The following is a 72,089-nucleotide window of genomic DNA, read 5'->3' as shown; positions in this document are numbered from 1 at the left end:
ATTCAACACATGAATCCTCAAATGAGCTAGAGTGAGAATCATATGCCTCATGTTCTGTTGATGCATTATTGCTATCACTTACCACTCCCTGATCATCTGAATATGACATCTCTAGAGTGATGGTTCCCTTTTCCTAGGTCTCTTCATATTTATTTTCAAGCTCAACCCAGATCTCCTATGCACTACAACATGTCATAATCTCATGAAGAATATCAGTATCTAAAGCACAATACAATAAATCCATGGCATATGAATTTGCATGCATTAAATTAATGTTATTTTCTACAGGCACACAAATTCCCTTATCAATCACCTGCCAAGCCCTCCAATTCATAGATTTTACAAATATGCTCATTCTAATTTTTCAGTGGGTATAGTTTACACCACAAAACAATGGAGGACTGAAAGGTGACTGTCCCTCACCGAATAGGGATACACCAATGTGAGCCATCTTGATCTTTTAGCAAAAATGTTTAAGTCAATGCTACGAGGCTCTGATACCAATTGATAGGAATGGTGTATTCCCAAGAGGGGGGTGAATTGGGTGTTTAAAAATTTCTCCCCTGGGTTTAACTAGTTTAGCAACAATATATTCACAACCTAGGGTCAGTCTACCCAAATGCACCAATAAGTATAATATGTGGAATTTAAATCATGCACATCATTCACACAATAACGTACATGTGTGGTAAATATAAAGTGCGAAAATATAAATAGACACACGATATGTTATCGGGGTTTGGCCAACTGTGCCTACGTCCCCGCCTCTAGCTTCCAAGCCTGAGGATTCCACTAATGGCTCACTTAATGGGTGAAGCGGTACCGGTTACAACCAACTCAATTAGCACAAGGCTGACCTCAACCTTTACAACCAGGTCAATTAGCGGGGTTGACCTCAACTTACACCTTACCAGGATGGTACACCTAACTTTCCTAACTGGGTCTAAGCCAATCTCGAACTATTTCGAAGGGCTAATTTCCCTTTTTAGGCTCATTCCTAGAAATATAACAGTATTTTTCTCAATCAAGTTGGTACAGTAATTGCGCTTTCATATAAAGCAGATATGAACCAATACGCGCAAGTAATTATCAATCCACACCAAACATGCAAGAACTATAAGTTCAGTGATGTATATATGCAATCTACACTCAATATAATGACTTTATCTAATCGAGCACAAGAATGTTCAAGCAAGCTAATCTTTGAAAGCAAAGTATATGAAATCTCAATATAAGCTTAGTGTTTCAAAGATGCTAGCAATATTATTCAAACGAATTCAAAAATATTTTCTCAAATTGTATCAAGAACAAGAGTAGTTTGAAAACAAGCTATGAAAAATATTTTGCACACAAAAATATTTACTTAAGGAATCTTGCAATGACAATGCAAAAATCCTCAAGCTAAGGAGTTTTCCCAGCACAAGATTTATCAAGTTAAATCCGTGTGAAAATCTTTGCTTAACTCTCAATATGAAAATCAAATATCGACAAATGTAATGAGAGTTATAGCTTTGTAGGATCACTCAATATGTACTCACTTAGAAAGATTTTGCAAGGAAATGATAAAAGAGTGAGTATGTGAGATGTGTATAAAGAAAGGGCACTCAAAAATTCAGAGAGAATTTTCTTAATCCAACTCCCTATTCATGCTTTTATTTTAGCAAATGATCTCATATATATAGACATAGGAAAAATTATGACTATTAGGGACATGAAGGGTATTATTAGGATTGTTTTAAAACATTTAAGAATAATTAACCCTGTTTGAAAAAGTTAACCACGGTTAAAAATCATGTCCAACCCGAGAGCACCGGTTGACCGAGACAAGTTCATTTGACCGAAGTTCTTGAGGTTCGGTCGACCAGGACTAAAATGAACTGCTCCTTCAGTCGATCGGACTTGTAAGTCCGAAGGCGATTTTCCTATCCTGCGAGGTTTGGTCGACCGAGAAGGTTTTGAACTAACTCGGTCGTCAACTAGACCGTTGAGTTCCCACACCTGCGAACTCGGTCAACTAGAGCGTTGTAAGGCAATTTGGGCTTGGTCGACTACATGGTCAAAATGTTGACTCCTGGGGAGTTCGGTCGACCGAGGTCAAATGAACTATAAAAGTTTGGTCGACCGAGCTATGGTCAACTTGTTGACCCAGCACCGGTTCGGTCGACCGGGGGCATTTTGTACTATGGAGTACGATCAACTGAACATGCATATATTGTACATTTCGATCCTATTTGATCATGCAAACACTCTATTCTTAGCCATACATATATGAGTGTCCTAGGGTCATTTTTAGGTATTTTTCATTTTGAGGACACCAAAAAATCCGGTTTTGGTCGACCAAGGGTGTTCCCTAAGGTCTTTCTATGGTCATTTTGATTTTCAAGAGATGTGTACGGACCTAGAGTCATTCTATGGTCTTTGAGCTTTGTAGTTCCTACATGCATGAAATACATTAAATATTACAGACCCTTCCTACTTAAATATTACAGACCCAAATGAATAGTAACGAATTACAACATAAATGATCTTCAGGGTCTTCATTTTCCTCCAGGTCTCTGAGTGCCATCATATGATACCGCTAAGATAAACAATAAACCTGCACATCAACTCAAAAGATATTAAATACCTGAGTATTTTTCATAATCAAAATAGTGTATGACCCATATGGTCAATAGCAGACTAAATCCAGAATTTTCATTTTAGTTTTCAAAAATCCTTTTTGCTCTCTTGCATTGATTTCTTACAAAACATTTTTGGGGTTTTAAATAAGGACTCTAAGTCCATAAATTTCCCCTAGAAGAGCTTTCAACATATTTCACAAGTTATTTAAATACGAAGTACTTACATAAAGAGTTCTTAAGACTTTTGACATTCTAAGCCCTTAAGTCTTCATGGTTGTCTTTCTTTAGTTCCATCTTGTCTTCAAGCTTCAACATACTTTAAGCTTTTGATAAATCCTTTTTAACATCCATGCTCTCATGATCTTCAAGCTTTATTAAATCATCTTTGAATCCATGCCTTGACTCTTTAAGTTTCATTTGATTATTTTCTTTGGAATATAAGCTTGCATTGATCTTTGTGAGCACTTGCACATCATTACTTAACCGAATATGTTAAGTTCCTCATATTTGTTATCATCAAAACAAGATTTTAAACCTTGTAAGGCCAACATAACTTCTTCTTCACTCATTTCATCATTTTGATTAATTGAATTTGCTATTGACTGAAACTTTTTTTTTCCCAGATCCTCATAATGCATTGCAAAAAATTAAGAAATAGGGTTAAATATTTTCATTTTATATTTATATTGAACATGATGAGTCAAATGACCATATTATTTATATTAAAATTTAATTGACCAAGTCAAAAAGGTGAGGTCTCAAAAGCCCTTTGCCCTTTTTAAAATCATAGGGATGCACCCACACCAAAATAGACTAAAACATGAAAATTGAACAAACAAGGGGGGACAGGTGATAGTTCTTCATGTCTTAGCAAGTTTGAAACTTGAATTTGAGTCAACCAGGAAATTTTAGTTTGATAAATATGATTTCAAAGCCTAACTAGAGGATTGCAAGGTCTGCACCTGATGAGAAATCATTTATTATTTCGTTTACTTGATATTATTATTTAAGATTAATTTTGACCTGTGTTGGACTTGTTTCATAGTTTTCAGGTGAAACCCAATGAAATGAGTTGCTTTCAAAAATTAAGTTTGGAAAAAAAAAATAGTGTGTTTCTTGCACTTCTCTCAAGAGGGTAGCCAATCCTTTCTTCTCCCTTCCTTTTGCCTACTAGCAGCTTCCACTAAAATGTCCCCACATGGGGTCTTGTTGCAGCCACATTGCACGCATGGGAATCCATGCATCTTCAATTCCCCCCTCTCCACTTAAATATTAAACTTTAATATCAATTTGAATGTCAGAACTCCCAAAAACTTAAACCCTAACACTTTAAAAAAAATTAAATGGAAAAATTAGACATGATTATCTTAATTAGGACATGCCAACTTTGACATACTAAAAATTTGTAGTAATAAAATAATGCATAGATGAGAAACTGCAATGCTGGAAAAATGAGATTGCAGTTGTGCGATGATCTACATTGTTCTGGAAAGCCCTTTCTATCCCTCTCATTCATCACCCAACTCCTTACATTTTTAAAATTTCTTATATCAACTCCATGTTGTAACCATTTTTACTCATAGTAAAAAAATAAAAAAACAAAAAATTACATATATATATATATATATATAAATTTTTTTAAAAAAAGTATTTTTCATTATAATAACTGATCTTTTGCTACTTTACTTCAGAAATTTTGTCCCAATATTTAATTTGGCTCACTTGCCTTTAATTACACACCGATCACCCAGGAGTGAATTGAAAAATTATCCATCACTGAAGTCCACCAATTTCTGCAGAGATAAGAGATTTGAATCCTCTCGCTACTACGCAGGATATTAATTTCCATAAATGTAAAATGTGGCCACATGGGGGCTGCAAGCTTCATACACAATTGATAGATGTTGATGAACATGGAAAGCAAAAGGCAGATCTAGAGAAGAAGAAGAAGAATACTTACAAATTCGAAATTTGAAATAGATGAACTCACGAAGGCTTAAAGACGAGTTTGCGAGGAGCTCCTTCTGGTTCGAAATGTCCACGACGAACTCATGAAACTCCTAACAAACTCGCGAAGGGCTCCTGCTGCTTCATAGTGTGGAAGACCAACTCACGAAGCTCCTACTGGTTTGAAGCGTTGATGACGAACTCACAAAGGCCAGAAGAAGGCCAGAGGGCTTTGGACGGTCGAAGAAGAAGGCCATAACTAAAGGGTCTCTCACTCTCTCCTCTTGTGTTGGCTCTCTGAATAGAGACGCTCGTCACGCTCAAATGAAGAATCAAATAGGGCAGTAGGCAGCTAGGGCTCGAATTGAATAGGGCATTAGGTGATTAGGGATTTAGGGTTAGCCTGGGAGTGGGAGGGGTTGAGTGGGGCGTGAGGGCCGCGTGGGCACTTGGACGGTGGGCTCACTAGGCTGGCTGGGTTTGGCTGTAGCCTGTTGGGCTTTCGTGGGTTAATAATGTAAGCGGGTTGGTGGATATCCGCCGGATAAACCTGATCCGACCCGCTAAGGGGGCGGATATGAAAATGAAAAACCATATTTGATTCGTTTAGAAAATAGGTAATTATAAGTCGGTTAAAATGGGTCAGATGCAGTTCAGATTAATGAATTTTTATCCTTTTTTCTAGGTCTAGTCAACCGTCTCAGGGCGATTTTGACCCCCTTCGTGGGCTGGTCAACCAAAGATAAGCTTCAGTTGACCGTGGGTAAAATGAATTACAAATTTGGTCGGCCAAACAGTAGAGGGTCAGACACGTTTCAGTTCGGTCGACTTAGGAAGATACATTCCTTTTAGAACGGTCGATCGCGCGAAAGTTAAAATGTTGACTTCCTACTGGTTCGGTCGATCGTGCAATTTATACTTCCATAGATTCGGTTGATCGTGGCTAAGTATTTTTAGCCAACAAAGGTTCAGTCGACCAAACTGAGTATAACTAGGTGGGTTCGATCAACCGGGGGCCTTTCAAAGATTATTTTAGGTCCTGATTTTTGTTAGAATTCACCCCTATTATTGATGGTATAACTTTTAAGATATAGGAGATTTTCCATGAAGTGTTTGGGGACCTAAAGTCAATCTATGGTTATTGAACTTATTAAACCTATCGTGCATTAATTATTACAGACCACATTACAGACCCAAATGAATTAAACAACGAAAACAGAAGAAAATATTTGGTCTTTATTTCCTTTACTTTTCCAAATGCCACTATATGATGTGAGCATTGAGTTCTTTATGGCCTTGTCTAAATCTTTGCCATTTCGTGCTAAGAATGGTCCTACACACAAACTCAGGGCACAGGTAAAATACAAAGATATTTTGTCATTATCAAAACATGATATGACCTATAAGGTCAACAAAAATCAATTTGGTCTCCTGCTTATAAGCCATTACATATTTGAGTACTTAGTCTCCTATTTAGGATTTGGTTTTTTCTTGAAAGTCTTTTTTATCATTTTTTTAAATTTTAATCGGATTTTTAATTTAAAAAATGAAAAGAATAAGGAAAAATGTTGTTAAAATCAAGAAAAATATTTGAGTTATTTTGGCTCAAAATGTAAAAAAAATGAAAAGTAAAAATTGCCAAAAAAAATGAGGAAAAATCTTTAAAAATCTCAGAAAATTTTAGAAAATTTTCAGAAAAATTCTACAAAAATTTTAAAAATTTTGGGGATGTTTTTAAAGATTATTTTATTTAGAGTTTGGTGATTTTGCTTGTTTTTTTGTGTGCATGCCCCTGTGATTTAAACAAGAGTAATGAGGTATTTTAAATCTCACCTTCATTAGCTCTGAGTGGAGTTTACTTAACAAGATCCTCTCATTTGGAGGTCTTATTAGACATTCCTAAATCGCACTAAGATTTTTAATCTCTTTTTAATTTTATTTATTTATTTATTTATTTAGCTATTTATTTTAAAAGGAGTTAATTAAAAATTATTAAATTTGATTTTGGGACAATTCATAATTAATTAAATACCATTCGTTGAACGGGTGTATAGGGGGTGCTGATACTTTTCCCTCGTATAAAAAAACTCCCAATCCCGATTCTAGTAAAAGCAAATCGAGACTACTGGCTCCTTGGCCTAGGTTTAGTCTAGTGACTAATCAAATGAGTAGTAATAAGGTGTTCTCATCGCACTTAGGTAAATAATAGGTTAGTGGCAACTCCATCAAATTTTCAAATGATTATTACCTCACCATCCTAGGACCCTTCTTCAGGATGTTACGATAATATACATGATAAAAATTTGTTCAAAAATATTTTAGCATTATATTATCTCTAATTATGTAAGTGTGTGAAAGTATGTTGTGTGAAAATGATATGCAATTGACTCATAATACGATACCATAATTTCCTTAATGTGCAAAAAGACAAAAATGCCCTTATTCTAAGTAGGCATTATTTGAATTGTTCGATTGGAGAGACAGAGAGGAGCAACATTAACCAAATAATCATAATAGAAATGGTCTATTAATGTAGGAATAACCTTATAAAAATAGGCCGTTCAACCTAAACAAACACCACCTTAATCTATTTTTTCTTTCAAACCATTTTCTCTCTTGACTGAGTTGTATTGCAACCTCATCATTATTGCTCCTTATGAACTACTCGAATTGTAGATTCTTCCTCCACCATTGTTTCCTTAATTTTGTAACACTTACTTCTTTTTCAATTATTTTTTTAAAAAATTGTTTGGTTTATATTTTATAATTTTGGGTAAAAATTTTCAACTTTATGTATGTAGACACCTCAATTTTTACCAAACCTTCTTGAAAAGACCTGGTGTAATAAAGCTGATTTTAAATCAAATTAAAGTCCCGATTGTTTTCGAGCTTTAAGCCCTTTTTTCAAAACTTAAAGGTCTTTTACATCTTTTCTACTATAATTTTAAAGAGGACTTTTCATGAACCTTGTTAATTAATCTTCGTAGTCAGGAACCCCACTATTTTGAAAAGTGATAAGTACTCTAAGTCGAACCCTGGTGTCATAAGAAATTTTCGTTCTCTCAAATTCGTCTAGAGTCCTTTTAATTTAAACCTGGAGTTTAAATTTCAAATTTGTTGAGGGTCAAACTTTAAATGCTCAATTTGTGAAATTGACTCTTCCCGACCTTTTTAGTTAATCAGGTGGGTCATTTGAAATAGATGAGTACTTGTGCCATTTTGTCAATGCCAACCAGAAGAATGGCGTGCATCTACTTGATGTGGCTCCGTTCTGTGGCAATGCCTGTTTACAATCACTCCTTTGCTAAGGTTAGAGCCCGCCTTCTCCAAACAATATACCCTCTTTTGGTCAACGATCCAACAACCTGGAATTGTCCAAAATCTACAAGAGAAATAACAAGAAGCTGGTGTACAAGAGATGCTCACACAAAGAGCAGGTTAGTACAAATTGAAACTATGTACTTCAAAAGATAAATATCAAGAAAGAAATACACTTTTGAAGCTTAACAAGGATTTCACCAAATTCCTTTTCTCCAGATGAGAAATCAGTAATCTAACTTCAAGAATTGATAAGCTAGAATCTTAGAATCACAGCACTTTCAGTTTGCAAGATATGATCAAGATGAGGCTTTGAGAGCAAGAGAGCTTATGATAGATTTTCAATGCTTGGTGTATTTTTATTTACAAAAACCATGTATTTATAGGCTTTCAAATAAGTTTCCTTGTTGCAAAAGTTTCCTTAGAGAGTTTCCCAAGTTGTTAGAAAATTTGCAGCTCAAAACAGCTATCATTTAAAATATTAGATTTTAAAAAAACTTACCCATTGAACAGTGTTCAGATGATTGAAGAGTTGAGTTCAGTCATCTGAAATTCCTGAAACCCTTTAAAAAATGAATTGGATACAGGGTCAGATGACTGAAGAGTGGGTTCAGACATCTGAAGTGTCGAGTTCAGACGTCTGAACAGCTACTGTCTGTTTCAGTTTTGTCCCAGAAAATCTTCAAACGTTTGAGCTTATTCTTCAGGCGTCTAAAGTAATTCTTCAGACATATGAACAATGAGTTCAGTCATCTAAACAGACAAAATGTTATTTTAAAAATATTTTCCATTAAAAATGATTTGCACTTTTATTTTGATTTTTACAAAACTTGTTTCAATAATCCTAAATAGGTCTTTAGGTCCTTAAAATCTCTTGGAAAAGCTTCAAAACATATTTCAAAGGATATTTAGCTTTGAAATACTTACAATATGTTTCCTAAGACTTTATATGCCATGCTTGAGATCATTCTCATTCTTTTTTTTTTTTATAGTTCTTTTGATATTAGCATAAGCTAGCTTTATCTGCAAATGCCTTAGTTTCTCTTTGGATCATTTGTTAGTTTATCTTCCTTGATGACCCACACTTGATCCATACTTGATCTTCACTTGATCCATACTTGATCTTAACTTGATCCATACTTAATCTTCACTTGATCCATACTTGATCCATATTTCCTGAAACACAAAAACTCAACCTTTCCAAGTTAAATTGTCCTTTGTTTGTTACACAAAAACTGATTGAAAGACCTTGTTAGCCCAACAATCCTCATGCATTTCACGCATCCTCATGCATTTCATGCATTTAAGGAAAGGCATCCGCATTATACATGGTGGCGTACAAACATATCATGTAACAGGCATCATGTATATATAACAACATGCCCTTGCATTCAATTTTGTAACATGCATACATATAGCCACAAAAGCATTTCATTCATATTTATTTGGTGGAGTAGGCTTTCAAATGATTTTTTTTTTTGTGTCCCTGGCTGAACCATCCTTGTCTCGACAATGCTTGAAACTGGGACCACCGACCCCGGACACAGGTCAACATTCTTTAAGACTAAGGCAACTAAACCCCCAGGAACCAATTGAGGCATTAAAGTTTGAGTCTCAAATCGGGAAACTTAAAATAGCTAAGGGATCTCAGGATTTAGCTCCTGATTGATTATCCCCAGTGAAGTAACTCTAAGCCCTACGCTTGAGAACATTTTCCAAGGGATCTCAGGTTTTGATCCAGATTCATCCCCAGCAAGACAGCTGTGTTTCAAACCTAAGAAGACATTTTCCAAAAATAAAAACCTAAGGGTAGTCTACGCCTAAATGATCATCTATCACTCATGGCATGACCCAAGTTACCTCCCCTGAGACGCGGAAATCCAGACTGAATATTCCAAGGCCCGTTACCCTCCTGAGGTGTGGAAACTCGGATTAAATATTTTGAGGCCCGTTACCCTCTTGTGATGCGCGGAAATCCAGATTGAGTATTCCGAGGCCCGTTACCCTCTTGTGATGCGTGAAAACCCGGATTGAATATTCTGAGGCCCGTTACCCTCTTGTGATGCGCGAAAACCCAGATTGAATATTCCAAGGCTCATCACCATCTTGTGATGCACCAGCCTGGGTTGAATTTTCCAAGGCACGTCATCCTCCCCTGAGGTGCGTAAATTCGAAATGAATGTTCTAAGGCCCGTTACCCTTTTTGTGATGTACAAGCCCTAACTGAATATCACAAGGCACATCATCCCAAAAAAAAAAATGCCTTGATGATCAATTCATCTTGGCTTAGTAAAAGTTGGCGTCTTCTATCTTTATAGCCATGTTACCTTAAAATAATAGAGGAGAAATCTCCACTGCTATTCTTAAGTAATAGTGTCTATAAAGAGGGGCAATTGTAGACACCTCAATTTTTAACAAGCCTTCTTGAAAAGACCTGGTGTAATAAAGATGATTTTAAGTCAAATAAAAGTCACGATTGTTTTCAAACTTTAAGCCCTTTTTCAAAACTTAAAGGTATTTTACATCTTTTCTACTATAATTTTAAAGAGGACTTTTCATGAACCTTTTTAATTAATCTTCGTAGCTAGGAACCCCACGATTTTGAAAAGTGATAAGTACTCTAAGTCGAACCCTGGTGTCACAAGAAATTTTCGTTCTCTCAAATTCATCTAGAGTCCTTTTAATTTAAACCTGGAGTTTTAATTTCAAATTTTTTGAAGGTCAAACTTTAAATGCTCAATTTGTGAAATTGACTCTTCCCGACCTTTTTAGTTAATCAAGTGGGTCATATGATGTTAAAATCGGAGATTTGTTTTAAGATCATGCTTTAATAACCAAGGTCTTTTAAAAGACCAAGGTCTTTTAAAAGTCCAATGATCAACAATATCAGGTCCAAATTAAGATTTGTATATGAAATTATGAACTGGGATGGGCAGGTGCCCTCGTTGAAGTACATACACAGGTAAACAATAAACAAAGGAAAGTATATAGGAAAAATAAGTTGTACACACTGTTGTTGCAAGAAATAAATCTGGGCTACATACATCGGCATACAGGGAATAAAGAAAAAATAAAAATAAAAATAATATAAAAATACAGGAAACTCAAGAACAAAAAAGCAAAAGCTCACCATTCCCATGCTACCATCTGGCCACTCCAATTACCTGCACATGAAAAGGGGAATAAAAGTTGGTTAGAAGACCATAAGGAAATTTTAAAATAAAAATAATAATTGAGATACCTGGCCCTCCAGTCTGAGACCACCACCTGCAAGCCCCTAAGAAAGCTCGCTAGTCCCAACTCACCACCTGAATTACCCACCTGCGCAGAGAGGAAAGAATGAAGGTGGTTAGTCACAGAAAAGGAAAATGCAAAAATCAAAATGCAGGCAGCAGATGACATACCCTCCATTCCGCACCTGCTGGCTGGAATCATCCAAAAAGCCTGCCATTCCCGTGTTGCCACCTGGATCACCCTACCAAACCTGCACACAGAGAAGCAGAGTAAAATGAAATTGGCAAAAGAAAATCACAAAAGATAAATAAACCAAGGATGCCCTTCCCTCTGTCCCGGTGCTGCCATCTAGAAACCTCCCAAAAGCCCTCCATTCCTCATCTGCCACATGGACCCTCAGGATTACTGGAGCACAGGAGAGGGAGAGTTGGTTAGCCTAGAATCAGGAAATCAAATCAGTCACTCGTGCGGGGAAAAGTATTCCCTGACAAAGTTAGTGGTGAGGAAATGAAATTGGCGCCAAATGCACCCTTGGACTCCCTATAAAAAGGGAACCTTGTCACTATAGCAAGGGAGGGGCCGAAGAGCGTAAAAGCACTTTGCGAAAATTAGAATAGGGGGAGGGGAGAAACCCTGCTGAGTTTGAGAGAGTGAAAAATTCACAAGAGAGGGGAGGTTCTTCTAGTTTGAAAGAAAAAGCGAGTATAGAGATACTCTGCAGAAATTACACAAGAGAGAGCATAGAGTTAGGGAGAATCAAAGAGAAAAATTTTGTACTACTCAGTACAGAAAATAGAGAGAAGATCTGCAGTATTCAGTGCTGAGGAGCAGGAAATCAGACACTCAGAGCCTCGCTAATAGAACATTCAAATTAACCACTTAGAAAGAGAAGAAGAAGACAGAAGGAGTAAAGGGTTTCAGGTACCCCCTTCCTGGAGTTCAGGTTCTGATATGAACCTGAACTTAGGCTTTTTAAAGCTCAAATACGAATCCAGATCCGAAATCAAAGCCTCCATATCCAGATTACCAAGTCTCGACTCGTATGGCCCATACCCAAGCCCCCCTCACAAACCCAAGAGCCTGTGGCTTGCATATTTAACCCGAGCCCACTTTTAGAATCTTGGCCCGAATCCATAGCTAAAGCCCCTTCAAAATTCAATCTACCCCAACCCACTTTCAAAACAACCCCCAAGCCCATTTAGCCAGATCAAATATCCCGGCCCGTTTTCAAAATAACCCCCAGGCCCATTTAGCCAAATAAAACACCTCGACCCGTTTTTTAAAAAAAATAACCCTCAGGCCCATAAAAATTTCCTAACCTATTCAGACTAAGCCTTGACTCAAGCCCAAGTCTCAGAGCCCACATGTCTTAGACACGTACCAACCCACTTACCCGATTTTGTCCGAGTCAACACACGCGTTCTGTAACGACTTGCTAGATTAACTAGGGTTTATATATACTGACATTCTACATGCTCTGATAACATACTGGGGGTAAACCCAATCATCATCCTAAGTAGCGAGAAGAAGAAATCACATAGACATAACCATATGTAAATATATATATATACAATACCAATACTGGAGTACTAACATGTTTCCCCAAAATATACATATATATATCAGTTTCCCAAAATACCCTCGGCTATACTGGGATATACAAAAATCCTCCACAAACATACTCATTATTTACTGACAGACCATTACTGTGGCCCCTCTATCTGCGAGCCTGGTCTGCTCGCCTACCTAGATTACCTGAAAAATGATTCAACATTGGGATGAGCCAACGCTCAGTAAGATGAAATATGCTATTACTAGTGTGTGGCAAATGAGCTACAATATTATGAAAATATGTTTTCATATAATCATGTATAACTGAATATGTAAATACAGTACAAGTGATAAAATTCACCACCCCTTTTCATGTTGCTTAACACAACAGTATCATAGGTTACTATTCAAAATACTTCTAGCGTACATAAGTATGTTCCCTGTTTCTATAAATCCGTATATACGTATTAGTAACTGAAAACTTTCCCTGTGGATAACTGTGTGTCATGATTTAACTCCTCATGACAGGGTTGTGTGGCCTGTAGGCGGGATCTACACTGGCTGGCCGACTAGGGTAAATCACTATACTCCAACGGTCTGATCTACCCACCTCAACCCATATCTGATGGGGAGTCTGTCCACGTCAAGGGCCTAGGTGATCGACCTACTACCACGTATTATCTAAATAGGTGATTGCACTCATAACATAACATAATATCTATAGCAACGGTATCGTGCTCTGTAACTACATAGTCCAACAGGGTCTGATACTATATAATATATTTCTATATACAACTATCTGATTTACCATGATTCTGAAATGACCGTAATTACCATGATACTGAATGTAAAGACCCGAAAATTTAAAAGGATTAAAATAATTTAAAATATATATATATATATAAAATAACAGATAAATAAATAAAAGGAATGACGTGGGAAAAAGAAAAAAAAATTAAATAAAAAAAATAAAAATTTAAAGAAATTAAATTAAATTAAGATAAATTAAATAATTAAATAACTGGTTGTTAAATTAAATATTATTGCATTGGATTTATAAAAAAAAAAAAGATATATATATATAAATTAAAGTAATATATAATATGTATATATATGATAAGTATAAGTAAAGTTATATATATATATAGATAAAGTAAACAGAAAGAAAAGATAAGAAGAAAGAAGAAGGAAGAAGAAGAAGAAAGAAGAACTTACACGCTTCCCCCTCCCCCTCTGCAAATCTTCAGCGAGCCGTAGCCACCTCCGTCTGCGTCTCTCTCCTTCTCTCAATTTTTCGGTGAGTTTGCGACGGATCGAGAAATGGAAGGTGCCGTTGGAATCTTGGTTCTGCTGCCGACATTTCTACTGGAGCAGATTTTTCATGGAAACGGCCTACGTACTGCTCCTGGGGAAAGGAAATTTTTCCCCATTTTCTCAATTTCGCCGTTAATATGTGGTTAAATCGACAAACGGACACCACCACGGGGTCCTAGTCGTCGTTATCGTCATTTTGACGTAAGTAATTTTCCAATTGGAGTTTTCTAGGTCCTACTCCAAAGCGAGAGTGGGATTTGAGAATTTGCCTAAATTTAAGGAGATAATTATTTATTGGGTATTTAAAGGCCTAGCAAGTATTAAATTAATATTTTATTTAGGAATAATTTATTGGAACTAGGAATTTAATTTTAGGGTCCGGGTGAGCGCCGCAGGTATTTTTCGGAGTCCCTGTTGGCGTAGTTCAAGAAATCAGGTAAGGGGAAAAATATATATTAAATCAGAATTTTTATAAATTTAATGGAAAAATAGATTGTGTTATATGTACGTGTATATGTTTCGGTATGGGTAAAATGCCAACCATTTAAATTATATTTCTTTCGAGTTTAGGGTTGTTTATTAGATATGTATATGCGAAAATGAACTGATGAAAGTGGGAAATATTTTCAAGATAATTAAGTAAGAAATGAAAGGTATTTTCAGCATATAAACATTAAATGTTGGTTGGTTTATTTTATAGGCATTGTATGAATTTTATTGTTAAATTGTGTGGCATGAGTAAAATAGAATTTTGTGTGGAATTATGATATATAAATATATAGGAGATGCAAGATATACAGAAAATGAAATGAGCATGAAAATGATATATGAAATTGCTGCATGTGAGTGTTAATGCAATTATGGAACCAATCACGGCTAAAAAGATGTCGACCATGGCTGAAAGGATGCCGAAGCTAACAAACCACGGCTGAAAAGATGCTGACCACAGCTAAAAGGATGTCGAAGCTAACCAATCACGGCTAAAAAGATGCCGACCACGGCTGAAAGGATGCCGAAGCTAACCACTCACGGTTGAAAAGATGCCGACCACGGCTGAAAGGATGCCGAAGCTAACCAATCACGGCTGGAAAAATGCCGAGTATTTATGAATTAATATAAAAATGAGTATGAAATGAAAAGGGAAATGAATGGAATAGAAATGAAATGTGAAATGTGAACAATGTAAAATGGGAAAGAGTCACTTAAAGTGAAATGCAATGCAATGTTAAGCCATGAATATGAACATATGTGTATGCTTAAATAATGATAGAAAAGAATGATGTATTATGATATTAGAAGTATCTATGTACGTAGAACATGTTATGATTGGGCGAGGCGTACCTTTCGCCTGAGGGCTTGCTGAGTAAGGCGAGTGCACTAGTAGCTATATATATGGCAGTAGCCGCATAACGTACTAGGGCAGAGGGAACCTACTTGTATGGGCGGGTAGATTTTCCTATCCTTAGGGCCTTTGTCGGTAAACTTTTATATGAACTGTGTGAGTACGAGATCAATTTAACACTTGAGGGCTTACTGAGTAAGGTGAGTGCCTTGGTATGCTTAAATTATGACCTTTGGGTTGCCTAAGTATCAGAGCAGAGGGGTGCTATTTGTATGGGCGGGTAATCACCCTTATCCTTAGGTAATCTCGTGGTTTAAATATTTGCATGTGTTTCATTAGGATCAGGAAATGATTTCGGAAATTATGTTAAGGATTTTCAAATGTTAAATATTATGTTATATATAAACTCATGTTGGTCACACACTACTTTAATATATGGTTTCTTCCCTTACTGAGATGTGTCTCACCCGAATATAAATTTATCTTTTTTTTTTTCAAGATTTCATCGAGATCGAGCTTAGAGAGCTCGAGGTTCTATAACATTATTGGGAAATAGTAAAAGAAAATGCTATATTTTTATTTCAATTATGGGATGCAAATATATATGTTTTACGTCCTTATATTTTAAGTTTGTGGAGAAAAGAAAGTTGTGAACATACTGAAATGTTTTGGAGATATATGTAATTATGGAAATGCAGGTGTTAGATGATTTATTATAGATTATAGTTAGAATTAGTAAACTCTAGTATTATGTTATATGGAGGTTATGATCATGTTTTTTCGCTGCGTATGTTTTGGAATATGATTTATGAGGATGTGATCAGGTATAACGCACCGGACCCGGGTTTAAGGGTTCGGGGCGTTTCACTGAATAAACTGTAACTGTAATCCATATGTCATAGTACTGAGAATTGTATATTCATAACATTGAGAACTACATAATCATAATACTAAAATTTGTATAATCATGGTACTGAGATTCGTATAATCATGGTACTATAATTCGTATAATCATAGTACTGAAATTCATAAAATCATGATACTGAAATTTGTAAAACATATATCCGTACTATATTCATATTCTCAAGCCACACCATACTTTAATACATAATATTCATAATTTAATAAACTGTATAATATTTTAAAATTACCTAGCATAGCATATTTCTCTTACCTGTTTACTGAAAAGTCCCTATGGTACACTAGCCTAACACCCGCAGGGCCTCCTACATAAAACCCTAAAAATGACATTTTTCAAAACAAAATATCAGTATTTCTTCGCCTACAACATTTACTATAACTGTCAGAAGGCCAAAAATGGACTAAAAGGCCTTACCCTGAATTTGGGATGAAATCCAACTTCGTTTCACCAACGATCCGCTCTGACAGACTTGCAGAGAACTCTGCCAGGAGCGTCGTGGTGGCTTCGGATCATCAATCTGGCGACTTGCGGGGCTGAAATCGAAAAGAGAAGGGAGAGAGACCGTAGGAGAGAGAGAGAGAGAGAGAGAGGCGCTGAAATGTGATAAAAATCTGATTTTTCACTACTTATAGGGCCAAATTCGTCGACGAGACACGTCACCTCGACGATGAGTCCTTCAGTAAATTCGTCGAAGAACCTTACCCTTCGTCAATGAAATTCAAGGTAGCCCAAAATCCCTGCTCGGTATTTTCTCATCGACAAAACGGGACCTCGTCGACGAGATCTTGGACACATTCGTCGACGAACCCTGGAAATTCTTGAAATTGTTATTACCTCTAAAATACAATGTCGTCAACGAAGTCTACTGCCTCCTTCTGTTCCTGTTTCCATTTTCCTCCCTCTTTATTATTTAAATACTATTATTCTTTGGATCACTACACGTTCACTAAGTTGACTCGCACGAGTCAACCCTAGTGTCACTTACTGTGTTAGAAATGAGTCAACTCGTTTCTATCCCTGACCTCCAGCATCCCTCCCCACCCTAACCAAACCCTAACACTATTCACACACTCCAGGATACAAAACCCGTCTTCAACCCCGAACCTAAACTCTTAACCCTTGACTTGAAAATTGAGATCCTGGTCTAAGCCTTCCATAAACCCCAAGCCAGAACCATCACTATTAGAACTTATCAACACTTAGATCATGACATTCAAAACACATTAAACATCAAAACAGCAAAATAAAATAGGGGAAAAGAGAAGGAAAGTTATCTTTTTCGTGGGGTTGGCCTTCGGAGTTTGAATGAGCTCTCCCTTGAGAGTCTGCCTCCATCATTCACACCCGAACGCTTCTCAGGAGGCTCGTTGTTCGCCCTCGGCATCTCCGAAGAACTTCAAGGTCATTCACACGTAATCGCGAAGGCTTGGGGAGGATTTTGTTGAAAGCTAGGGCTTCGGGGGGGTGCCTTTTCATCTAACAGAAAGCATTTGAGGGCGAACAAAAGGGTATGTGAAATTTAGATCGCGGTGAGGTGAGTTAGGGAGGCTACTTCAGGGCATCAGGGAAGTGAATGGGAGGAAGGAAGAATGATATCTACGGTTAGGTTTTCCAATGGAACAGAAAGAAGAAGAAAGAGAAGAGCAGAGAGCATTTGAAAATAGACGGAAAAATGAAAAACACAAAAATTAGAGTTTAAGTATCTGAGGCTTCCAAGTCATAGGATCTTACCATGTGGCACGTTCACGCCCGTCCGATCACATAAGTCACGTGTCAAACCTGGAGCCAAGCGATTCACGTTTCTCATGTACGCCTCAAATTGAGCCATGTCTTCAATTTGTGCGCACGTAAGCAGTCACCCTTTGATCGAGATGTCCTACAATGGTTGCGATTCACCCGCGTCAGTAGCATTGACACACTCGACCATCACCGTCCGATCTTTGTCACATATCAATGGCCCATATCGTTCGTGTCAGAAGCATTAAGTGTTGTCAATTCCTCCCAACCACACACGCTTGTCTCCTTCACCCGCTATGCAACACGTGGCCGCTGTGCTCCCCTCTACCATCAATGCCAGGGGGCGCATTGTCTCCCAACCGTTCGATCACTGGGGCATCAAACGGTTCTGATTTGGCCGCGTCAGAAACATCAATCCCTCCTACTTCTCCACATGACGCGTGGCATTGGCCAGTAATGCCTAGTGGTCTCTCCCCCTTAACCGTTCGATCCACACTCCAAAGGACGGATAGGATCATGGCCCGCCAAAGATCCACTGCGACACCTTTCCGAATCTCGACATGTGGCACCTTCGGTCACATCCCCAATCAATGTCGCGAATCCCCCCAGTTCAAGCCGTTGGATCTTCTCTCCCATCAACAGTTGATATCCATCGTGTCAAAAGCTTCATAAATACCTGCACGCCTCCTGCACGCGTCGCTGTGTGCCATTGGATCTATGCCCCAATGGACATTCAAGATCGATCTAATACATGAATCTCCACCGGCATATACGCTCCCATTCACAGCAGGACACGTGGCGCACGTTCTCCCGGGCGCAGCTAGGCATGGTGTGGCCGCCTTTTGGCCATTCGATCGCTACCTTCCACCAACGTTCCAGACAGTGCCACATCTCTAATCTTGCTCGTGGTCTGCCAACCATTCAAATTCCGCCATGTGGCACCACAACCTAGACCAGACCTTAAATCGGTTCTTCCCAGACTGGTCAACTTTTGACCAGTCCTACCCCCTTCCCAAACCGGTTTCTGCCGGTTTGTTTGATTTTATTTCGTTTTTATTTTAAATAACTTCCTTTTAATCCATAAAAATCATTAAAAAAAATTCATAAAAGACACATAAAAATTCTCAAAAAAAAATTCAAAAAATTTTTGAAGCTATGAAACTTGTTTACATTTGAAAATTTTTGAAGAAAATCCAAAAAAGTTTCCAAAGTGTTTTCCAAAAGTTAGAATTGTTTCCTTATGTTCAAAAAATTCAAAAATATGTTTTAAAGTCATATTTTCAAACTCTGACTTTCATGGTTTTTGCCTCAAATTTTGTTGTATTCGGAAGAACATTAGAAAACCCAGAAAAATCAATGGTCTTGACCAAGACCTAAAACAGGTTTTCCCCCGGACCGATCAACGTTTGATCGGTTCATCATTCTCGGAATCGGTTCACGCTGGTTTTCTCCATTTCACTTGTATATTATTATATAGATATTCAAAAATTCACAAAAATCACAGAATCCTTAGAAAAATTCCAAAAATATTTTCACGCTTTGATTTCCATTGATTTTATTTGCATTATTTTGAAGTTCGGAAAAAATCACAAAAATCACAAAAAATGTTTTCGCACTTAAGAAAAATCACAAAAATATTTCTTAAGTCCAGAAAATCATTTTCATCCTAAACAAACTTCAAAAACCTCCTGGAATAGTATTTTTCTATTTAGAAAAACCTACAGCTTTCAAAACCCCTGGGAATGTATTTTTGCATCCTATTTTTGATTTTCCTTCCTGATGATTGCAACCAAGGGCATAGACTCTTCGGAGTATTTGATTGCCCCAATTCTGAGGGAATACTTATATAGTATTTGTATTCTTTTGATTTTGAAAGAGAACAATCTTTAAAGGCTTATTAGATTTATTTTGGGATAATTTTTTATTAATCTGGTATTGTTCGTAAGAACAAGCGCGTAGGGGGTGCTAATACCTTTCCTTCGCGTAACTATACTCCCGAACCCAACTCTGGTAAGGTAGATCGATTCTACCCCTAACGGGATAGCAATCGAGTATTATAACCGCACTTCAAAAGGTTAGTGATAACTTCATCACACATGTTTTCCACGAAAAATCACATTTTCAAAATCACACATTCCATTTTTTCCAGTTCGCAAGCCAATCCACAAATTTTTTCGCAGAGAGAATCGGTTCTCTTTGGGTCGGGTCCGGGACGTCGCAACAATGTAAGATTTACTTTTCATTTTTTTTTTTCATGTGTAGTTTATTAAGTTTCGGGTTAGTTTACTTTGTGTGTGTGTGTGTGTGTGTTTTTTTTTTTTTGTTCCTCCTTGAAATTGTCATTTCTTTTAAAGAGAAAAAAAATTATGCAACTCCTTTTAGCTTTATGTTTTCAAACAAAAATTAAGAATACAAAATGTATAACAACAAAACACATAATGCATATATCAAATAGATAAAATAATTTAATACATATTTAGAATAATATGGTATATACTTTTACATATAAATAAGTGAAATATGCACTTTACTTACATAGGATTCGGCCCCTTTCCACTTTATCTCCATTGATACTATTTAAAGTTTTACGGTTAACTTATTTTAGATATTCGGCTAATTACGTCCAATCCTACTAAATTTTAGTATCTTCGCACTTATATATTTAAATAATTATATTTAATTATTTTCAATTTTAATTTTTTATTATTTAGTAAAAATAAAGTTAGATCAAACATGCGCATGTGCGTAAAGTGCACGTGTGAGCAATGAAACGCAATGGCAAGAAACAAAAAAAATTCCATATTACACACATAATATGGTTCGGTCTGTATGCATTGGGGAAAAAAAATATGAACTACATACAAATTGCTGTATAAATTTTTAAATTCGTGAAATTAATTTTGGTGGAATCAAATATTAAAATATGCTTAAAATTTTCATGATATTTACAATGAAAGGTCATTTTATGTAACAAAAAATGCTAAAAAAAAAAATTATAATTAGGTTAAGTTCCATACTTAAAATTTTCAACAATGCTGATTTCTTCATAGATAAAATTTAACCAAACATTTAATTCCCCTAAAACCAAAATTAAGTTCCCTATACGCCTAGCTCATTTTATGTCCCTTAAATAATAGATAATGACTTCCTTGAAACCAAAAAGAGATCGAACTAGTTTATTTAGCGAAAAAGGACTAAAAGCTCTTCAAAAAACATAATGTAACTAAACAAATTATACAAAAATTTTGACCAAAAGAATAAGAATTCATCTTTTTTATGCCACTATAAATCATTTCATATTATTTTAGATATTTCAAGAGTGAATATGTCTGTCTATAATTCTCTAAATTCTAAAACGAATAATTGAATAAGAAATGTAAGGTATTCTTCAGCTCGAAAAAACTTATGTCTTGATTGGACCTCATGCTCACTATAGTGAGCGCTTACCTTATTGTTTATGCAAATGGGGGTTTTTTTTTTTTTTTTCACTTTGATTCGCCCAAAGGCTTAGAACCAAGTGGAGAAAAATAAAATGAGCGAAGAGCTAGGCTATGGACAAAAATTAATAGATATACTTTATAGGTTGCATCCAGTTTTGATAATAACAAATACTGGTATTTGATGATAGTCATGTGTTTGTGCAGGCTTAAATGAATATCCCAATGAATGACACTTGAAGCAACCAGAAGACCCTGAAGACCTTTAATTTGTAATTGTAAACTCAATGTAATATGGGTCTGTAATAGTAACTTAGGATGTGGTCTGTATTTATCTTACCTGCACATCATGCATATAAGATATATGGTAAGCTCAATAATGCCATAGCACGACTCTAGGAACTAGCACTCACACATATCATATAATATATATATATATATATATATATATATATATATATATATATATATATATATATATATAGGAGTGTTAAATTTGTGCCTTAAAATTGAACGAATATTAGGATTTTGAGAGATCTCGGACGACCGAACCCCTGGAATTCAAAACTCCTCGGGTGCCCAAACTGTTGACAAGTCAACAGTTGAAGAGGGCTCTTGGGTGACCAACCAATAACATGCATACCTTCCACAGGCGCCCGAACCCCTTGAAAGGGACAGTCCACCAACTCGGGTGACCGATTGTTTTATTTCAAAAAGAACCCCGGGTGACCAAACACATGGATTCGGGCTATCGAATATAGGACCAAGCACTCGCAATCACGAAGTAATGTTACTGACTTTGATTCGGGTCACCGAACTTGAATTCGGGCTACCGAACTAAAATAAATAATTTTTATTACTGAGTCTTGTCGGGCGACCGAACCTCAGTTCAGCCACCCGAACCTTGGCGGGTAAAAATTATTTTAACCGTGGTAAAATAGGGTTAATTTGGGCTAATTGTATTTTAACAATTTGGGACCTTTTTAATTATTCCCAACATATCTCAAATGGTTATAATTTTACCTCTAGCTATAAATATGAGTTCATTTACAAGATTAGACAACAATTAGCAAATAGATTAGCCAAAATATCCTCTCTTTTGAAAATACACCTTTTGGTCAAATACTCTCAAATCTCCATTCCTTTGATATATTCTGAGATTGTGAGGACATTTCTAGAGTGCTTATGATTGCTATAGATTGCTAGAAACTCCCACTTGATTGATTGATTGCTATATTTTATTGGGAAGTTTTAGCTTAAGTTTATCCCATAGATTTTCATATTATAAATCTTGTGTGGGGATAAACTAAGTACGCTTAGGGTATTTGCATCTTTGTTGCAAGTATCCAATAGCTTGGTTTTTGTTGTGCAAAGATTTTCCAAACAAGAAAATATTTTCAAACTAGTATTGTTCATTTTTCATTGAGGAAAACTCTTTTGAACTAGTTTGATTATCTGATTCGTATCTTTGGAATATTGATTTGCTATTGAAGTACTTTGTTTAGATTCCAAGATATTGCTTGTATCGAACACTCTTGAGCATCATACTATCATATTGTATTGAGTGTTGATTGCACAAAATTTGCATCACTGAGCTTACACTATATCCATATCATTGATGTGTATGTGAATGCGCGTATTTGGGTACATATCTGCTTTACGTGAAAGCATAATCACTATACCATCTGTTTGAGAGAATACTCTTGTATTTCTAGACGTGGCCTGAGGGGGTGGTAATCCAGCTCAGTAAGAATTGGTTGTAAAGGTTGAGGTCAGCCTTGTTCTAATTGACCTGGTTTGTTTAGGTGTCGTTCCACCTGTTTAAGTGAGCAATTATAGTGGTAATCATTGTGCTTGTTAGCCAAAGCTGGCACGTAGGCAATTGGCTGAACCTCGATAAAATTTCTGCGTGTCACTCTTACTTTATTGCTTTCTAGTACTTGTATTCCTAATTAGATTGCTTTATTTAATGATTGGTACATATTACAAGTGATTTACATTACTTGCACTAGATTGTCCATAAGGTTGTGAATATACTGTTGTTAGGAGATTTACCTAGGGCTTAAATTTTAAAAATACCAATTCACCCTCCCCCCTATTAGGATCATGGTAAAGCTAACAATTGGTATCAAAGCCATGTAGCATAGACTAACTGTTATTTAGAAAAAGATCACATATGGCCCATAGCTTCGTGACCCCTTTCCCTGAGGGACCATCTTCCACACGACGTCCTGTTTGCAATGGTGTTAATTACACCTTCTAGAAACAAAGGATGCACATCTACCTTCAGAATATTGATTGGAAGGTGTGGAGGATTTTCTCTAAGGGAAATTATGTTCCTATGAAAACTAAGGGTGCAACTAGAGTTCCTAAGACTGAGAATGAATATGATGACGATGATATGAAAGCTGTTAGTCTAAATGTCACTGCTATGAATATTTTGTACTGTAGTCTTGATGTAACTGAATTTAACAGAATTATGGCATGTTCTACTACAAAAGAAATATGGGATAAATTAGAGGTCACATATGAGGGTACTAGAGATGTGAAAGATAGTAGGATAGATATGTTGACCAGTGAGTATGAGGCCTTTAGGATGACTGTAGGTGAGTCCATTCAAAGCATGTACACTAGATTCACACACATTATAAACTCACTGCATGTATTAGGAAAGACCTATCCCACATATGAGATGATTAAGAAGATCCTTAGAGGCATACCTCCTGTTTGGGAAGCCAAGGCTACGACCATTGCTGAGGATAGAGACCTTAAGGCCATTGAAATTTAGAATAGCTACCACGAAGGGGGGTGAATTGGAATATTTAGATTAAACTTATATTTTTTTTTTAATTCTTACTTGTTTTAATTCAACACTATAAAAGTAAATTAATCAATTTACAATCTAAACCAAATCACACCACAAACTTAAAACAAAATACAATCCAATCAAAACTCAACCAATCATTCAAGAATAATATTTCCCTTTGATAGAAATCCTGCAACTATTTTGCAAAACCTGTTTTGAATGAATTTTTATTGCTTTATCTTTTAACCAAGATTTTCGTAAATTAACCAACGTACTCCCTTGTGAGTTTCCGCAAACGGTTAATTAAAAATGTACTTTCTTAAATCAAGAGATTTTCCTTGAACATGATGTATAAGCCCTGCAACCTGCACTTGATATACACAGTATATAATGCCAAAAGTAAAGAGAGTAAGAAGAAGAAGAACACCTAGATTTACAAGGTTTGGCTTATCCCCAGCCTACGTCCTCGCCTTTGGTCAATTCTACCAAAGGATTTTACTAAGTATGCTCTTTACCAAGCAAAGCAGGCCTTTACAAAAATTCCCTCTTTTTAGGTAGAGAAACCTCTCCAAGAGAACAATCCTCACTCGGTAAAACGATCCAAACAAGCCTTGAACCATCAATAAAACAACAAGATTGCTATAATGATTTGTGTATAAAAGAAACTCTTGAAACAGAGTAGGGTTGTACAAGTTAGAGCGCAATCAATACTTCAATCAAATAAACAATAAAGAAACTATGAAACTCAAGTGTTTAAAGATCACCAAGAGTTCGTTTTGAATAATAAAATTCAGAGTATGAATCGTGGCTTTGATATTTCAGTATGGTTTCAGAACTTTTCTCCCAGATGGAGTATTAGCAATAGAGAGCTTTGAGAGATTGAATGCTTCAATTTTAAGAGAGCTAAGTAATAACTTGGATAATAATTCTTGAGTTTAAAGGAGTATTTATAGGCATTCTTAGCTTAGTTTCCTTGTACCCCAAGTGTCTTTGAGTAGCTTCTAAGTTTTTACAACGTTCATATTTTGAAAAACCAATTTTTGAAATTTTCCCATTAGGGTTTAAAAAATAAAACCCGTGGAGTTAGTCGGCTGGACAGGCGACTGGGTAGTTCAAAAATCATAGGGTCAGTCGGGTGGACAGGCAGCTGACACCATTCTGTCTCCCAAAAATTAATTCAAGAGATTGTCAGTTAGCTAGAAAAACACAGTATATTTTGGGTCAGTCGGCTGAGTGATTTTGCCTTAGTTAAGTCAATTGGCTGGACAGACAAAAAAATTGGTTTTTACTTTTGGTTTTTCAATTCCAATTTTACACTCATGATGTGATTTTTCATAAAATATTTCCAAGGATTTAAAAATAAGTTTCTTAAGTTTTAAAGAGCTTCATATTCTCTAAATTGTCATTTGATACAAAGTACTTACAACAAGCTTTTCTTAAGCATAATACTTCAAGACTTTGATAATCCTCTTAACTTCAAGTCCCCTTTTTATCTTTAAGCTTTTAAGTACTGAGGCTTCAAGTCTTTTTCTTTACTGCTTGAAAAATTTGTTGAAGCTTTCTCTTGATATTCATAGCTTGTTCTCTTGATATAACTTTAATGCATAACTTGTTATCTTGATGATGCTTTAATTCATAGCTTATTTCTCTTGTGTTGAGATATGTATTCCTGAAACAAAATCACTCAACAGACAAGTTATACCAGTTTCATTTGTTATCATCAAATCAATATTGAAAAGCCTAGTTTGGCCAACAACCTCCCCCTTTTTGATGATAAGAAATGAGAAGCAAAGATAAGGATAAAAATAAACTCCCCCTTACTATATGTATATTTATCCGATATCAAAACTCATAGTTTTCATGCACATACTCAACTATAGATATACATCCATATAAGCATTAGATACATAGTTCATAATACATTGGGAAAAGTGCATAGTATTACATAATCCGTAGATATACATCCATATAAGCATCAGATACATAGTTCATAAAACATAGGAAAAAATGCATATATTACATAAGTACTCATGTACTTCCATCTTTGCTTGTCACAAAAAAAACTCTCCCCCTTTGGACATCAATCAAAAAGTAAGGGAAAATAAGTAAGCAAAGCAACCATTCAAAAACTTATTACATACCGAAATAAGAAAAAAAAATTCAAAGAAAATAGAACATCAGTTATCATCAGCTGCATCTTCTTCTTCTTCTTCTTCTTCTGATTCATTGTCTTCACCTTCTTCATGTTCTTCTTCAGTGTTTTCTTCATCATCACCATTTCCATCTTGGGAGTCCTCTTCATCACTTCCTACATTACTTGCAGGAGCAGAACTAATATCCATAGGATCTGAAGGACGAGATGAATTGGCTAGATGTTTTTCAATGCGACCTACACGGTCATTAAGTGAAGAATAATTTGCTTGAAGAGCTGAGAAGTTGGTTTGAAAAGATTTGATTCCAATCTGCATGTTTTGGCTAAAACTAGTGAACTGCTGGTAAAAATATCATAGTGAGTATGTTTGACAAAACGATCAGAAGATGAGGATATATGAAGTTTGGAAAATAGCATATTTAGGGTTCCTCTATGAGGAAGAGTAACCCTTCGTGCCTCTACACGTGAAATCATCCATTGAAGCATAAGGCTTGGTAAATCCATCTTCTTGCCCTTGAGCAGGCACTAGAGGACAAAACAATCAGCATAAGAAATATAGGTATGAGATCTTACTTGAGGAAGGATGTTATATGTGATGATTTTCTGCAGTATTTGTGCATGAAGATTTAGTTGTTTATATAAGGGAGGACCTTCAAATGAAACAAGAGCATGGTCCAATACCAATGGAAGAAATTCTTCTGGAGTGAAGTCTTGTTCGTAAATCCAATACGTTCCAAAAGTAGGACACCTAAACTCGCCATTTGGTATGTGAAAAATTTTTGCAAGTGATTTTGGTATAAGAGATATAGACTTCCCCATGAATTTTGTTGAAAGTTCGTTTTCTTCTCAAACAAAGATTTGCATAGAACAGTTTGATAAGAGTCGAGAAGTGGCCCTAAGCTTGAAATAGTATGAAGTTTTTCCATCCAAGAGTTTCAAATAATGAAAGGATGTGTGGAAAATCAGAGGAAAAGAAAAAAGTATCAAGAATTTTATCAAGAAGAGGTTTCGTCATGCTTAGTTGATTGTGGTAGAGGGTTTTGGCATGAGGAGCCATGAGCCATTGTTCAATGGCTAGATCTTCAGAGTGGTGTTGCGAAGAGGTAGATGCTTTCTTGCTTCCAACGGATTTGATCCTCTGCATTTGGATGATTTTTTAGTGTTGGAGGATGATCTCTGGTGGTATTTTGAGGAAGAAGAACAGAGGAGAGGAAGAGGTGAAAGGTAAAGCTTGAGAAGAAACCCTAGGTCAGTTGGTTAACCACGCGAATGACTCGAATTTTTATAAGTAAATTTAGGGTTTTCCGTCAATTAGTCAACTGGGTCTGGAGCCAGTCGACTGACTTCATCTTGTTTATTTGAGTTCTTTATTTATTTTTATTTTTTTTACCTTTTTACTTAATTTCTCTATTGTGCAACATACCTAGCTCTCTCCTAATATTTATAAATCTATCTTCTGCGAGAGGTTTAGTAAATATATCCACCCATTGATTATGTGTATTTATAAATTGGAAAATTATGTCTTCTTTTTTAACATGATCTCTTAAAAAATGATGCCTTATATCTATATGCTTGGTTCTTGAGTGTGAGATAGGATTTTTTGATATATTAATCGCACTTGTATTATCACATTTTATAGGTATTGTTTTGTAATCTAGATTGAAGTCTTTTAATTGTTGTTTCATGTATAGTATTTGTGCACAAAAACTTCCAACTGCTACATATTCGACTTCGGCGGTTGATAAAGCTATGGAGTTTTGTTTCTTTGAGAACCATGACACTAATGATTGTCATAGAAAGTGACATGTGTCACTTGTACTCTTTATATCAACCTTACATCCATCATAATCAGCATAAGAATAACTTATCATATTGAAATCAATATCTTTTGGGTAGCATAAACCTAGATCAAGTGTTCCTAGTAAGTACCTAAGCATTCTTTTAACTACTATTAGATGTGATTCTTTAGGTGCTGATTGAAATCTTGCACACATATATACACTGAACATAATATCAGGCCTACTAGCGGTTAAATATAGTAAACTGCCAATTATTCCCCTATAGTGTTTTGTATCTATTTGCTTTCCTTTTTCATCTTTGTCAGACTTGTTGAAGTACTCATTGGGGTTCCTATTGGTTTCCTTTGTTCCATATCAAACTTTTTAAGCATATCTTTAATATATTTAGTTTGATTTATAAACATCCCATTCTTAGCTTGTTTAATTTGAAGTCCTAGGAAATAATTTAATTCCCTCATCATACTCATTTCAAATTCTTTTTGCATACATGTGGCAAAGTCTTTACATAGAACTTCATTTGTAGCCCCGAATATAATATTATCCACATATATTTGGACAATGAGCATGTCTTTGTTTTTATTTTTAATTAATAAGGTGCTATCAACCTTTCCTCTTAAGAATTCATTTTTAAGTAGGAATTTACTTAGTCTTTCATACCAAACTCTAGGAGCTTCTTTCAAACCATACAATGCTTTTGTCAACTTAAATACATGATTTGGATTTTTTACATCTTTGAATCCTGGAGGTTGTTTAACATATACTTCTTCATTTATATAACCATTTAGGAATGCACTTTTTAGGTCCATATGGTATAATTTAAAATCCTTATGGGTTGCATAGGCTAAGAGCATCCTAATTGCTTCCATTCTAGCTCTGAGAGCAAAGGTTTCATCGTAATCAATTCCTTCTTCTTGATTATATCCTTGTGCTACTAGTCTAGCTTTATGTCTTACAACTATTCCTTTTTCATCCTTTTTATTTCTAAACACCTATTTAGTTCCTATGATTGATTTATCTTTGGGTTTAGGTATAAGTTCCCACACTTGAATCCGTTCAAATTGATTTAGTTCTTCCTGCATAACTATAATCCAAGAATCATCTTTTAAAGCTTCTTCAATGTTTTTAGGTTCATCTTGAGACAAAAAAGCATAATGGTCGCAAATATTTTTCAATGAGGCTGTAGTAGTTATACCTTTTGATGTTTCACCGGTGATTTGTTCTTTTGGATGACTTTTAGCATATTTCCATTCTTTAGGAAGTTCTAGAATTTCTATTATGTTTTCATTTGAAGCTTCTTGATTGTTTTCTTCTTTTATTTCAAGGTTTTCTTCTTTTTGTGAGTTGTCTTCTTTCTCATCAATCTTAGCCTTATTATAATAGTTGTTTGACTCATCAAATGTTATGTGTATTGATTCAGTAATTGTTAGAGTTCTTTTATTATATACCCTATAAGTTTTACTATTTGTAGAATAACCTAAGAAGATACCTTCATCAGATTTTGCATCAAACTTTCCTAAATCATCTTTAGTATTAAGAATAAAGAATTTGCATTCAAATACATGAAAGTATGAAATATTAGGTTTTCTACCTTTCCAAAGTTCATATGATGTTTTGTCTATACTTGATCTTATAGATACCCTATTTACAATGTAGCCTACTGTATTTATAGCTTCTGCCCAAAAGTATTTAGGTAGATTATTTTCATTTAGCATTGTTCTTGTCATTTCTTATAGAGTTCTATTTTTTCTTTCTACAAGTCCATTTTGTTGTGGAGTTCTGGGTGCTGAAAAATTATGATTTATTCCATATTCATTACAAAATTTATCAACTTCTTTGTTTTTAAACTCTCTACCTTAATCACTTTTAAAACTTGTTACATTATAGCCCTTCTCATTTTGTAATTTCTTGCATAGGGAGATTAGCATGTCACACACTTCATATTTGTTTGCTAAGAATAATATCCAAGTAAATCTGGAATAGTCATCTACTATTACAAAAGCATATTGTTTACCTCCTAAGCTTAAGGTTCTCGTTGGACCAAATAGGTCTAGCTGTAAGAGTTCTAGGGGTCTTTTAGTAGATATGTATTTTTTCTTTTTAAAACTTGTTTTTACTTGCTTTCCCTTTTGGCATGCATCACACATCTTGTCTTTTATGAATTTAGTGTTTGGTAGTCCCTTTACAAGATTTTTCTTTGATAATTTGGATAGTAGATTCATGCTTGCATGTCTTAGTTTCCTATGTCATAACCAACTTGTTTCATTCATTGCTGTCAAACAAGTTACGTTTTGATTTACTAAATTCTCAAGGTTTATGCAATAAACATTATTTATTCAATGAGCTATAAATAGGGTTTCATTGTTTTTAGGGTTTTGGATAACACATTTTTCTTTCTTAAAGGTTATTTCAAATCCTTTGTCACTTAATTGGCTAATACTTAAAAGGTTGTGTTTTAGTCCTTCTACTAATAACACATTATCAATAGTAAGAGAAGGTTTTTTACCTATTTTCCTGATGCCAATAATTTTACCTTTGGCATTTGTCGCCGAAAGTGACATATCCTCCGTTCTTTTGTCTTAGAAAGGTAAACTTTGTCTTATGGCCGGTCATATGTCTTGAACACCCACTATCCAAGTACCACTTCTCCATTGACGGTGTTGTCCTAAAACATACCTACAATGGAGGATTCATTGTGTTAGTCTTTGGAACCCACATTCTTTTAACTTTCTTTGTTTTGTTGTCAATTCTATTATTAACTTTCCATTCTCCTTGCACTTTAACATACTTTCTTTTTAGTGGGCAATCGAACATTACATGACCTTTAGTCTTGCACTTATAGCAAGTGGTGTGTTCATGTTTGTTGTTTGAGGAAGTGCTTGCATAGTGCTTGGCTTCCTTAAAAAAGTATCCCATGTATAATTTCTTATTCTTTTTATTTGTTCTACCATTATATCATATTCCTTTGTTATTTCTATGAAGTCTTTGCTGTCCAATCATCTTTTCAAAATAATCTTTACCTTTGGTAAAGTTATATATAATTTTCTCTTTATCCTCTACTAATTTCTTAAGTTCATTTACTTGTAAATCCTTTTTATTCAAACTATCTCTATGAGTTTTGCCTAATTCTTGAGTTACTTTATTTACTTCCTCTTCTAACTTCTCAATACAAGTGTCTTTTTTCTTTTTCAATGATTTTGAATTATTCAAGTTGCTTTAATAGTTCTTTATTTTGATCTTTCAAATTTATATTTCTCTTGGAAATTTTTATGAATCTCTTATGCAAAGAAAACAACTCAGCTTGCAATTCCTTATAGGAAGGCATGCTGTCACATGATTCATCACACGACTCATTGTAAGATTCTGTAGAGGAGTAGTAGGAGTTTACCTTTTCTTCATTTGCCATGAAGCATATATTTGTCATCTCTTATCCGCTTGATTTGTTTTCTATCTCGCTGGAGCTTGAATCATTTCAAGTAGCCTTCATAGCTTCCTTCTTTTTCTTCTTGTCTTTCTTAAGCAACGGACAGTCCGGTTTGATATGCCCTGGTTTCTTGCAATGATAGCATATTGGGAGTACATTCTTACTTTTATTTTCTTTCCTACTTGTCTCTCCTTTTTCAGGTTTCTTTTTATTGAACTTTCTAGGAAATCTTTTATTCCTTCTATAAAATTTACCTAGTCTTTTAGTGATTAATGCTAATTCATCTTGATCTAAGTCACTTGTTTCACTTTCTTCTTCACTAGAATTGTAGCTAGATGCTTTTAGTGTAATGGATCTTTTATGCATTGGTTCAGGATTCCTTTCTTTTAAGGTCATTTCATAGGTAAGGAGTGAACCTATGAGTTCATCTAAAGAGGTGGTCTTGAGGTTTCTACCTTCAGTGATAGTTGTAGCCTTTGGTTCCCAAATGGAGGGAAGACCTCTTAGAATTTTCCTAATCATTTCGTAGGTAGTATAAGTTTTTCCTAAAGCACTTAAAGAATTTATTATGTGGGTAAATCTTGTGTACATACTTGATATTGTTTCATCTGAGTTCATCTTGAATGCTTCATATTCGCTTGTTAGCATATCTATCCTATTATCCCTAACATCTATTGTTCCTTTATATGTGACTTCTAGTTTGTCCCAAATCTTCTTAGCTGTTTTGCAGGCCATGACCCTATTAAATTCGTTAGCGTCTAAAGCACAGTATAAGGCATTTATAGCATTTTATAATCTAAATCGGTCATATCCTTTTTATCTTTTGGAGTTTGTTTTCCATCTACTATCTTGGTGGGAATAAGATCTCCATCTATAACTACTTCCCATGCTTTCCAATCCATGTGTTGGAGATAAATTTGCATTCTCTTTTTCCAGAAGGTGTAATTATGTCCACAGAAGATTGGTGGACGGGTTGAGGATTGGCCCTCACCGAAGGGTGCTATTCCTATATTGGCCATTTGATCGTTTTATAGTTTCTTATTAAGAACTACTATAATTAGGCTCTGATACCAATTGAAATTTAGAATAGCTACCAAGAGGGGGGGTGAATTGGAATATTTAGATTAAACTTATATTTTTTTAATTCTTATTTGTTTTAATTCAACACTATAAAATTAAATTAATCAATTTACAATCTAAACCAAATCACACCACAAACTTAAAACAAAATACAATTCAATCAAAACTCAACCAATCATTCAAGACTAATATTTCCCTTTGATAGAAATCTTGCAACTATTTTGCAAAACCTATTTTGAATGAATTTTTATTGCTTTTTCTCTTAACCAAGATTTCCACAAATTAACCAACGTACTCCCTTGTGGGTTTCCGCAAACGGTTAATTAAAAACGTACTTTCTTAAATCAAGAAATTTTCCTTGAATATGATGTATAAGCCCTGCAACCTGTACTTGATATACACAGTATATAATGCTGAAAGTAAAGAGAGTAAGGAGAAGAAGAACACCGAGATTTACGAGGTTCGGCTTATCCCCAACCTACGTCCTCGCCTTTGGTAAATTCCACTAAAGGATTTTACTAAGTATGCTCTTTATCGGACGAAGCAGGCCTTTACAAAAATTCCCTCTTTTTAGGTAGAGAAACCTCTCCAAGTGAACAATCCTCACTCGGTACAACGATCCAAACAAGCCTTGAACCATCAATAAAACAACAAGATTGCTATAACGATCTGTGTACAAAAGAAACTCAAAACAGAGTAGGGTTGTACAAGTTAAAGCGCAATCAATACTTCAATCAAATAAACAATAAAGAAACTATGAAACTCAAGTGCTTAGAGATCACCAAGAGTTCGTTTTGAATAATTAAATTCAGAGTATGAATCATGGCTTTGATATTTGGGTTTTAAAACTTTTCTCCCAAATGGAGTATGAGCAATAGAGAGCTTTGAGAGATTTAATGTTTTAATTTCAAGAGAGCTGAGTAATAACTTGGATAAAAATTCTTGAGTTTAAAGGAGTATTTATAGGCATTCTTGGCTTAGTTTCCTTGTACCCCAAGTGTCTTTGAGTAGCTTCTAAGTTTTTACAATGTTCATATTTTGAAAAACCAATTTTTAAAATTTTCCCATTAGGGTTTAAAAAATAAAACCCATGGAGTCAGTCGACTGGACAGGCGACTGGGTAGTTCAAAAATCATAGGTCAGTCGGCTGGATAGGCGGCTAACACCATTCTGTCTCCCAAAAATTAATTCAAGAAATTGTCAGTCGACTGGAAAAACACAGTATATTTTGGGTCAGTCAGCTGACTGCCAGTCGGTTGAGTGATTTTGCCTTAGTTAAGTCAGTCGGCTGGACAGACAAAAAAATTGGTTTTTATTTTTGGTTTTTCAATTCCAGTTTTACACTCATGATGTGATTTTTCATAAAATATTTCCAGGGATTTAAAAATAAGTTTCTTAAGTTTTAAAGAGCTTCATATTCTCTAAATTGTCATTTGATACGAAGTACTTACAACAAGCTTTTCTTAAGCATAATACTTCAACACTTTGATAATCCTCTTAACTTCAAGTCCCCTTTTTATCTTTAAGCTTTTAAGTACTGAGGCTTCAAGTCTTTTTCTTTACTGCTTGAAAATTTGTTGAAGCTTTCTTTTGATACTCATAGCTTGTTCTCTTGATATAATTTTAATGCACAGCTTGTTCTCTTGATGATGCTTTAATTCATAGCTTCTTTCTCTTGTGTTGAGATATGTATTCTTGAAACAAAATCACTCAACAGACATGTTATACCAGCTTCATTTGTTATCATCAAAATAAGATTGAAAAGCCTAGTTTGGCCAACAACCATGACTCTAGATGAATTGATAGGTTCCCTGATCACTTATGAATTAGCCATAAATAAAAGGCTTAATGAACATAATAGGGCTAAGAAAGTGTCTGCATTAAAATTTTCCACTAACACATCTAGTGAATGCAGTGAATCTGACACTGATGATGATATGGCCATGCTAACCAGAAAATATAGCGGATTCTTCAGGAAGATCAGAAAACCATATAAAAAATATAGGAAGTCTACTATTGAGAAGGGAGAGTCCAGCAAAAGAAAAGAAAAATCAAATGCTCCCACGTGTTATAACTGCAACAAGGTCAGGCACATCAAACCAGGCTGCCCACTGTTGAAAAAAAAAAAAAGGCAAAGAAAAAGAAGAAAGCAGTGAAGGCTGGGACATTATGGGATAAACTTAACAGCAGCTACTCAGAATCAGACCATAGCAACTTGGAGGTCGCTAATCTATGCTTGATGGCACACGATGATGAGGTATCATCTTCTAGTTCATTATCTTCACATTATTCATCTGATGATTATGATTCTGATTGCATGCCTACATTTAGAGAGTTACAATTTGAATATATTCGTGTATCTAAATTGTTAGATAAAATGACCAAAGAAAATGATGATTTGAAAAAGAAATGTAAAAATTGGTCAAAATTGTTTGATATTGCAAAAACCTCTCATGCTTCCATTTTAAAAGAAAAAGATGCTACTATTGTTGAGCTTGAGAGGAAATTGGAGGATAGCGCCAAAATTATTTTTAAATTCACCAAAGGCAAACGTAATTTTGAAAAACTACTTGGTATCCATAGAAACTCTTTAAGTAAAGAAGGTCTTGGTTTTAATGGTATTGAAAATGTTAGACGACCTAATCTTTACTTAGGACATTTTACATGTGAGTCAAAGTCTCATATTCCTCCTAAAGATCCTAAGTGTAGAATAAAATATTTTAAATGTAAACAAATTGTTCATATTCAATTTGATTGTCCACATAGGAATAAGCATGCTAGAATTAGGAAAGTATGGGTAGTTAAGGGAGATCCGACCACTAACCCCCATGGACCAAACAAAATTTGGGGATCAACATCAGTTACTTAATTTATTTTGCAGGTATACTTAAGATCATCCTCCTCCAAGGACCGGTGGTACTTGGATAGTGGGTACTCACGGCACATGACTGGCGACAAGGAAAAATTCACTTCAATCATTCCCAAGGATGGAGGCTATGTGATATTTGGCGACAATGCAAAATGACACATCATCGGGGTAGGTAAGGTTAGTAAGGATTCCTCTCTTACTATTGATAATGTTTTATTGGTTGATAGGTTGAAGCATAATCTACTGAGCATAATTCAGTTGTGTGACATAGGATATAAAGTATCTTTTGAAAATGATAAATGCATAGTAGAAAATAAAACAGATCACAAAGTATTTTTTACTGTCGATCGCCATGAAAATGTTTATACTACTTCTTTTGATAACTTAGCTTCACAACAAGTAACATGCTTTTCTGCTGTAAATGAAACTAGTTGGTTATGGCATAGGCGCTTAGGACACGTAAGCATGGATTGTCAAAACTTGTTAGAAAAGAGTTGGTAAAAGGCTTGCTTAAAATGTCATTTGTAAAAGATAAAATTTGTTATGCATGTCAAATGGGTAAGCAAACAAAATCTTATTTTAAGAAAAAGAAATTCATATCTACTACTAGACCACTTGAGATGCTTCACTTAGATCTGTTTGGTCCTAATTCTGTGCAAAGTCTAGATGGTAAATCATATGCTTTTGTAATTGTAGATGACTTCTCTAGATTCACATAGGTGCTTTTTTCTTGCACATAAAAATAAATCATGTGAATAGTTAACCAAACTTTGTAGGAGGATTCAAAATGAAAAAGGATATAAGATAACTCATATAAGAAGTGATAGAGGCACAGAATTTAAAAATGAGGGCATAGAAAATTATTGTGACTTAGAGGGTATTTCACATAACTTCACTACACCTAGGACACCTCAACAAAATGGAGTGGTAGAAAGAAAGAATAAGTCACTATAAGAAATGGGTAGAACTATGCTAAATGAACATAACTTACCTAAATATTTTAGGCCGAGACCATAAATATTGCATGTTATGTTATGAATAGGGTGTTGATTAGACCGTCAATAAATAAAACCCCTTATGAATTGTGGAACAACCATAAACCTAATATTTCCTATTTTCATGTGTTTGGTTGTTAATACTTTGTGCTTAGGGATAATGAATACTTAGGAAAATTTGACTCTAAATCTGATGAAGGTATTTTCCTAGGTTATGCACTTAATAGTAAAGCATATTGGGTTTTCAATAAAAGAACATTGACTGTCATTGAATCTATTCATGTTGTGTTTGATGAATCTAATCCATTTTCTAAGAAAGATGATGAAGATGACATTAATATTAGAAAATGCTTAGATAAATTATCTATTGAAAACAATGCAAGTGCAAATCCAGAAGTAAATGAAAAATCATCTGAAGATAATGAAAATTAGGACTTGCCTAGAGATTGGAAATTTATTAGAAATCATCTTATAGATCAAATCATAGGAGAACCATCCCGTGGTGTAGCCACAAGATCCGCCTTGATAAATCTAGTAAATCATTCTGCTTTCTTATCCCAAGAAGAACCTAAAAATATTAAAGAAGCCATAGAGGATGAGTATTGGGTGATGTCCATGCAAGAAGAACTTAATTTGAAAGAAGCAAAGTGTGGACTCTAGTTCCTAGGCCTAATGATCACACAATTATTGGAACTAAATGGGTGTATAGAAATAGGAAAGATGAGAATGGGGTAGTAACTAGGAATAAGGTTAGACTAGTTGCCCAAGGGTATAATCAGGAGGAGGGAATTGACTTTGATGAAACATATGCTCATGTTGCTAGGTTAGAAGCCATTCGTATGCTACTTGCTTATATCGCTTTTAAAAATTTTAAATTGTTTCAAATGGATGTTCAAAGTGCTTTTCTAAATGGCTATATCAATGAAAAAGTATACGTAGAATAACCACTCAGTTTTGAAAATCATAAATGTCCAGATCATGTTTACTGGTTGTCTAAGGCCTTGTATGGATTGAAACAAGCTCCTAGAGCTTGGTATGAGAGGCTTTAGCAGTTTTCTACTAGAAAATGGGTTTACCCATGGCAAAATTGACACTACACTCTTCATCAAATCCAAAAATGATGATATGTTCCTTGTTCAAAGTTATTATGTGGACGATATCATTTTTGGAGCAACTAATGATGAGTTGTGTAATGAGTTTTCCAAGTGCATGCAAAGTGAATTCGAAAATAGCATGATGGGTGAACTTAGCTTCTTCTTAGGGCTACAAATTAAGAAAGCTAAACATAGGACTTTCATATGTTAATCTAAATATATTAGGGACTTGCTAAAGAAATTTAATATGGAAGATTGTAAAATTTTTGCTACACCTATGAACTCTTCCATTAAGCTTGATAAAGATGAGCAAGGAATCCCTATAGATGTAAAATTGTATCGTGGTATGATTGGGAGTCTCCTATATCTCACTGCTAGTAAGCCTAATATTATGTTTAGTGTGTGCATGTGTGCTAGGTTTCAGTGTAACACCCCGACCCCGAGGGGTCTGGGATATTAACTTTTTACTACTCATTTACAGCGGAAGCAAAATAAACTCAATTTTTATTAAACCAAAGCACTAATTATCCATATTACAATCATTTATTTAAAAAAAAGAAAAATTACACAAACATAAATATCTGAAACCATACTAATATTTCTAATCAATCTTTATTTTTCTAATCCCCACCCGCATGCTTGCTAAGCCTGATTTTCGACATGTCCTTCAGAGTTATCTGAAATAAAATATGATTGGGGTGAGACGACGCTCAATAAGTAAATAAGATTATTATTAGTGTGTGGCCAAAATGAGTTTTTAAAGAATTTCGTAAAACAATATTTAATACTATAACTTCAAGACTGCTTTCAGAATAAACATAAATTTAAAAATTTCTGCATAAAATTTTTGTCATAAATTTCAATAGTAAATTTTTACAATCATATACTATAACTGTTAATTTAAACTTTTAACTTTAAAACTGTAAAAATATTTAATGATAAACATACATATACTTTTCTTTATACGTTTTCCTTAGATCGTCATTTAAGTACCAAAATGATCATTTTCACGTAAACTTACACTTTTCCTTCAAATCATCAGTAACTTTGTACACGTAATTAAATATGTATAAACATATATTATAAAAACCACCCTTAGGCCTGTTTGCCGTAAGTCATGTTTACCCCCATGACTGGGTTGTGCGGTCCGACGACTGGACTTAGCTGGCTGGCCGACCAAACTAAATCAACGTACGTAAACTTTAAGTGAGATTTTCCTTATTAAGTCCTGGTCCGGAACCAGGTGTGCACTCAGGAGAAATCCACTAACATAAATAATCACTCTGTAAACAGTGTGGGTGCACTCTGATCCGTATAAACTTTAAGCTGCGGTACTGAGCATCTGTAACTTTGAACTTTCGTTGCCATAAGGGGTTTTAAAATCATCTTATTATAATTTATGCAATTTAAAAATAATATCGTGAAAATCTCATCTTTACTCATATTTTCATAAAAATGCAATGTACAAATAAACTCATGCCACACAATTTTTGTGTTAAATATATATATAATTTTATTTTTGAATAGAAAGAAATGCTGAAAATTTACCCGAGGGGATTGGAACATTTCTTAACCCAAAAATAGATGCAAGTATATTAAAGATAGAACTGGTATAATTAAATATGCGTAAAAATAAACTCATGGAAATTTTGTGGAACTAAGTAACATAATTAAAATTTACGTACAAAATAAACTCGGGTATGAATTTAAAATAAAAAGAAACTAACATAATCAAAATTTACTTACCTTCTTCTTTTACCGCGTGCTACGAACGCAATAACTATCTTTAAAAAATGAGATCGGAAAGAGTGGGTGATTGAGAACTTATTTAAAAACTCTCTCTCCACCACAATTTCTTTCACTCACTAATCCTTCTCTTCCTTGGAAAATTGTTGTGAAAAATGAAGGTTGAGAGCTCCCTATTTATAGGAAAATTTTGGGGAAGAAATGAAATTTATAAAAGTGTGGGGAGATGGGGTGAAATTAAATTTTTAAAAATTAAAGAATGGGCAAGGTATAGGTAAGGTATGGGTTGAGTGTGGGATGGGAATGGAGGCCATGTGGGAGTGCTTGCCACCATTCCCAATAAATTTTTAATTAATTACTTACCTAATTAACTAATCAATTAGTTAATTAATTATTTTATTATTTTATTATTTTATTATTTTATTATTTTTCTTTATCATTATTATCATTATTATTCTTATTATTATTACTTTTAAACTATTTTTAGTAATCATTTATTTTATTATTTATTTTTGAATAAGAATTAAATTTAAATTTTGAAAACTCATGTGGGCCCCACATGGTCTTGTGGGCTCCACACAACTTCGAGACCAAAATGGATCGTACGTAACTCCAATAACTCTTATACGATTTTATGTATCCTACATAACTTTGAGACTCGTGTAAACCTCCATACGGCTTCGGGACTCATGTGGGCCCCACATAGTCTTGTGGGCCCCGCATAGGATACCTATATTATTATTATTTTATCATATATTTTTACAAATTATATCAGTCAAAACATTATTTTATGTACTTATTTACGTATATAAATAGTGTCTTGTGGCTCCGGGACTCAAGTAGACCCCACATAGTCTTGTGGGCCCCACATATGATACCTATATTATTATTATTGTATCATATATTCCTGCAAATTATGTTAGTCAAAACATTATTTTATGTATATATATACTTATTTACGTGTACAAACAGTGTCTATCCTGTTTATCCTATGAAATTCCATTTTGACCAGGCCGACCTCCAGGGAGCGACTGAGCCGCAATGGTCTCTGAGCACTCGCTAAGACAAGGTCTTTCTTAGGCATCAAACATGGAATCAAGGACCCTACAGAAAAACACTTCTATATTGATATTAACTTAATGACCATTTTTATTTTATTATAATTATGCTTTAATCGTATATATATTTTTGGGTCATCACATTCAGGCTGCTCCTAAGGAATCCCATCTAAAAGCAGTTAAACGAATCCTTAGGTATCTAGTTAGAACTATAAAGTTAGGCTTATGGTACCCTAAGCATACTACCTTTGAGATTGTGAGTTATACTGATGCTGACTTTGCCGGCAGTAAGGTTGATAGGAAAAGTACCAGTGGTACTTGTACTATTTAGGACAATCTTTTGTTTCCTGGTTCTCCAAGAAACAGAACTCAGTTGCCTTATCCACAACCGAAGCAGAATATATTGCGGTTGGAAGTTGTTGTGCCCAAACTCTTTATATAAAACAACAACTTATGAATTTTGAATTGCACTATGATACAATACCAATTAAATGTGATAATACTAGTGCAATCAACATCTCTAAAAATCCTATCTCACATTCACGAACTAAACACATTGAGATTAGACATCACTTTCTTCGTGATCATGTGCAGAAAGGAGATGTTGCACTTGAATTTGTATGCACCAATGAACAGTGGGTGGACAAATTCACTAAACCACTTCTCAAAGAAAGGTTCATACAAATTAGACATGAGTGAGGTCTAATGCATAGTAGAGATGCTTCTTAGATGTTTCATAGTTTGCATAAATTTAGGGGAAGCTCGCAAGTGATATTTACAAGTCTTAGCAACTAATATTATTGTTGATATGTCTCATTGCCTTGGACTTTATGAACTTTAACTATTGTTTGTGATGCATAATTATTTTCTCCATTTCATGAAGATATTGGACTTTATGTTTTATTGTATGATCATACTAGAACTGTATAAGTAGTTGTGGATAAACTATTAGGATTTATAAACTCAAACAAGTTTTTATTTGTACAGGAACTATTTTGGAAAGTCCTATTTTCACTCTGCCGAAATTTTTTCAAAAACTTTCCAAAACTTGTAATGTATAAATAGGGTATTTACCCTTTGCCTAGAGTTCTCAATTCTTATGGCCCTTTTTGCTGTTGCCAAAAGGGGGAGATGTAGGGGCAAAAATTAGGTTGACTTATTAGATTAAATTAAATTGCATTGAACTTATTATTTAGAATTTCACATGATGCACATTGTTAGGGGGAGCCTCCAAAGGCTATACCCATTTTTTGTATGATGTATTTGTCATCATCAAAAAGGGGGAGAAGGTTGACTTTATAAGTCGCACTCGGTTTTGATAATGACAAATACTGGTATTTGATAATTGTCAAGTGTTTGTGCAAGCTTAAATAAATATCCCAAGGAATGACACTTGAAGCAACCAGAAGACCTTGAAGACATTTAATTTGTAATTGTAAACTCAATGTTTGTAATATGGGTATGTAATGGTAACTTAGGATGTGGTCTGTATTTATCTTACCTGCACATCATGCATATAGGATATATGGTAAGCTCAATAAGACCATAACACGACTCTAGGTACCAACACTCACACATATCATATAATATATATATAGGAGTGCTAAATTTGTGCCTTAAAATTGAACGAATATAAGGATTTTGAGAGATCTCAGGCGACCGAACCCCTGGAGTTCAAAACTCCTCGAGCTCTCGAATTATTGACAAGTCAACAGTTGACTAGGGCTTTCGGGCAGCCGACCAATAACAAGCATACCTTCTACAGGTGCCCGAAACCCTTGAAAGGGACAGTCCACCAACTCGGGTGACCGATTGCTTTAGTTCAAAAAGAACCCCGGGCAACCGAACATGCGGATTTGGGCCACCGAACATAGGACCAGGCAGCCGAAGTCACGAAGTAATGCTACTGACTTTGATTCGGGTCACCGAACTTGAATTCGAGCGACCGAACTAAATTAAATAATTTATATTACTGAGTCTTGTCGGGCGACCGAACCTCGGTTCAGCCACCCGAACCTCAGCAGGTAAAAATTATTTTAACCGTGGTAAAACATGGTTAATTTGGGCTAATTGTATTTTAACTATTTGGGACTTTTTTAATTATTCCCAACATATCATGGTTATAATTTTACCTATGGCTATAAATATGAGTTCATTTGTAAGATTAGACAACAATTAGCAAATAGATTAGCCAAAATATCCTCTCTTTTGAAAACACACCTTTTGGCCAAATACTCTCAAATCTCCATTCCTTTGATATATTCTGAGATTGTGTGGACATTTCTAGAGTGCTTATGATTGCTATAGATTACTAGAAACTCCCACTTGATTGATTGATTGCTATATTTTATTAGGGAGTTTTAGCTTAAATTTATCCCACAAATTTTCATATTATAAATCTTGTGTGGGGATAAACTAAGTAAGCGTAGGGTATTTGCATCTTTGTTGCAAGTATCCAATAGTTTGATTTTTGTTGTGCAAATATTTTTCAAACAAGCAAATATTTTCAAATTAGTATTTTTCATATTTCATTGAGGAAAACTCTTTTGAACTAGTTTGATTATTTAATTCGTATCTTTGGAATATTGATTTTCTATTGAAGTGCTTTGTTTAGATTCCAAGATATTGCTTGTATTGAATACTCTTAAGCATCATACTAATCATATTGTATTGAGTGTTGATTGCACAAAATTTGCATCACTGAACTTACACTATATCCATATCATTGATGTATATGTGAATGTGCGTATTTGGGTACATATCTGCTTTATGTGAAAGCATAATCACTGTACTATCTATTTAAGAGAATACTGTTGTATTTCCAGACGTGGTCTGAGGGGGCGGTAATCCAATCCGGTAAGGATTGGTTGTAAAGGTTGAGGTCATCCTTGTGCTAATTGACCTGGTTTGTTTAGGTGTCGCTCCACCCGTTTAAGTGAACAATTATAGTGGTAATCCATGTGTTTGTTAGCTAAGGCGGGGACGTAGGCAATTGGTCGAACCTCGATAACATTTCTGTGTGTCACTCTTACTTTACTTCTTTCTAGTACTTGTATTGCTAATTAGATTGCTTTATTTAACTACTGGTACATATTACAACTGATTTACATTACTTGTACTAGATTGTCCATAGAGTTGTGAATATACTACTGTTAGGAGATTTACTTAGGGTTTATATTTTAAAAATACTAATTCAGGATCACGGTAAAGCTAACAATAGTTGAATAATTTTAGATTGAATTAAAAATTAAGTTTAACATAATTTGATTTTGGAGGAAAGGAATTTGAACAACTGTGTTGTTCGAATTATTTTGGGCATGTGATAATGTTGAGGATATAGTAAGAATTTTTTATTTCACTTGAATATTTATTGGAGGGTAAAATTAAGATTATCAAACTTGCCAAATACAATACTAGCATAAATTTTGAGTTTCCCCTTTTTGTAATAGTATAATTAGCAAGCCTACAGCATAAAAAGTATGGAACTGTAATCACTGAAATGTCTCTTATGACCCTATATGTATGTGAAGTATGGTTGAGGCTTGTTTCATGAATAGTTCACATATAAATTGACCATGAGTAATTGAGATCATTTATTTCTTCACAAAATAAAAAAAATGACACATAATAAAAATAAGAAAAATGATTAATACTCTAAAAAGAAGCATGTCAATGATGTTCCAGCCAGACACGTTAATGTGGGTCAAGATAAATCTGGAATCCACTCATATATTTAATTTGGATGCAATCTGTAATGCGTTTTTCAAGATATTAAATATTAAGACAGTGTCAAATTTAATTGCTATCGTGATAGAAGTTATTAATTCACACACACACACATATACATATGCATGAATCACTATGATATTTTAATTGATTTCATAATTTTTGTGTGTACATTCAACGAACTTTGCAGAAAGAAACAAAAATAATATTCAAAAAAAGTCTCGAATATGTGTGTATAACTTTGTGTTATATTTCAAGCGTTCAATTTCATGCCCTAAACAAAAATTAACTTCGTTTTGGGAATATAGGTTATATTTTGCACTAAACCTTCCTAATTTGGAACATATTTTGTTTGATCAAGAATTTGTTTAAGTAATTTTTTTAAAGATAGAAATTATATAATATATTAAAATATTTTTAAAAATTAAATATAAAAAATTGTAAAAATTAAAATTTTGTTAATTGATTTCCTATATATCCTATTTTCCTTTTTTCTTTTTTCGACCAAATATGAAAAAGTGTATTTTTTAAATATATTGTCACAACGTTCCGAAAAAAGGTATGGAATGACAAGGAATAATAATATTGAAATTCGATGGAGTTGTCACTAACATGTTATTTACCTAAATGCAGATAGTTCACTTAATTCTTACTTGTTGATTGATCTTTAAACTAATCTTAAGCCAATAAACCAATAGTCTCGGTCTATTTTTATCAGAATTGAGATCGGGAGTTTAGTTATACGAGGGGAAGGTACTAACACCCATTACACACCCTTTCTACGAACGGTATCTAATTAACTATGAATTATCTATAAATTAAATATAATGGTCTTTAATTAACTCCTCTAAAAACAATCAAATAAATAAATAAATAAAAATTTAAGGAAAAAATGTAAATTATAGTACGATTTAGGAATATCTAATAAGACCTCCAAATGAGGAAATCTTGTTAGATAATTTTTTTTTTTTTTAAAAGCATGTCGAATCATGTTCTAGCTAGACACGTTCATGTGGGTGGAGATAAATCTGGGATCCACTCCTATATTTAATTTGGATGCAATCTGTAATGCATATTTCAAGATATTAAATATTGAGACAATGTCGAATTTAATTGCTATCGTGGTAGAAGTTATTAATTTAATTGATTTCATTATTTATGTGTGTACATTCAACAAACTTTACAGAAAGAAACAAAATAATAATTGAAAAAAAAGTCTCAAATATGTGTGTCTAACCTAAATTAAATATAATGGTATTTAATCAACTCCTTTAAAACAATCAAATAAATAAATAATTTAGAGGAAAAATGAAAACTATAGTGCGATTTAGGAATGTTTAATAAGATCTCCAAATGTGGGAATCTTATTAGATAGATTTCCTTCAGAACTAATATAGGTGACGTCTGAAATACCTCTTTACCATTTGTTAAACCATTAGGACGCACACAAAAAAATAAAGTAAAATCAAAAAATTTTAAGCAAAAGAGTTTTAAAAAACATTTCCAAATTTTTCCAAAAATTTTATGAAAATTTTCTAAATTTTTCAAAATTTTTCTATGATTTTTAAAGATTTTTTCTCATTTTTTGGTATTTTTATTTTTCCATTTTTTTAAAAATTTGAGTCAAAATCACTCAAATAACTTTTCTTTATTTTTCCTAATTTTTATTATTTTTCTAATATTTTGATTTTTTATTATTTTTTCTAATTTTCAAGAATAAAAAATCAATTAAAAGTAAACCAAATAAATAAAACCAGTGGTTCAAAAATTAGATAGGTTCAACCAGTCTGAACCAGGCTCAACCCTATTGCGCATAGTGGGCCACGTGTCCACCCACAGTGGTGACACATGGTTCACTTTATTTTTTTTATTTTTTATGTTTAAAATCAATGTAATAGGGTGACGTTAGCATGATACATAACAAAAATAAGAAAAATGATTAACACTCTAAAAAGAAGCATGTCGAATCATGTTTCAGCTAGACATGTTAATGTGGGTCGAGATAAATCTAGGATCCACTCCTATATTTAATTTGGATGCAATCTATAATACATTTTCCAAGATATTAAGTATTGAGACAATGTCACAATGCCGAATCTAATTGCTATCGTGGTAGAAGTTATTAATTTAATTGATTTCATTATTTATGTGTGTACATTCAACAGACTTTGCAGATTGAAATAAAAATAATAATTGAAGAAAAAAGGTCTCGAATATGTGGGTCTAACATAAATTAAATGTAATGGTCGTTAATTAACTCTTTTAAAATAATAAAATAAATAAATAAAAATTTAAAGGAAAAATAAAAATTATAATGCAATTTAGGAATGTCTAATAAGACCTTCAAATAAGGGAATCTTGTTAGATAAACCACTCTCAAAACTAATTTAAGTGAGGTGTAAAATATCTCTTTACTGTTTTTTAAATCATTAGGATGCACATACAAAAATCAAGTAAAATTAACAAATTTTAAGCAAAAGAGTCTTTAAAAAAATTACGAGGTTTTCCAAAAGTTTTATAATTTTTTTTTGAAATTTTCCAACGTATTTCTAAATTTTTCTCAGATTTATAAGATTTTTTCTCATTTTTTGGTATTTTTATTTTTCCATTTTTTTTAATTTGAGTCAAAAACACAACTTTTCTTTAAATTTTGTGATTTTTTAATTATTTTTTCTTGATCTTTTCTATTTTTTTAATTTTTTAAAATCAAAAATTAATTAAAAATAAAATACATAAATAAAACCAGTGGTTCAAAAAAATCAGACTGATTCAACTGATCCTAACCAGGCTCAACCCCGGCTGGGCATAGCCGACAGTGGACACATGGTTCACTTTATTTTATTTTTATAACAAATTCACTTATAATAAGGTGATGTTATCATAACACATAACAAAAATTAGGAAAATGATTAACACTCTAAAAAGAAGCATGTCGAATGAAGTTCCAGCTAAACACGTTAATGTGGGTCGAAATAAATATGGGATCCACTCTTATATTTAATTTGGATGCAATCTATAATACATTTTTCAAGATATTAAATATTGAGACAGTGCCGAATTTAATTGTTATCGTGGTAGAAGTTAATAATTTAATTGTTTTCATTATTTATGTGTGTACATTCAACAAACTTTGTAGAAAGAAACAAAAATAATAATCGAAAAAAAAAAGGGTCTCGATAATGTGTGTCTAACTTTATGTAATATCTCAAGCGTTTAATTTCATGCACCAAATAAAAATTAACTCTATTTTTGGGAATATAGGTTATATTTAGGAGTATAAATTTTAAATTTTTGAATTTAATTTTATGTAGATTTAAAACAAATTTAATATAATTTTATATTTCATTTTATTAAAATCTGTACAAAACAAATCCATATTCTCAAATGTAGAGTTATAAAAATTTTTATGTTCCAAAGTAACATAATTATAAAATTTTAAATTATATTTATTGGATATAATAATACAAACAATATTACACATGCATTTAATTTACATAATTAACAAAATAAATCCAGCTGGTCTAATTTGGATTTAACTAAGTTAATTACCCAACACAAACTTTGTCCAAATCTAAGTTTGACTTTGACTTTTTATCTATCCCATAATTTCATAAGCAAAAATTCAAGCGGAAATTCAATAACTCAACTTATTTTTATACACGGAATTTAAACAAATAATATTTTTTTTTTGACTTTCTAACTATTCATCAAAACCCCCTTAACTATCAAAAGAAAATTTTATGTTTGATTATAATTCTATTTGGATCTCAATGTAAATTATTTTTTTATTAAAAAAATATATTTATACTCGATCACACAACCAAAAAATAAGTAATATTTTACATTAAAATTATTTTTTTTTTTTTGGACAAATGGTTGTACAAGTTATCAGTGCAACCATTGGTCCCAATATTATTTTATAAAAATTTTATGGCCCCACATGCATACTTTTAGAATATTTTAGTGTTATATGCACGTAAGTGTATTTAATAAGAATCTCCAAATCAGAGAATCTTGTTAGATAATTTTTTCTAAAAAGAAGCATGTCGAATCATGTTCCAACTGGACACATTAATGTGGGCCGAGATAAATTTGGGATCCACTCCTATATTTAATTTGGGTGCAGTCTATAATGAACATATTTCAAGATATTAAAGCCCCCACGTATATGACGCAATGGAAAGGTATCAGCACATAAGAAAAAGCATCGGGTGTTCAATTCTAGGTAGATACACTCACTTATCCAGGAGTACCTGTGGATGGTGAGAATTTACTCTATGAGCCAGCGAAGACTGTGGATGGTGAGAGTTCGCTCTATGAGCCAACAAAGACCATGAATGGTGAGAGTTTTCTGTGAGCCAGCGAGGACCGTGGATGGTAATAAGGATGTGTCCCGGGAGTCGGGTTGGCCGAAAGTCAAATTGATGCATGGAAGTCATATTCGCATTTCGGACTTTACTTGATCAGCGAGACATTGGGGGAGGACGCTGATTCGTAGATTTGGTGCCGTACCAGGGGGTCCGAAGGGTTTGTTGGTGGCTGGAGTTCTTATGTAATAAAAAAATATTAAATATTGAAACAATGTCGAATTCAATTGCTATCGTGGTGGAAGTTACTAATTTAATTGATTTCATTATTTATGTGTGTACATTCAACAAACTTTGCAGAAAGAAACAAAAATAATAATTGAAAAAAAAAGTTTCAAATATGTATTTCTAACCTAAATTAAATATTATGGTCTTTAATTAACTCCTTTAAAATAATCAAATAAATAAATAATAAAAATTTTAAGGGAAAATAAAACTATAGTGCGATCTAGGAATGAATAAGATCGCCAAATGAGGAAATCTTATTACATAGACCCTGTTCAGAACTAATATAGGTGATGTCTAAAATATCTCTTTACCATTTGTTAAATTATTGGGACGTACACACAAAAATCAAGTAAAATCAATAAATTTTATACAAAAGAGTCTTCAAAAACATTTCCAGATTTTTTCAAAAATTTTATTAAAATTTTTTGGAATTTTTCAATATTTTTATAATTTTTTTGGGATTTTTAAAGATTTTTTTTCTCTTTTTTTCAATTTTTTTTTAAAATTTGAGTCAAACTCACTCAAATAACTTTTCTTTATTTTTCCTTATTTTTCTTGATTTTTTCTAATTTTTTATTTCTTATTATTTTTTTCTAGTTTTCAAAAATTAATAATCAGTTTAAATAAACTAAATCAATTAATTTATTTCATTTCATTTTGTATATGTGTACATTCAACAAACTTTGCAGAAAGAAATAAAAATAATAATTAAAAAATCTAACCTAAATTAAATATAATGGTCTTTAATTAATTCCTTTAAAACAATCAAATAAATAAATAAATAAAAATTTAAAGGGAAGTTAAAAACTATAGTGCGGTTTAGGAATATCTAATAAGACATTCAAATGAGGTGTGAATATCTCTTTACCATTTTTTAAATCATTGGGGTGCGCACATAAAAATCATGTAAAATCAACAAATTTTAAGCAAAAGAGTCTTTAAAAATATTACCAAATTTTAAAAAATGTATAAACATTTTCTGAAATTTTCCAACATATTTCTAAATTTTTCTCAGATTTATAAGATTTTTTTGCATTTTTTGGTATTTTTATTTTGTCATTTTTAATTTGAGTCAAAATCACTCAAATAACTTTTCTTTAAATTTCCTGATTTTTAAAATTATTTTTCTTAATTTTTCCTTTTTTTTTTTTTCAATTTTCAAACTAAATTTTTTTTTTAAATAAAATAAATAAATAAAACCAATGCTTCAGAAAATCAGACTGATTCAATAGATCCTTATAACGCCCCGAACCCTTATACCCGAGTCCAGCGCGTTATACCTGATAAAATCTCTAATGATCCATAATCAACATATACGCAACGGAAAACATAACCTTAATTTTCATATAACATAATACTAGAGTTTACTAATTCTAACTACCAATCATAATAAATTAATCATCCACCAATATTCAAATATATACATGTCTCCAAAATATTATCCACTAATACCAGTATGTTTCACAACTATCCTTTCATAACTGACTTAAAACATAAAAACATAAAACATAAAATATACATATCAAAATTAACATAAAAATGTACCATTTTTCTTATATCTTTCAAAAATGTTATAAAATCTCGAACTCTCAAAGCTCAATCCTGAGAAATCCTAAAAAAAAAATGAATTTATATTCGGGTGAGACACATCTCAGTAAGGAAAGAAACAATATATTAAACTCAACGTGTGGCCATCATGAGTTAAATAGATATCATTTTATTTCATTTGCAAATCATCATATAACATTGAAATCGTTTTTTGAACCTAAACAATCACATGCAAATATTTAACCCACGAGATTACCTGAGGATAGGGGTGATTACCCGCCCATACAAATAGCACCATTCTGTTCTAATACTTAAGTAACCCTAAGATCACAATTAAAACATATCAGAGCACTCACCTTACTCAGTAAGCCCTTAAGTGTTAAATTGATCTCGTACTCACGCATTCAACAATAGTTTACCGGCAAAAGCCCTAAGGATAGGGAATTCTGCCCGCCCATATAAGTAGGTTCCCTCTGCCCTAGTACGTTATGCGACTACTGCCACATCTGAAACTACTAGTGCACTCGCCTTACTTAACAAGCCCTTAGGCGAAAGGTACACCTCGTCCAATCGTAACATGTTCTATGTACATATATACTTCTATTATCATAATACATCATTCTTTTCTGTCATTATACATTCATGCACATTCATTCTTGTTCATAACTTAACTTTACATTCGTTTCACTTTAAGTGACTCTTTCATAACTTAACTTTACATTCGTTTCACTTTAAGTGACTCTTTCCCATTTACATCATTTACCTTTGTCATTTCATTTTATTGCATTTTCATCGTCATTTCATTGCATAACATTTCATTTCATTACTTCGTACTACAGCTGGTCTTTAGCCATCATCAGTTAGTTTACGTAAAAACGTACTAGATCTACTAACACAGTTCTTTTTAACTGTCATCAGTTAGTCTACACAAAAATGTGCTAGATCTGCTAACATGACTGTCTTTCAGCTATCTTACATTTACATGGTTGCATTTAACATACACAGGCAACATTGTCCATATCATATTTTATTCCCATTGTTTTACTTACTTAGCCTACATCTCATACATTTAACATATATTTACACAGATTTTCATGCCACACAATTTAGCAATAAAATTCATACACTGCCTGTAAAATAAGTCAACCAATATTTAATGTTTATATACTAAAAATACCTTTCATTTCTTACTTAATTATCCTGAAGATATTTCCCATTTTCATCAGTTCATTTTCGCATATACATATTTAATAAATAACTCTAAACTCGAAGAAAATATAATTTAAACAGTTGGCATTTTACCCATACCAAAACATATACACATACATATAACACAATTTATTTTTTTATTAAATTCATAAAAATTCTGATTTAATATATATTTTTCTCCTTACCTGATTTCTTGAACTACGCCAACAGAGATCCTGAAAAAATACCTACGGTGATCACCTGGACTCTGAATCAAAAAATTCCTTACTCCAATAAATTATTCCTGAATAAAATATTATTTAAATATTTCTTAGGGCTATAATTCCTAAATAAATAAATATACCCTTAAATTTAGCCAAATTACCAAAATTTTCAAATCTCACTTTTGCTTTGGAGTAGAGTCTAAAAAATTCAAATTGAAAAATTGTCTACGCCAAAATGACGATATCGACGACTAGGACCTGGTGGTGGTGTCTGATCGTCGATTCAACAGCAGATTTAACCAGAAATTGAGAAATTGGGAAAAAATTACCTTTCTCCAGGAGAGTGCCTAAGCCGTTCCCACGACAAATCTGCTCTAGTAGAAATGTCGGCAGCGGAACCAGGATTCCAATGGCATATTCCATTTCCTGATCTGTAACAAACTCGCCGAGTAATTAAGAGAAGGAGAGAGACGGAGACGGAGGTGGTTGCGTGTGCTGAACGCAGGAAAGTTTGCGAAGGGGCGTGCCTAACTCCTTCTCTGTTCTTCTTCCTTCTTCTTTCTTCTTTCTTCTTCTTCTTTCTTCTTTCTTCTTTCTTCTTTTTCATCTTTTATCTTCTTTTACTTTACTTTATATATATAATTTTAACTTATACTTATCTTATATATATATTTATATATTATATTAACTTACTATATAAGTGTATATATGTATATTTCTCTTATTTCAATTAATTTTTTTTAAATTCAATGTAAAAATATTTAATTTAATAACTAATTATTTAATTATTTAATTCATCTTATTTAATTTAATTTCTTTAATTTAAATTTAATTTTTTTCTTTTCCCACGTCATTTCTTTTATTTATTTATCTGTTATTTTATTTATTTATTTATTTCTAAATTATTTTAATCCTTTTAAATTTTCGGGTCTTTACAATCCTAACCAACCACAACCTGGCTGGGTATAGTTGGCCACATGTCCACCCACAATGGTGACACGTGGTTCACTTTATTTTGTTTTTATAAAAGAAGTCATTGTTAGTAAGGTGATGTGACACATAACAAAGAAAAAAGGAAAATGATTAACACTCTAAAAAGAAACATATGAATGAAGTTGACACGTTAATGTGGGTCAAGATAAATATGGGTTCCACTCCTATATTTAATTTGGATGCAATCTATAATGCATTTTTCAAGATACTAAATATTGAGACCGTGCCAAATTTTATTGTTGTCATGGTAGAAATTATTAATTTAATTGTTTTCATTATTTGTGTGTACATTCAACAAACTTGTAGAAAGAAACAAAAATAATAATTGAAAAAAAAAAGGTCTCAAATTTGTATGTCTAACCTAGATTAAATATAACGGTCTTTAATTAACTCCTTTAAAACAATCAAATAAATAAAAATTTAAAGGGAAAATAAAACTATAGTGCAATCTAGGAATGTCTAATAAGACCGCCAAATGAGAGAATCTTGTTAGATAAATCCCCTTCAAAACTAATATAGGTGATATCTGAAATATCTCTTTACCATTTGTTAAATAATTAGGACGCACACACAAAAATCAAGTAAAATCAACAAATTTTAAGCAAAAGAGTCTTCCAAAACATTTCCATATTTTTCCAAAAAATTTATGTAAATTTTCTGGAATTTTTCTATATTTTTCTAATTTTATTATCATTTTTTGGTTTTTTTTTTCCATTTTTTAAAAATATGAGTTAAAATCATTCAAATAAATTTTCTGTATTTTTCTTAATTTTTTAATAAATTTTCTTGATTTTTTTTTTCTAATTTTTGATTTATTATTATTTTAAAAATAAAAAATTAATTAAAAAATAAATCCAATAAATAAAACCAGCGGTTTAGAAAATCAAATAGGTTCGACCAGTCCGAACCACCACATGTCCACCCACAGTGGTGACACATGGTTTACTTTATTTATTTTTTATTTTTTTAAATCACTAAAATAGGGTGACGTCAGCATGACACATAACAAAAATTAAAAAAAATAATAATTAAAACTCTAAAAAGAAGCATGTCAAATCATGTTCTAGCTAGACACGTTAATGTGGGTCGAGATAAATTTGGGATCCACTCCTATATTTAATTCGGATGCAATCTATAATGCATTTTTGAAGATATTAAATATTGAAACAATGCCGAATTTAATTGCTATTGTGGTAGAAGTTATTAATTTAATTGATTTCATTATTTATGTGTGTACATTCAACAAACTTTGCAGAAATAAATTAAAATAATAATTGAAAAAAAAAGGTCTCGAATATGTGTGTCTAACATAAATTAAATATAATAGTCTTTAATTAACTCTTTTAAAATAATTAAATCAATAAATAAATAAAAATTTAAAGGAAAAGTAAAAACTATAGTGCAATTTAGGAATGTCTAAGAAGACCTTCAAATAAGGGGATCTTGTTAGGTAAACTACCCTCAAAACTAATATAGGTAAGGTGTGAAATATCTCTTTACCATTTTTTAAATCATTAGGATGCATATACAAAAAACAAGTAAAATCAGCAAATTTTAAGTAAAAGAGTCTTTAAAAACATTACCAGATTTTTCAAAAATTTTATAAAAATTTTCTAAAATTTTCCAACGTATTTCTAAATTTTTCTTGAATTTATAAGATTTTTTTTTCTCATTTTTGGTTTTTTTATTTATTATTTATTTTTTAATTTGAGTCAAAATCACTCAAATAACTTTTCTTTAAATTTCCTGATTGTTTAAATTATTTTTCTTGAATGTTCCTATTTTTTATTTTTTATTATTTTTCTAATTTTTAAAAATTAAAAATCAATTAAAAACAAATAAATAAATAAAACCAGCGGTTCAGAAAATCAGATCGATTCAATCGATCCTAACCGGGCTCAACTCCAGTTAGGCATAGCGAACAGTGGTGACACATGATTCACTTTATTTTATTTTTATAACAAATTCACTTTGATGTCATCATAACACATAACAAAAAATAGGAAAATGATTAACACTCTAAAAAGAAACATGTCGAATGAAGTTCCAGCTAGACCCGTTAATCTAGGTTGAGATAAATATGGGATCCACTCCTATATTTAATTTGGATGCAATATAATGCATTTTTCAAGATATTAAATATTGAGACACTAATGAATTTAATTGTTATCGTGGTAGAAGTTAATAATTTAATTGTTTTCATTATTTATGTGTGTACATTCAACAAACTTTGTAGAAAGAAACAAAAATAATAATTGAAAAAAAAAAGTGTCTCAATTATGTGTGTCTAACTTTATGTAATATCTCAAGCGTTTAATTTCATGCCCCAAATAAAAATTAACTCTGTTTTTGGGAATATAGGTTATATTTAGGAGTATAAATTTTAAATTTTTAAATTTAATTTTATGTAGATTTAAAACAAATTTAATATAATTTTATATTTCATTTTATTCAAATCCATACAAATCCATATTCTCAAACGTAGAGTAATAAAAATTTTTATGTTCCAAATTAACATAATTATAAAATTTTAAATTATATTTTTGGATATAATAATATAAACGATATTACACATGCATTTAATATACATAATTAACAAAATAAATCGAGCTGGTCAAATTTGGATTTAACTAAGTTAATTACCCAACACAAACTTTGTCCGAATCCAAGTTTGACTTTAATTTTTTTATCTATATCTGTAATTTCATGAGCAAAAATTCAAGTGGAAATTCAATAATTCAACTTATTTTTATACAAGGAATTTAAAAAAATAATTTTTTCTTTTGACTTTCTAGTTATTCATCAAAAGCCCCTTCTGATATTATTTTATAAAAAATTTATGGCCCCACATTCATAAATATTTTAGTGTTATATGCAAGTAGGTGTTTTAAAAAAACAAACGATTCTCTGTCTATTGATATTACATACAAAGGAAAATCGTTATGTTTTTTGGAAAAAAAAAAAATTCATGATAAATAATTGATATAAGAGTGTAAGATCCGTCTCTAGGAGTAGGATACGTTCAAGTTAAGTTGAGTCCATAAAATGGAATATTTGAACTCAATTTGAATATATTGAACTCCTAAATTTGATTTGAACTTGATCTATTACAAAATTATTTAACTCAAATATAAGTAGAATGTAAGTTCTTAAAATTTAAGTTTGATTTAATTAAACTATATTATAAGTTAAAGTTAAAGACACTAACTTTCATGAGATTTGACAAAAAGGCAAAAACCTCCTTTGAGATTTCAAAAATGTCACTGCCCTCCTGAGGTTTCAAAAATGCAATTTTGCTAAAAAGAAACAAGTCTTGTTTTCAAAGACTTGTCTTTATAAACTATAAAAAAAAAAATGATGTTGTTAGCTTTACCGTGAACCCAAGAGGTGGGTGAATTAGTATTTTTAAAATAAATGTCCTAGATCAGTATCCTAACAGCAGTATATTCACAACCCTAAAGTCAATATAGTGCAAGTAAAATACATCAATTGTAATTTTTAGTAGAAATTAAATAACGCAATTTAATCAACTAAGCATGCACCAGAAAACAGTAAAGAGAAGTGACACGTAGAAGTGTTATCGAGGTTCGACAAATTGCCTATGTCCCCGCCTTAACTAACAAGAATAAGGATTACCACTATAGTGCTCACTTAAACGGAAGGAGCGCACATAAACAATCAGGTTAATTAAAGGGGCTGACCTTAACCAACACACAATCCTTATCGAGTTGGATTACCGCCCCCTCTGGCTATGCCTGGAATACAACAGTAATTTCTGAATCAACTAGTATAGTGATTATGTTTTCATGTAAAATAGATATGTACCAAATACGCACAGTCACATACACATCAATGATAAGGATATAGTGTAAGCTCAGTGATGCAAATATTTGTGCTATCAACACTCAATATAGTATAATCAGTGAAATGTTCAAGAGTGTTCAATACAAGCAATATCTTGGAATTTATGCAAAGTACAGTTCAATAGCAAATCAATATTCTAAAAATATCAATTAGATATTCAAACTAGTTGAAGAAGATTTTCTTCAATGAAATAAGCACACTGCTAGTTTGAAAATATTTTACTTGTTGAAAATATCTTTGCATAATAAAAATCAAAACTATTAGACACTTGCAATAACAATGCAAATATCTTAATCTTATTAGTTTATCCCAACACAAGATTTATAATATTAAAATCTGTGGAATAAACTTAAGCTAAAACTCTCCAAGAATAATATCATAATCAAACATACAAATGAGAGTTTTTAGCACACTCTAGCAATCACAAGTACTCTAAATATGCTCTCACAATCTCAAAATATATAAAAAAATATAGACATTTGACAATAATTGGACAAAGAGAGTGTTTTCAAAAGACAGAATTATGACTAATGAAAATTATCAATTATTGCTAATCTTTGCAAATGAGTCTATATTTATAGGTAAGGGTAAAATTATAACCATTTGAGACTTGTTAGAAATTATTAGAAAAGTTTCAAATAGTTAAAACACAATTAACCCAACTTAACCCAATTTTACCACAGTTAAAATAATTTTAATTCGGTGAGGTTCGGGTGGCTGAACCATGGTTTGGTCGCCCGAACATACACAATTATAAAAGTTATTTAAATCCTTTTGACAACCCGAGTTCAAGTTCGGTGGCCCGAAACAAAGTCAGAAACAATTTTTTGTAATTTCGGGTGCTCGATCATAGGTTCGGTAGCTTGAACTCGTGTGTTCGGTCACCCAAGACTCAATTTGAATTAAATAGCTCGGTAGCCCGAGTTGGTGAGAAGTCCCTTTCAAAGGGTTTGGCCGATCGTGGAAAGTATACACAATTTTGGTCGGTTTTCCGAGAGTCTAAGTCAACTGTTGATTTCTCAACAGTTCAGGCGCCCAAGGAGTTTTGAACTCCTGGGGTTCGGTCGCCCGAGCTCTCTCAATTTCCCCAATAATATTCAATTTAAGTACATTTTTAACACTCCTGTATTTTGTATGATATATATGTGAGTGTTGGGACCTAGAGTCATACTATGGTTTTACTGAACTTACCATATATCCTATATGCATGATATACAAGTAATTAATACAGACTATTTTCCTAGTTACTATTACAGACCCATATTACATAAATTGGATTGATAATACAAATTAAAATCTCCAAGGTCTTCATGTCTCGTTTCAAGTGTCATTTTTTGAGATGTTCATCTAAGCCTGGGCAAACACTTGAAAACCATCAAATACTTAAGCATTTGTTATTATCATAACCGGGTGTAACCTACAAGGTCAACATATATCTTTTTGACAAACCTTAGGAAATGTCTCTTGAAATTCTTGAAATCTTAGGAAATGTCTTCGAAATTTTTTAAATCTCAGGAAATACTTTTATCTTTTTATAAAATCTCAAAGTAGGTCAGTGTCTTTTGTCTTATAAATTAATATCAAAATAATATAATAATGTAATGTATATATAATGTTAAATCTATGTATAATATAAAAATAATAGAACTATAAAAATTTGATTAGACTCAATTAAGCTCGTAATTAGAATTGAAAAATTTGAACTGAAATCAATAATCAAATACAATAATCTAAGTATAATATTAGCAGTCTGTGCAAATGTTCTTTTAACATTTTTAGATTGTGCTTATACCAAAATATTATTTAATGGGCTATCCAAAATAAAATATTGAAAAAATAATTTCAAAATTAGATAAGATACTTTAAACTTTAAATGCAAAATATTTTGAAAATATCTCTATAAAATGCAATAAATAAAAAATAATTTACGCATGTAAAATTTTGATGAAATAACATAACAGAAAAAAATATGAATATGAAAATATCTCCTAGAAATTCAGGGCGATTATGAAATGCACATTAATGGAAAAGAATTTGTTTTGTTCCAAGGCAAAAAATGTGAATTCATAGAAAGGTTAAAGTTTAATCTTACTCTTATCAAAATTAATCATTTAGTTTATCAAAATTAGTTTCATTTTATCTAATTTTGATGTATAAAATAACAAAAATAATAAAATTTTAACAAAATTTTATACTTTAAAATTCACTATTATCCTCTCTCTTAACACAAGCGAGTTTTTGAAATTATAAAGGATGAGTTTCGTATAAAGTAAAATAATGTGTTAAAATTCATATAAAATTTCACATTTTTTAATATTAACATATTCATAAATTCATTCGCGACATGATTATGCATTTTAATGTATTATATATATAATATCTTATTTGGCAATCAAATCAAGTTTAATTAATTGACTCGAGCTCAAATTTTTTCAACTTATAATCGAATCAAATTCGTCAATTTTTGAATTTGAAAATTTTAGAATTGACCAAGAGTATCATACAATATGTGGACTTTTTATTTTTGACTTGACTATTTGACATGATGGACTATCCATAAGCATGGTCATTTGGGCTGGGTCAGGCGGTGTTAAAGTTTTGCAAATGAATGAAAGTTTTTATATCCCCAAAAGCCCAATTCACATGGCTGGGTTTTTGTCACTAGGCCCATGTGCTAGAGGTTTGCTACTTTCTGGTTTGCCCCCACACAATAAGCAAATTGTTCTTTGGCCACAAGTGGGCCTTTCTTATGCTCTTAATGCATATTGTATTTAATGTAGGGTTTGTAAACTTGATTGGAATTTTATAAGATGGGATTTGAATCAAATTCGATTAGCACCATGTTTTTTAGCAATTCAATTATAGTTGGAAATGGATTCAACTTAGGAAATTATTAGATTAAGCAACGTGATTTTTTGAGTAATATTTTGTATTTTGTGTTATTTGGTCATTTCAAATAAATTATTCATAACTTCATAATTTAATATGTTCTTGTCAATTTAACTTTCTGACTTTGCGATTCTAGACTGTCTTGACCATTCATAGAGACTTTAGCTCTTGTGAGTGCTAGAACATAGTCCGAGATCTCAAAATTGTGACACAACCCTAAAAATATCTTATTGTTTAGTATTGGTAGTTACACCAAATGAGCATAGAACAATCGGTAAAAAGTTAAATCATTACATTTCCTAGTAAGAAAGTGGAGGGATGAATAGTCAAGATATTGACGGTCGAAACTTTTCCATTATCCAACTTTCATAACTATCTTAAGAACTTTCCTTTTATTTTTTATTAATTGAAAGCTCGTATTAAACTTGGGTTACATAATGAGAGATAACTCATCTCTCATCCGATATCCATTCTCACCCCTCTCAGAATTTGAACTTAAGACCTTCAATAAGTATGTTTCAATCTTTACCAATTGAAATGTTACAACTGTCTCAAGAATCGAGTCTATTAAAATGCCTCTCACCTTCCAGGAAGATGAGTAATTATACCTTGAGAATTCACCATTTTCTTCCACGTGATCTTTTCCTAACTCAAGCACCAAAGAATTTTCTCAAAACTTAGAGCCTATCACCAATCATTTTTGTTTGCCTCATAGAGAAATTCTACATCAGCATTTAACAATATTAATTAGGCCCATCAACAAAATATTTTTGGATCTGAAAAAACCCCCAACAATCTAATAATCCCTCATCTACTCTCTCCACATATTCATTCACTATTTACCAAAAACAAAAGGGTTTTTTCATGCTTTAAAGAGTCCTTTATGTGGAGGAAAGAAATGAAAATGCCATGTTCCGAACTTAGGGCTCACGAACCATGAATGCGCATCTATTTTGCCCTTAACAAACCTTCTTCGTCCAATCAACTTCAAACCCAACTCTACAAAATTGCCTCTCATGCTCTTTAATTCCCAATCCACCAAAGCCCCCACTCCCCACTTTAACCCAACACTTTAAATTCACAAACCACAACCCAGCAAAGCCCAAATCTTCTAAAGCCCTAACCCATTTCATCCATGGAGGAAACAAATTTTTTGGTAGAACCCCAAGTTGTGGCGAAGGCAGAGCCACAATCTCTGTTCTCCCCCAAGAACCCAAGTCCCGCGGAGAAACTTTTTCTGTCTAACATTGACCAAGCAGTGACTTTCCCCGTGGAAATAGTTTTCTTCTTTGAAGTTGAGCCAGAGATGAGTGCTTCCACAGTGGGGATTGCAGAGAGAGTGAAGAGGGCAGTGGCTGAGGTGCTTCTGGTTCCTTACTACTTCATGGCAGGTAGACTCAATTTCAACAGTGAGACCGGCAGGCTGGAGCTCCTCTGCAACAATGCAGGGGTGGACTTTGTGAGTGCAGCATCAGGGCTGAGGTTGAAGGATTTGGGAAAACTCTTTCTTCCCAATCCCTCATTTTCTCACTTTGTTCATAGGCCTGGCCTGTTCAAAAGCCCTGCAGACACTCCACTCCTCACAATCCAGGCAATTTTTTTTTTTTACTTAATGATGCATATCTATGTTTGAAAAAATGACGCCCATTTAGTTGTGAAAAATATTTTCTATTTTTTAGATTTTAGTTTTCCAACGAATTACAAAAATGTTTCTAGCATACTTTTAAAATTGTATATTAAAAAAGTAGAAAATAAAAAAATGTGTTTAAATGTTCAAAATAATTTTTAAATAAAATTTTAAATGTGAAAAACAAGGTAGTTGAATTGAATTTCTTTAGAAAACTAAAAATGTAAAGTGAAAACTGTTTTTCAATGGTATTATTTTCGCATACAATCATGTAAAAAGTGCAATTCTAATTGGGCTTACCCTTAAAAATGTCTTCACTTTTTTAAAAACAAGTTCTGAATTTTCAGAGAATTATAGAGGTTGTTCTAGCTAGTGAAAAACAGTTTTTACTTATAGTTTCTAATTTTTTAAAGAATACAAAATTGTTGTTTTGTTTTTCAGGTTATCAACATTGGTATAACCAAATCACAAAACATCTCTTATCTATTTTTTTTTTGAGAACTGAAAAATGAGGTGGTCGTCTTGTACGACCTATCCACAAAAGAGCAATCTTACCTTTGACCCAAGACCTATTCTCATGTGGTAGTTTTGAACTACTTCAGAAAACTAAAAATCAAAAAACAAAACTAAAATTATGCAATACCAGGGTTACCCATTAATGTCTTCATTTCTTAAAACAAGTTCTGATTTTTCTTAATTTTTTTTTTTGCCCTGTGATGTAATAATTTTGCAGGTTACAAGGTTCAAATGTGGGGGCTTCTCACTTGGGTTTGTCACAAATCACAGCATTCTTGATGGAAGATCAGCTAGTGAGATGTTCAAAGACCTTGCCTCCATTTGCAGAGATATCGAAGGTGGGACTCATGAATCCATCAAGGCCAAGATCATCCACAATGACAGAACTTGCATCACAGCAAGAAACCCTCCTCACATAAACTTCCCACACAAAGAATATGTGAAGCAGACAGACCTCATCTCCTCTCTCCCTTCCTCCTTCACTCCCCCAAACCAGTCCTCCCCTTCCCCTCTTATCTTCTCAAAGCAATACACTCACAGACTCTTCCCTTTCTCTCCCCAAATGGTCACCACCCTCAAGGCACTCTCCCTGACCAAGAACTGCTCAAGCTTTGAAGCCATTGTAGCCCACCTCTGGAGGGCTAGAACCAAGGCTGTCCTCCAAAACCCAGATGAGGTTTCGACCGTTCTCTTCGCGGTCGATGTGCGGTCCAAAATATCGCCACCTCTCCCCAGTGAGTTCGCGGGGAACGCGGTGATCACGGCCTTTGCCACCGCAAGAGTGGCAGAGTTGGTAGCGAGGCCGCTGTCGTTTGCGGTGGAGAAGGTGAAGGGAGGGAGGGAGAGGGTGACAGATGAGTACGTGAGGTCAGTGATAGACTGGCTGGAGGTTTACAGAGGGATCCCAGCAACTGGGCATGGGAGTTTCTACGTGTCTGCTTGGTGGAAGCTGCCCTTTGCTGAGCTTGACTTTGGGTTTGGGAAGCCAGTCCATGGGGGGCCTGTGGTGAGTGGGAATGATGAGTTTGTGCTGTTGCTTGCTGATGGTGTGGGGAATAATGGAGGAGGGATTAATGTGTGGATGGCTCTTGAAGAAGAGCAGATGAAGAGGTTCATGGTTCATGTTTTTGAGATCTAATGATAACTTGATCAGTTAATTAATCAACTTTTCCTCAATTATTGTCTAAATAGATAAATTATTAGGTAGGTCAAGGTCTGTCACATTATTCACAAACTAGTTTAATATATAAAATAGTGGCAATCCGTACCCTATACCAGCAAATAAACCCTAAGTCATTTTTCTTTTTAAAACAAATCATAAAAAATTCATGAGTTGTCACTTTTTATTTAGGTAGTCTATATGCCCGGCCTATCTAATAAATTTTCAGCTATGTGGTAATATATGCCTAACATCATGAGGAATTTAATAATTATTACCTCTTATACCTTATTTATTTATTTGTCTTAAAGATTATTACTGTGATATGGTGATGCCTAGCTAACACATAAAAATTTCATGAGTGATGTAGTGCCATATAAATTGGTATAAAAATTAAAAGGTTATTGTTAACTTGTCATTACATAAGTTATCTGCTTTTCTAAAACACTGTTAATTAAAAAAGACTTGTAAACACCCTAATTTTTATCAAGTTATTTAAATTAAAAAATAGGGTTTTGAAGCAAAGGTTAAGTCCAGATTTAAAAAAAAAAATTTGAGGTCATGCATTATTAATGGACTATTCCTAAACTCCTAAGTTAATCGGTTTGCAATTTATTTTAACCATTCATAAGTATCCTTAACCGGTTATTCTAGGAAAATTTAAGTCAGTTTAGGAATTTTTGTTAAAAATCTTTTGTGTTGTTGGTAAATTCATCCTTTTAATTCCTACTTGTTCCATATATGTGAGAGCCTCGACAGTTATAAAATAATACATTTTATTAAAAGAGGGGCACATGCCCAAGGTGTGAAATACAGGGGAATACTGAAAATAATCGAATATAGAAAATGGTGCAAATACAGAAATACAGCTACACAAAGGCAAATACAAGAAAATGTGCAAATACAAGGATACAAAACAAATGAACAGGAAATACAAAAGGAAATTGAAAACTAAGGTGTAGTCCCAAGAGGGAGGGTGAATTGGGTTTTTAAAATTTTCTTTTAATTCTTTTTAAGATTCTTAACCTCTTGTTGATTTAACAATTATACAACCAGTCCTTAGTTCTTTATTCAATCCACAACTACAACACAACTCAAGTAAATCAAAATTTAAATGTTCAGCTAAACAATCAATAAAAGTGTTCAACCCACAAAATTCAATATTCAGCATTTTACTGATTCTTAGCTTATTATCACGACCTTAGACCTTTCTCTGAGCCAACCATGCCAGCACTTAACAATATTTACACTGACTGTGATGCTAAGTCAGCCTAACCTACTACATGGACACCAAGTAGACAAGAGAGAGCTAGAGAGTTTGAGAAAATGAAGACTCTTGTATTGCTTGGAAAATGCTTTACAACACTATGAGAGTTTGTGTGTTGTGTGTTGCCCAAATGAGGCCTCCACCTATTTATATACTTCCACCTCCTTAATGTTAATGGATGGTGATGATCATTTTGAATCAATGGCCTAGATCCATCTTCTAGACTATTCATCTAGATATTTACAAGGAAGATTCTAGCATATACACATTCCAATACAATGTAGAAATATCTAGTAGGTCCTACCATACTTTAGGACACTCTAGAGAGTTCTTCATGAATTCGGAGTGTTCTAGATTCTTCTTTTAAGCCTCTTAAAATTTTATGTTCTCGTGCGGGGCGTTACACTCTCCCCCACCTATTCAAGCGGCGTCCTTGTCACTTCCTTGTATCGTCGTAGGTGGTCTTTGAACTGCCAAAGGTTTTCTTGTGCTTCCCAGCTAGCCTCGCTCTTTGGAAATCCCTTCCATTTAACCAAATAATGGGTGCATGGCTACACCCCCCTTCTTCGCATGACTCGATGGGCAAGCACCTCTTCAACTTCCTTGTCAAAAGACTTAGTTACTATGGGAGGTGCTCTCTTTGAGTTATTTCTTATCGGGTCTTCCATGTCTTGAAGATATGGCTTCGACAAGCTAGGATGGAAGACTAGATGGATCTTCAAACTAGGAGGTAGTTCAAGATTGTAAGAAACTTTCCCTACCCTTCCCGTTACAGGATATGGGCCTTCATATTTCCTAATCAACCCCTTGTGTACCTTTCTTAAGGCCTTAAATTGTTGCGGAAGCAATTTGACCATAACCATAACTCCCACTCGGTATTCCACTGGTTTCCTCTTTGCATCCACCCATTTTTTCATCCTTTTTGCGGCTTTGTTAAGGTAAAAGCAAGTTACTTTTGTTTGCTCCTTCCAAAACTTAGCCATGTTGTGTGCCCCCGGGATTTTCCCCTTATAAGCTGCATCAATAGTGTGGGGTGTAAGTGGTTGTTGTTCGGTGGCAATCTCAAATGGGCTGTGACCCGTTAATTCACTCTTTTGTAAGTTGTATGAAAATTGTGCCGCATCAAGGAGTCGTGCCCAATCCTTCTGGTTGGCACTCACAAAGTGCCTCAAGTAGCACTCTAATAATGCATTAACCCTTGCTATTTGTCCATCCGTTTGTGGGAGGAAGCTTGTGGAGAAATGCAATTCTGAGCCAAGGAGTTGGAACGACTCTCTCCATAGTCGTCCGGTGAAACGACGATCTCTATCACTTATGATAGTCCTTGGCAACCCCCAATATTTTACTACATTCTTGAAGAAAAGTCTAGCTGCCTCTTCAGTTGAACAATCTGTAGGAGCTGGTATGAATGTGGCATATTTAGAGAATCTGTCCACCACTACTAAGATGGAACCAAACCCTTCTGATTTTGGCAATGCGGAGATGAAGTCCATGGATACACTCTCCCATGGTCGCTTGGGTATTGGTAATGGTTCCAACAAGTCCCCAGGTAATGTATTCTTTACCTTATCTTGTTGGCATACGAGACAAGTCTTCACATATAGCTCTATTTCATCCTACATTTGTGGCCAGTAGTAGGCTGATTCTAGGAGCGCTCAAGTCCTACACTGCCCAGGATGACCAGCCCACTTTGTGTCATGACACTCCTTGATAAGGCTTCTCCTCAAGTTGTTCCATTTGGGGACATAGATCCTTCGTCCTTTAGTGTAAAGGATGTCATCCTCAAGCCAAAATCTCTTTGTCTTGCCATCCTTGACAATTCCAACCAACTGTCTAGCCATAGGATCATGTTTCATTCCTTCCTTGATCTGGTCAAGTGTGTCACCTCTAGCCTTGGTGACGGAAGCCAACTCTACTTTGTGACTTAATGCATCAACCACAACATTTGCTTTGCCAAGTTTGTACTCAAGCTTGTAATCAAACTCGGCCAAGAAATCCTGCCACCTAGCTTGCTTAGGGGTCAACTTCTTCTGAGACTAGAAATAGCTAGTGGCTACATTATTAGTTTTTATCATGAAATGAGAGCCAAGTAAGTAGTGGCGCCAAGTGCGAAGACAATGCACCAAAACTGTCATCTCCTTCTTTTGTACCGTGTAACATCTCTCCGTCTCATTTTTCTTACGGCTCTCATAGGCAATCGGATGTCCTTCTTGCATCAACACTCCTCCGAAGGCAAAGTCAGAAGCATTCATATGTACTTCGAACGTCTTTGTATAATCAGGAAGAGCTAAGACCGGCTCTTCCATTATAGCTGCCTTTAAGTCTTCAAAGGCATTTTGACACCTCTCCGACCAATTCCTTTCCTTGGCCTTTTTTAGGAGATCAGTTAAAGGAGTTGCTCTTGCTAAGTAGCCCTTGATGAACCATCGATAGTAGTTCACCAACCCAAGGAATGATCGTAACTCGGGAACTTTGGTGGGTGGCTCCCATTCTTCAATAGCTTCCACTTTAGCTTCATCCATTCTTAGGGTTCCTTCCTTGATTACATGTCTAAAGAAGTGCACTTCTTCTCAAGCAAAAGAGCACTTCTCCTTTTTGATATATAACTCATTTTCCCTTAATACTTTGAACACAATTCGTAGGTGGTTGGCATGCTCCTCAAGTGTGCTACTATAGATGACTATGACATCTAAGTATATTACTACGAACTGATCAAGATGTGGGTAGAAAATTTCATTAATGAGGGTGCAAAATGTGGTAGGAGCATTGGTCAAACCAAAAGGCATTACTAGCCATTCGAATGAGCCATACCGTGTTACACAGGTGGTCTTTGGTTCGTCTCCCTCTGCAATTCAAACTTGATAGTATCCCGACCTTAGATCCACCTTTGAGAAGTATTTAGGTTTCCCAAGCCTGTCAAACAAGTCAGCTATCAAGGGAATAGGATATTTGTTTTTTATAGTTACCTTATTAAGGGCCCGATAGTCTATGCATAATCTCAATGTTCCATCATGCTTCTTTCGGAATAAGACTAGTGCCCCATAAGGTGCTTTTGACAGTCGTATTTGGCCTGCATCCAATAATCCTTTCAGCTGTCTCCGTAGCTCCTCTAATTCTGTGGGTGTCATTTGGTATGGTGCCAAGGAAGGTGGCTTTGCACCAAGCTCCAACTCAATCTTATGATCCACCTCTCTCATGGGTGGTAACCACTTAGGTAACTCTGGTGGAATCACATCCTGGTTCTCTTCAAGGACTTCCTTGATAATGATAGGAAGTTCCTTACTTCAATTTGTCATAGGGTCATTGCCTTTCAAGGTCGCAAGGTAGGTGTATTCTCCTTTCTTTAACCCCTTTTCAACTTGTATGGCAAACAACATCTTGGTGGGCTTTGGTGCGGTGGACGCGGGAACCATGCATGGAGAGTCCTTCTCTAGGATACACATTGTATCACAATACGGTATTGGAATCGCATTTACCTTCCTTAAGAAATCCATGCCGAGTACTACCTTGAAGTCATCTATATGGGCAATTGAGAAGTTCACAGCCCCTTTCCACGTGCCAAGGCATACCTCAACCCCATAAGCCATGCCATATATAGGCTTAGCACTTGCATTGATTGTTTTAATCCATTCATCTCCATTTAACACATTTAAGCCAATCCTCGTGGCTTCCTCTGGAGTGAAAAGTTATGGGTGGCGCCAGTGTCCACCATAGCTTGGGTCGTCTTCCCATTGATCATCGCCTCAACATACATAAGCCCTTTGTTACTAGTTGCTTGGGGCTTGGCCTTCAAAGCGTTAAGGAGCCGTAGAGAGCCAACATGACTTATAGCTTGTTCGGGGCTATCTGGGGCTTCACATTCTTGCATCATAGATGCCAAGGATCCAAGCTAAGGGCACTCCCTCATGCGATGGGGACCCTTGCACACAAAGCAACTAATAGCCTTCGTAGAGCTCCTTTTTTTATCCTCAAACTCTTGCCTTGAGGGGGACTTGAAGTTTCCTCCCTTAGCTGGCTGCTTACCCTTATCTCCCCCACCTTTTCCAGCATTCCCTTTGGAATTCTTTGACTTAGGGTGTTCAATTCGTTGGTACTCCGTAAGGGATTCTGCCATGGCAATGGCTTCATCCACATATTTTACTCCTCGTCATTGTAACTCTTGCTTAGCCCAATTTTGGAGACCATCAAAGAAGTGGAAGAGGAGGTCTTCAGTAGCTAGGTTAGGGATTTGAAGCATGAGAGTTGTGAATTCCCTAACATAGTCACTGATGGTGGTCTTATGTTTAAGTTCTCTAAGCTTCTTCCTTGCCTCGTAGATCACATTTTCAGGAAAGAATTGCCTCTTCAACTCCTTCTTGAAATCCTCCTAAGTATTTATGGAGCACAACCCCTTCTCTATATTGGTGTGTTTCCTACACCACCAAAGGATAGCATTATCAGAGAGAAAAAGAGAAGCAGTACGTACCTTGACTTGTTCCTCTTCGAGGTTCAAGCCTTCAAAGTATCGCTCCACTTGCCATAGGAAGTTCTTTACTTATTTGGCATCTCGAATGCCTTTGAACTCCTTTGGCTTGGGCACATCAATCTTGGGGACATCCTTGATCCCACTAGTAGTAGCAACGAATGTCGTCTGTCCCATATTTGCCTCAATTGATGCCTTGAGGGCATTAAGTTGGGCCTGCATGTTGCTAATAGCATCCATCACCTTCATTTCTGTCCACACGTTCAACTTGTCTCTCCTTGGTGTAAGTGATGGAATCAAGTTCTTCCTTCGTTTGGTCGAACTTCTCCATTGAATGACTTGTTAGTGCTTCCAAGTCATCTTCCACCTTCTTGAGTCGGGGCAAAGCTTTGTCAACATTTTTCTCCAATAGGGCAACCTATCCTTCCAAAGTAGTAAAATCCTCCCCACGGACTTTGCTAGTGCCTTGAGCTTTCTTTCCAATAGGGTTGGTGTCATTACCCCTGTGTTCCTCACCACGGTTTTCTAACTCCACGGTGCTTGACATGGTGCCTTCTTCCTTGATGTTCACTCCCTCGGTGAACCAAGCTCTGATACCACGTTGTCACGGCCTTAGACCTTTCTCTAAGCCAACCGTGCCAACACTTAGCAATATTCACACTGACTGTGATGCTAAGTCATCCTAACCTGCTAGATGGACACCAAGTAGACAAGAGAGAGCTAGAGAGTTTGAGAGAATGAAGACTCTTGTATTGCTTAGAGAATGCTTTACAACACTATGAGAGTTTGGGTGTTATGTGTTGGCCAAATGAGGCCTCCACCTATTTATATACTTCCACCTCCTTAATGTTAATGGATGGTGATGATCATTTTGAATCAATGGCCTAGATCCATCTTCTAGACTATTCATCTAGATATTTACAAGGAAGATTCTAGCATATATACATTCCAATACAATGTAGAAATATCTAGTAGGTCCTACCATACTCTAGGACACTCTAGAGAGTTCTTCATGAATCCGGAGTGTTCTAGATTCTTCTTTTAAGCCTCTTAAAATTTTATGTTCTCGTGCGGGGCGTTACATTATGCAGCCCTGTGTATATGAAATTGATTTAGGCCCTATGGTTAATGCAAGCCCTGTAGAATTTTGATTTCTCAATATGAAGCACAACACTCTTTTCAGGAATTTAGACTTTAAACAAACTCTTAGTTAATAAGTCTTGGGTATTAAATCAACCAACGTACTCCTTTATGGTTTTCGCAACTTATTGATCAACCAATGTACTCCCTTTCAGTTTCCATAATCCCAAAAATAAATTAAGTTCAAGTTTATTTAATATCTAATCCACATAGTGTATATGACTAAGGAATTTAAAACATCCACACAGTTTATATATGCTGAAAGTAAAGAGAGTAAGGGAAAGAGAGTGACACTGGGTTTTTACGAGATTCGACTTATCCCCAGCCTACGTCCTCGCCTTTGGCAAACCACCAAATGATTCCACTAAACCAGTTTCTTTTCGGGCGAAACAACATCTTTACATACTCCTTCAGTAGGTTAGAGCCTGCCTCTCCAAGTGATACCCCTCACTCGGTCACTCCTTCAATTAGGCTAGAGCAGCACCTCTCCAAGCGATACCCCATGCTTGGTCAACGATCCAAACACATCGAATCATCCAAGAACTGCAAAAAAATATGAAGTAAACACTGTGTACAAGAACACTCTCAAAACAGAGTATATTAGTACAAATTCAACATTATGTACTTCAAGAATTTAAATATCAATATGAAATAGAATTGAAGCTCAAGTATAGAGATCACCAAAGGTTCTTTAGTGATTGAGAAAACTCAGTATGAAAACTGTAAGTTGATGTTTTAGCAGCAATTCAGATGACTCCTCCCAACAAGAGTATGAGCAATAGAGAACTTTGAGAGAGATTGAGAGTTTGAATATAAGAATGTTGTGTGATTGCCTTGGTGATTAATTTCTTAGGGTCAAGGGAGTATTTATAGACTTTTTAGGATTAGTTTCTTTATTCCTCAAGTTACTTGGAGTGTCTACCAAGTTTTTATAATGTTCACATTTGAAAAACTAATTTTTATAATTTTCTCGCTGAGGTTCAAAATTTAAAATTCTGTAGAGTTAGTCGGCTGGACAGGCGGCTGAGACCCTTCTTTCTGTCAGAAATAAATTTCATTAATTTGTCGGACAGCTGGTTCAATCGCGATCAAAATGGTCAGTTGGCTGGGCATGTCAATCAGCTGATTGATCTCAATTCAAACTGTCAGTCGGTTGGGCAGTTATTCATTTTTTATGTTTGTCAGTCGGCTGGTCAATCTTAGTGTGTTCTGGTCTGTTGGCTAACTAGTTTCATTTTCTGAAAAACTTTCATTTTTTATTTTTAAACCCTTTTGTCATTTGAAAGACTTAAATGTGACTTGTCAAAAACATTTTCTCTAAGTCCATATTCAACCCTAAAAGAGTTTCAAAAATATTTCAAAAGATATTTAAATATGAAGTACTTACATAAAGACTTCTAGGACTTTGAACATTCTTGGCGCTTGAGTCTTCATGCTTGTATTTTCTTTGAGTTCTTCTTGCTTTGCTTTCTTTTGCCTCTCTTGCTTTTCTTCAAGCTTTGATATACCTTTAAGCTTTCTCTCATATTCTTCAAGCTTTAAAATATCATTTTGAAATCCATGCTTTAAGTTTCATATAATCATCCTTCTTTGAAGTATAAGTTTGCAATAGATCCTTGACCTTACATTTACATGCTTGATCCTTGTGAGTCCTGAAATATCATTACTCAACTATGTTAAGTTTCTCTTGTTTGTTAGCATCAAAACAAGATGTCAAGCTTTGTAAGACCAACAATCTCTCCCTTTTTGATGATGATAAACAAGGAGTAAAAATTTGAGTAAACCTTAAAAAGACTCCCCCTTACAATAAACATCATCTTAACAATATTTGTAATTTCAAGATCAATATCAATACCAATTTCAATATCATACAATATCATGCTCATCACATCATCTTAACAATAAGATCATCATTCAAGTTCAAATACTTCTCTCCCTTTTTATACGTATATTATGTTTTTAATACCATGTTCAATTTTTTCTCATGTTCAATTTTTGCTCAAAACTTTTCCCCCTTTTGACATCAATCAAAAAGAGTAGGATATCAAAAATAAATCATATTTTGAGCATATTAATATCAAACATGCATATCAAGCATATGATACCAATTGAGATTTTTATTAATTCTAATACCAATTGAACTTTTGAATTTGTTATACCAATTAAAATATTAAAGAATAATACTAATTGAAAATTTGTGATACCAATTAAAAAATAATTCATTATACCAATTTAAAAATTAGGGAAAAATCATAATACAAGCAATGAGTCATAATACTCCCCCTAAATTTAATATATTCAGATTTGATACCAATTATGCTTTTAAGTTTATCATCCCATGCTTCAAATATTGATTCATATCATGTATGAGCTCATGGATATAAATATCAAATACCAATATCATGCTCAAATATTAATTAATATATTCATTGAAACCAATATACTTTA

At 33.8% G+C, this 72,089-nt stretch overlaps 1 protein-coding gene across 1 annotated transcript; it reads left to right on the top strand.

Moving 5' to 3' along the window:
- The first annotated feature begins 60,605 nt into the window (after window positions 1–60,605).
- LOC131151207 (acyltransferase GLAUCE-like) lies at window positions 60,606–62,751 on the top strand. Its single transcript, XM_058102460.1, has 2 exons — window positions 60,606–61,061; window positions 61,831–62,751. The coding sequence occupies exons 1-2, from the start codon at window positions 60,606–60,608 to the stop codon at window positions 62,749–62,751; spliced, it is 1,377 nt and encodes a 458-aa protein (XP_057958443.1).
- The last annotated feature ends 9,338 nt before the right edge of the window (window positions 62,752–72,089 follow it).

Source organism: Malania oleifera, chromosome 3 (assembly GCF_029873635.1).
Source record: "Malania oleifera isolate guangnan ecotype guangnan chromosome 3, ASM2987363v1, whole genome shotgun sequence".
Classification (NCBI taxonomy): domain Eukaryota; kingdom Viridiplantae; phylum Streptophyta; class Magnoliopsida; order Santalales; family Ximeniaceae; genus Malania; species Malania oleifera.
This window is presented reverse-complemented; position numbering and strand designations above follow the sequence as displayed.

What these genes read in the sequence shown, in the direction of transcription:
- LOC131151207 (XM_058102460.1), top strand. Translation starts at nt 60,606, where the DNA reads ATGGAGGAAACAAATTTTTTGGTAGAACCCCAAGTTGTGGCGAAGGCA. An exon ending in CTCCACTCCTCACAATCCAG is followed by an intron (nt 61,062 to 61,830) that starts GCAATTTTTTTT and finishes ATAATTTTGCAG; the next exon opens with GTTACAAGGTTCAAATGTGG.